We start from the raw sequence: 72,089 nt of genomic DNA on the forward strand, positions 1-72,089 counted from the left end.
GTCCAGAGAGAGGGACGTGACCCTCTGGGTCAAGAGCATGAGAGAAGAAAGAGTGATGCAGAACCTGCAAGATAATTTTTTAAAGAACATAAAAACACTCTGTATTTATTCTCTCTCTCTTATTCCAGTCTGTCATACATGATCTCACAGGAAATAGATAGGTCTGTACAGCTAAGATTAATCTCATGGCCTGCAGGACCCCACACAAAATAAATCTTAAAATAAAATAAATCAATCTTATTTATTTATTTTTTTATAGACATGGGGTCTCACTATGTTGCCCAGGCTGATCTGAAACTCCTGGGCTTAAGCAATCTGCCTGTCTCGGCCTCCCAGAGTGCTGGGATTACAGGCATGAGCCACCGCCCCTGGCAATATTTATAGATCTTAAGTATACAGTGGAGCTTAAGTCTAGACTAATATACCCCATACTTTTAAGAATAGTTACCTCTAGGGAATGAAATTAGCATAAAAAATCTTTCACTTTTTGCGTTGTTTGAATTTTTTGTAATGATCATGTGTGTTTTATAAATAAGCATATGTATATCTGTATGAATATGTGTGTATATTTGCATATATATTTTTTGTTTGTTTTAAAGAAAAGGTTAGATGCACACATTTACACACATGTTCAACTTGAGAAGCTTCCCAGGGATCTCAGAGATCCATCCCATCTTCCATCCTGAAATCTTCCATCCTGAATAGGAGAATTTGCCTGGGAAATTTTACTTTAACAGCTGAAGATTCTTGAATTAATTCAGAACCACACAATACTCCAATTTGAAAGTTGTGGGAATAAAAATGGAATCATGGCTGGGTGCAGTGGGTCCCATCACTTTGGGAGGCTGACGTGAGTGGAACCCTTGAGCCCAGGAGTTCAAGGCTGCAGTGAGCTATGATTGCACCACTGCACTCCAGCCTATGCATCTAAGTGAGACCCTGTCTCAAAAAAAAAAAAAAGAAAGAAAGAGAAAAGAAAATGAAGTCACTTGTGTTAAAAAGCAAAACAAAACAAAACACTTCTGACAAACAGAGCCAGGAAAAGGTATGAAGAGAGGGTTCTCAATGCTTGTATGTCTGATAACAAAAACTACCACAAAAGACTGCAAAAACCACAACCTTGCATAACAACCATTGCAACCCTATACAAAAAAATACTTTTGTGAGGTCACCTGCCCAGCCACTTCCTGCCCAACCACAGACTGGCATCACCCTTGTCATTGAGCCTGTACTCAAAGATAATGATTTCAAAACAATTATGTAATGCTCCTTATTTTTCTCTTAAAAAACTTTCTCTTACCAGCTGGGTGTGGTGGCTCACGCCTGTAATCCCAGCACTTTGGGAGGCCGAGGCAGGTGGATCACGAGGTCAAGAGATCGAGACCATCCTGGCTGATATGGTGAAACCTCGTTTCTACTAAAAATACAAAAATTAGCTGGGTGTGGTGGTGCACACCTGTAGTCCTAGCTACTCGGGAGGCTGAGGCAGGAGAGTCACTGGAACCTGGGAGGCGGAGGTTGCAGTGAGCCGAGATTGTGTCACTGCATTCCAGCCTGGTGATAGAGTGAGACTGCATCTCAAAAAAACAAAATAAAAAAAACAAACAAAAACTTTGTCTTCCTTTACCTACCTGAATACACATACGATGGCACACATATTCCCACTATAATGCCCAATTCCTAAATAAGTATCATTTTCTTTTTTTATTTTTTTGGAGACAGAGTCTCACTCTATGGCCCAGGCTGGAGTGCAGTGGCGCGATCTCAGCCGCCCACTGCAACCTCTGCTGCCTCCTGGCTTCAAGCGATTCTCCTGCCTCAGCCTCCTGAGTAGCTGGAATTACAGGTGCACGCCACCACGCCCAGCTAATTTTTGTATTTTTAGTAGAGACAGGGTTTCGCCATGTCTGCCAGGCTGGTCTTGAACTCCTCATCTCAGGTCATCCGCCCGCCTCGGCCTCCCAAAGTGCTAGGATTACAGGTGTGAGCCACTGCTCCCAGCCATAAGCATCCTTTTCTTTTTTCTTTTCTTTTCTCTTGTTTTGTTTTTCCTGAGACACGGTCTCACTCTGTCGCCCAGGCTGGAGTGCAGTGGCACCATCCTGGCTCACTGCAACCTCTGCCTCCCAGACTCAAGTGATCCTCCCACCTCTCCCTCCTGAGAAGCTGGAACTTCAGACATGCGCTACCACGCCTAGTTAATTTTTGTGGGGTTTTTTTTTTTTTTTTGTAGAGATGGGGTTTCACTATGTTGGCCTGGCTGGTCTCAAACTCCTGGCCTCAAGTGATCCACCCATCTCAGCCTCCCAAAGGGCTGGGATTATAGGCGTGAGCCACTGCGCCCGGCCCCATCATTTTCTTTTAGGGAGACTCTTTCTATTTGTTATTTAGGGTGACATCAGGCAGGATCACGTAAATGGGGAAATTAAACATTAGAGATGAAAATAAGAGAATGATGAGGAACATTGTGGGAAATGTTGATTATAATATTTCCAAGAAAGGCCTACAAAGATTAGGATCAGAGACTTGGGAGAAATTTGCCGTAGAGGAAATAAAAACTCGGTAGTGAAGAAAAGATAGGAAGCTGAAGATTTTAAATACGAACCAGGCCCTGGCTGTAGGACTTTGCCTAATGTGGGATTTGTACTGAGGAATAGATCACAATGTGTGCTGAGCCATTAGCAGTTTGAAATATGGTCTTAACCAATCACCTGAGCTCTTACTGCTTCACCATCAAAGATCCCGCTGGCAAGATTATTGAGGAGAACAATGAATGAAAATTAGGCTGGGCACAATGGCTCACACCTGTAATCCCAGCACTTTGGGAGGCTGAGGTGAGGTGGGCTGATCACTTGAGCCCAGGAGTTTGAGACCAGCCTGGGCAACATGGCAAAACCCCGTTTCTATAAAAAATATGAAAATTAGCCCGATGTGGTGGTGCATGCCTGTGGTCCCAGCTACTGAGGAGGCTGAGGTGGGAGGATTGCTTGAGCCCAGGAGGTCGAGGCTGCAGTGAGCCATGAGCATGCCACTGTGCTCCAGCCTGGGCAACAGAGTGAGACCTTGTCTCAAAAAAAAAAAAAAAAAAAAAGGAAAGAAAATTACAATGACACACACTACAATCAGAAATGCTGTCCTGTGGAGAGAAAACAACAGTCTTCTAACTGCTGCTGTTTCTATCCATGTGTCTGAAGATTTAAGAAAAACTGACCCCATCACTTGACTGATTCTCACTGAAAGCAAGGTAGCCTCCAAATGCCACCAAACCCTGCTCATTCACTCTCTATTATGGACCAAATGTGCCCCCAGAATTCCTGTGCTTATGGTCTAACCCCAGTACCTCAGAATGTGACTGTATATGGAGTTAGGGTCTTTAAAGATGTGATTAAGGTTAAATGAGGTCATTAGGATGGGCGCTAATCCAATATGCACAGAGTCCTTATGAGAACAGACAATTAGGACACAGACACATGCACAGAGAGAGGAGTGACCATCACGCGGACATACAGGGACACTGCCACCCGCAAGCCACGAGAATGGCCTCAGAAGAACCCAGCCCTGCTGACGTCATCATCAGTGACTTCCAGCCTCCAGAACTGTGAGGAAATGAATTTCTGTTGTTTGAGCCACCCAGTCTGTGGCACTGTGTGATGGCAGCAGCCCTGCCCGACTAGCAGAGCCCCCCATTCCAGGTCTGCTCCAGCCTGCCTCGCATCCAGCCAGATCCTGTTCAACTTGCCCTCCCAGCCCCATCAGGCCCCAGCTCCCTACTGAAATCCTGATTCACTCCATCCCATTTGGTACTTCCTACGCCCCACCCACCTGCCATCTTGCCTTTTCCTTAGAGCAGCCAACCTGAAGCCTTTGGTGAAAATAGTCTCTCCCCCCTAACTTTTTTTTTTTTTTTTTTGAGACAGTGTCTCCCTGTCACCCAGGCTGGAGTGCAGTGATGCGATCTCCTGTCTCAGCCTCCCGAGTAGCTGGGATTCCAGGCATCCGCCACTATGCCCAGCTAATTTTTGTATTTTTAGCAGAGACGGGGTTTTGCCATGTTGGCCAGGCTGGTCTTGAACTCCTGGCCTCAAGTGATCTGCCTGCCTCGGCCTCCCAAAGTGTTGGGATTACAGGAGTGAGCCACTGTGCCTGGCTGAAAATAGTCTTTACAGGAAAATTAAAACAAAAAAAATTTCTAGGTATAGTCAGGAGGATGGCAAAGCAAGTGAACCAACCGCAGGCTAGAATCAGATAGGTGACCGCCTGGAGCATCACAGCCTCTGTGCTCCAGGTGACCCTGAAGCCAATTGTGATCACCAGAGAGAGCCAGGAACATGAGATCTCCAGATCACAAAGCAATGTTTCCCCTCATCTCAGGGATCTTGCTGATTCATGACAACACTTCTCTAGACTGTAATTAGCTCTTGATTTCTGTTTTCTAGATGGGGTGCCTACCCTTCTTCAGCAAGATGGGAACAGCTGAGTCTGAAGGAAGAGAAACACTGACACAGCAGCTGCCTCTCCCAGCAGCCGCCATGAGAAGATTGTTACCTGCAAGCAGAGTGTCCACTCAACCCGTGCTGAGGCTGGCAGACAGTGCTGAGTCACTTCTGGGCAGGCCTGCTCTGTGGGCTCTAGGATTCCTGCTTTGCCCTCCCTCTCAGGCACAATGACAACTACTGCTCAGTGCCAGACACTGCACCATGTAGGCAACACGTGGCAGCGATGATTAGTCACAAAATCACATTTATATTCATTCTAATGAAACTGCCATTGCAAAATTATAACTGAGACAGTGAAAGAAGTCTGACCTAACCAACTCCATCTTGCTTCTAACCTCCAAGCTGTCCTTGTTCATTCCTGGGACTCATTTTGGGAGGAACTTAGTTAATAGCTTACAGTTTAAAACAAAGACAATCACAGACCTTTCCCAAAACAAACCCCCTTCTTGCCTGGAAACTAGACTGCCTTTGTAGGATTAACAAATTAGCCGAAAGATTAGAAATTATGGTTTAGGAGTCATGCAGCTGGAGATGACAAGATTCTGACACTCCTCCAATTGCTCCTGGGGATAACATTACTATTCTAAGGCCTAACATCAGTGCTTGAGATATTTTGCAGACCTTGCCCTTGACGGATCAGCTGGTACTACCCAGATCGATAAACTGGCTCGTCTTATCTTGTGGCCCCCACCCAGGAGCTGACTCAGTGCAAGAAGACTGTTCTGACTCCCTATGATTTCATCTCCAACCCAACCAAGCAGCACTCTCAACTCACTGGCCTCCCCCTACCCACCAAATTACCCTTAAAAACTCAGATCCCCAAGTGCTCAGGGAAACTGATTATGATTACCCCAAAGCTTGGAGTAATAATAAAACTGGCCTGTCTCCCGCACAGCCAGCTCTCTGTGAATTACTCTTTCTTTACTGCAATTCCCCTGTTTGTCTAGGCAGTGGAGAAGGTGAACCCACTGGGCGGTTACACTAACATTCACAACAATCTTGCAACACAGTATTGTTAGCCCCATATCTTTTCCAGAAAAAGAAATGAGTCTGAAAGAGGTAAAATGACTTGCTCAAGGTCACACTGGTCAAATGTGGAAAAATTAGGACTCCAACCCAACACCCAGGTTCTCTCTGCTACCACCGTGGTGCAAGCAAACTGTAGGTGGGCTGAGCATGACCAACGAACAGGCTGCTTACCTCACAGAAGGAGGCTCATGCAGATAATACTCAGTGTAGTGCAGACCTAGGTGACACAAGGTCTGCCAGCTCATCTGAAAGCAGAAGGTCCACCTGTGGACTTGCTGAGGGGCCAGGGAACAGAGGAGAGCCACGGCGCAGACAGCAGGGGTGAAGACGAGCACAGCGTAGGAACCCATGGCAGCCACGGCCAGGGCACCTCCTCCAGCCAGGAGAAAGAGGTACCTGAAAGAGAAGGGACACCTTGGGGAGAATGACTTAGAACCGCACAGCAAAGGAATTACTGCAGATGTCACTCCAGGGAACCCGATCTGGTAGGCCCCACACAACACCTAAAGTAGCCGTGCTGTTTGCACTCTGGGGCCTTCCTTTTGTTCTTCAGAAGAAAAGAATCACGGGAGAAAGAGCCAGGGTAAATTTGTAAATTTCCACCTTGGAGACAAATCTTTTTTTTTTTTTTTTGAGACAGGGTCTCTCTCTGTCACCCAGGGTGAGTATAGAGTTGCAATCATGGCTCACCACAGCCTTGACCTCCTGGACTCAAGTGATCCTCCCACCTGGGAGGGACTACAGGCATGCACCACCATGCCTGGTTAGCTTTTTATTTTTTTAGAGATGGGGTCTTGGTGTGTCGCCCAGTCTCAAACTCTTGGCCTCAAGCGATCCTCCTCCCTCGGCCTCCCAAAATCCTACAATTGCAGGCATGAGCCACCCCCCTGGCCTGGAGACAAATCTCAATTCCTGCCTTAGTGGCCCTGGAACCTCTCTCTTTGATGCCCTCCATTCAAGCGATTCCCTCCCAAGGTATTCCACCGCCTGCCCCTGACCGTCCTGGAAGTCTGGCTAGCAAGGACATCTTTGAAATCTCCTGGTACGTCATCTGACTGAAAAGTGCTGTGAACCTAGTGTCAAGGATCTAGAAGAGCGCCCTAGGCATCCTCTCAAGACAAGTACCTTCCTTTTCACAGGGTCGTGCTACCCGGAAGCATTCCAGAGGCTGACAGAGAAAGGAGACTCAACACTTCCCTTCGAAAAGTGAAAACTCAGAAAAATCTTTATATCCACCCTTCATCCTTACTACTGCACTTTAAGATCTTATGAGTTAGGATTTTGTTTTGTTTTATTAAAGTTTATACTTATTAAAGTTTAGGCCAGGCACAGTGGCTCACACCTGTAATCTCAGCACTTTGGGAGGCCAAGGAGGGAAGATCACTTGAGGCCAGAGTTTGAGACCAGCCTGGGCAATATAGCAAGATCCCATCTCTACAAAAAAAATTTGTTTAATAGCCATGCATGGTGGCACACCTGTAGTCCTAGCTACTCAGGAGTCTGAGGTGGGAGGATCACTTGAGCCCATGAGTTAGAGGCTGCACTTGAGCGATGATGACACCATTACACTCCAGCTTGGGTAACAGTGCAAAATCTTGTCTCTAAAAAAACCCAAAAAGTTGTTACAGTTGATTATATCCTGTCACGAAAAATCTGCACAATCACCGCAGATGAAGTCATTGCAGAATCTTTTTTTTTCTTTTTTTTTTTAGACAGAGTCTCGCTCTGTTGCCCGGACTGGAGTGCAGTGGCACGATGTTGCTCACTGCACCCTCTGTCTCCCGGGTTCAAGCAATTCTCCTGCCTCAGCCTCCAGAGTAGCTGGGATTACAGGCATCTGCCACCATGCCTGGCTAATTTTTGTATTTTTAGTAGAGATGGGTTTTGCCATGTTGGCCAGGCTGGTCTCTAACTCCTGGCCTCAGTCTTAGACGCTGTCTTGAACTCCTGGTACAGTCTTAGACACTGTACCTAAGGTGATCCGCCCACCTCAGCCTCCCAAAATGCTGGGGTTACAGGCGTAAGCCATCGCGCCCGGCCATTGCAGAATCTGGACTCTTTTTTGTCAGCACCAACACTGGCTTTTGGGGCCCCCTGACTTTCTTCATTCTGTCCTTGCATTCCTTTTGCTGTTTTCTTGAGGTCTTTTTCTCTCATCTGGGCTATGTCTTGCAAGTTTATGCTTGGGTTCACTTTTCTTTACATAATCCAGGGAATCATAAATCATGCCAGTTATCTTGCTACAACAAAATGGGGTCAGAATCTAAATACAAAGACGATCTCCATCTTATATATCATGTCCATGAGATCTTGTACATTTTGGCTAGTTTTTCCCAAATTTCTTTCTTATTACTGTTGCCTTCCCAGAGTGAAGGATGACCACGACCGTATGTTTCCACCAAAGTTGTCAGTTGATTAAGAACTCCTTTGAATGGGTAGCTGCTGTGTCTTTCATGATAGTGGCCAATTTTCAGGTGGCCAGGGAGGAAAACAGCAGTGTTTTGTCTTGTTTTTGAGACAGGGTCCCTGTTGCCCAGGCTGGAGTGCAGTGGCACGATCATGACTCACTGCAGCCTTGACCCCCCCGGCTCAAGAAATCCTCCCACCTCAGCCTCCCTAGTAGCTGAGACTATCGACACGCACCACCATACCCGGCTAATTTTTTTTTATATTTTTTGTAGAGATGGGGATTTGCCATGTTGCCCAGGCTGGTCTTGAACTCCCAGACTCATGCAATCCTCCTGCCTCAGCTTCTCAAAGTCCTGGGATTACAGGCATGAGCCAGGGTGCCTGGCCAGTGTTTTTTTAATGTTGTAAAATACCCACATTGATGAAATGGTTTGTGAATCATGCCTCTCTCAGAAGCCAAGGAGATGCGGATCTGCAGAGGCCTGGGAAGCTTCACATTATGCACACTTGGTTCTTCCTTCTGCATTATATGGAGGCTTGTTTTTTAATTGGTGCCTAGTTAATAAAGCTGAATGAAGGAGTCAGAAAAAGTGTGGAATAGCCGGGCGTGGTGGCTCATGCTTGTAATCCCAGCACTTTGGGAGGCTGAGGCAGGCAGATCACTTGAAGTCAGGAGTTCAAGGCCAGCCTGGCTAACATGGTGAAACCCTGTCTCTACTAAAAATACTAAAAAAAGTAGTAGGGTGGGGTGGTGGGCCCCAGTAATCCCAGCTACTCGGGAGGCTGAGGCAGGAGAATCGCTTGAGCTCAGGAGGCAGAGGTTGCAGTGAGCTGAGATCGCACTGCTGCATTCCAGCCTGGGTGACAGAGAGAGACTCCGTTTCAAAAAGAAAAGAGAAAAGAAAAGAAAAGAAAAAAGGACTCACTGGTCCTTTTGACTCACTGGGAAAGCGATTCAAAGAAGCCTAGGATTTCTCTACCAGCTCAGAACCAGGAAACACCATTGCAAGGCAAATGTGTGTCACGGCTCCGGGCACAGTGCCAAGTACAGGTTAGCAAGAACCACTTTTTTTCTTGCGGGAGAGCGTTGTCTCAGTGTGAGAGCATCTATGACTCAAAAGCCTGGGCCATTCCTGTGCTTCTCTTTGAGCCTATGCTTGGGGTGACTTCCCCCCTCAACACCCCAGTTAACATTGTGGTCCAAGCCTTCACTTCCCTGCTATGGGAAAACAAAACGGGGAACATTTATCCTTTACACAGCAACCCTCCCACCCACAGGCAACTCCCCTAGGAGATTTATAAACATTAAATTATCTGTACATGGAAAATGTAGAATGTGTGACTTAGCGATTGCTTATTTCATTCTAGGCATAGTGCTAATAACCCTTTACGAGAAATATATTTATTTAATACTTAAAATAACCCCATGAGATAGGCATTATGTTTTCTGTTTTACAGATAAGAAGAGGGCATTTGGGTGAAGTATATTGACATACACAAGGACACTTAGTTAGGTGAGGGAGTCAAGACTCAACAGGCTGAATCCAAAGTGAGAAGTCTTTTTTATTTTATTTTAATTTTTTTGACAGAGTCTGTCCCTGCTGCCCAGGCTGGAGTGCAGTGGCATAATCACGACTTACTACAACCTCAACCTCTTGGGCTCAAGGGATCCTCCTGCCTCAGGCTCCTAAGTAGCCGGGACTACAGGCATGTACCACCACACTTGGCTAATTTTTTGTACTTTTTGTAGAGACAGGGATTTTGTCATGTTGCCCGGGCAGGTCTCAAACTCCTGGGCTCAAGCTATCCACTTGCCTCTGCCTCCCAGTTACTGGGATTACAGGTGTGAGCCACTGCATCCGGCCAGAAACTGAGCAATCTTCACCCTAAGATAACTCGATGAGGATTAATCCTTATTTTTGCACTCATGTTGCTTTATTGTTTTGAGAATCTTTCTCAAAAGGAAACTTCTTTACAGCTGTCCCCCAACTCCAATCTCCATAAGTGAAGTTAAGGGCCATGAGACAGTTGTGAACACGTGATCATACCATTGTTTAATCAAATTCCACAATCCTAACTGATCGTGAGATACAGCTATATTTTATTTAAGAATCCCAATATATAAAAATCCTAATTCCCAAAATAAGTGAATTATTAGGAAGTGGCCCTTTGGCAACAGATTTTCACTTTACAAAAGGACATTCCACAAAACCTTGTTAAAAATAGGGACTGTCAGGGAAAAAGGGTTGAAAAACTAACTCTTGGGTACTGTGCTCACTACCTGGGTGATGGGATCAATCATACCCCAATGCTCAGCATCACACAATATACCCATGTAACAAACCTACACATGTACCTCTTGAATCTAAAATAAAAGTTGGAATTATTTTTTAAAATGTATTTCAAATTAGCTGGGCATGGTGGTGTGCACCTATAGTCCCAGCCACTGGGGAGGCTGAGGCAGAAGAATCCCTTGAATCCAGGAGGTGGAGGTTGCAATGAGCCGAGATCATGCCACTGCACTCCAGCTTGGGTGACAGAGAGAGACTCTGTCTCCAAAAATATATATAAATAAATAAAACAAAAAATGTATTTGCGACTTTTCAATTTAACAGAAAATCATGTAGCCATGTTAACAGTACACTCACCATTTCTGTTCTATGCTCAGTTAAGTTCTTGTCTTTGACTATGTTAAAAAAATAAAATCTTATATGAGCAATCTAAAAAAATAGGTGCTGTTTCTAATGTGTTGAGGTTATTTGATATTTAAAAAATCATTACAATCAAGTCATCACATCTCTAGTGACAATAATTTTTGAACTTCAAATTATCATATAGGTTATCTGACAAGATTCATTTTGACTCATTTCTCTGAGAATTCATATAAAGGCACTTTAAAAATCACATTTAGTTATAATAAAACTTAGACTGATGTAACTTCATATAAAATTTAATTTGATTGAAAATGATAAAATTCCATAAAATTAGGACTATTCAAGAATATCTGAGATCCATGGTTGACAGAGATGTATCCATTTGGAGAATTCCTGTACCATCGCAACAACCATCTCTCCTGAGAGTTTATTTTCATCCATCTGCCATTTAACGTGAACCCAGCAAACCTTACGTCAGTGCAGGAAGGATGTGAATTTCCAGTTTAGTTTTACTCTATTATACGTATTCATTATCAAACAATCAATAATCAGTGACAGTGAGAGTAAGTTAAAAACAAGTGTAATTAATATATTGTAATCTTCACATCTGCAGCCTACTCTGCTTTTTGCCCTACTATAGTATTTCTGAATTTTTTTTTTTTTTTTTTTTTTTTTTAGATAGAGGCTTGCTCCATTGCCCAGGCTGGAGTGCATTGGCGCCATCTCGGCTCACTGCAACCTCCACCTCCTGGGCTTAAGCAGGTCTCCTGCCTCCCTCCCGAGGAGCTGGAACTACAGGCATGAGCCACCATGCCCAGCTAATTTTTTTTGTATTTGCATTAGAGACAGGGTTTCGCTATGTTGGCCAGGCAGTTCTCAAACCCCTGGCCTCAAGTGATCTGCCAGCCTCAGCCTCCCAAAGTGCAGGGATTACAGGCGTGAGCCACCACACCCAGTCACTATAGTATTTCTGGATGTAAAAGTAAAAATAGCCATCCAGCCTACCTGGCACGAGTGGAGAATGAATCCATGATGCAGAGATAATTGAAGAGAAGTGCAAAGGGAAATGCAGCCCCCTGGTAAAATGATACAGGATGGAGAAAGAACAGCCGAAGCCACTCCATTAGGAACCAGAACAAAAGAGCCTGTCTTTTCCAGTGTCCTTAACTGATGCCTTCCTCCAAGAGTAATCTCAACCAGGCTGTCTCTGGTCTTTTTATCTGGTTTAGCGGGGCTAGGGTGAGCAAAAGGCAAACAAAATCTCTGGAGATAAGCAGAATAAAAACTGGCTTTCTGATTGAGGAACTGCACTATGGAAACCAAAACACATTTTGGTGTAACATTAATCATGACATGCACTAAAAACATTGCTTTTGGAAGTGTGGTTTTGTTTCATTGACATAGTATACTATTTACCTTTCCAGTCATCATGCTGTCATATTTTCTTCACTAAGTTAATGAAAAATCTCATTTCCCAACTGTGGACAGACAACTCTGTGGACTGAAAAGGGGAAACAAGTATGTGACCAGGAGGAAGGGAAGCAGGTTCTTTTCTTTTTCTTTTTTTGAGATAGGGTCTGGCTCTGTCACCCAGGCTGGAGTACAGTGGCACAACCTTGGCTCACTGCAACCTCTATCTCCCCAGCTCAAGTGATCCTCCCACCTCAGCCTCCTGAGAAGCTGGGGCTACAGGCATGTGCCATCATGCCCAGCTAATTTTTGTATTTTTTTTGTAGAGATGGGGTTTTGCCATGTTGGCCAGGCTGATCTCAAACTCCTGGTGTCAAGCGATCCTCCTGCCTCAGCCTCCCAAAGTGCTGAGATTATAGGCATAAGGAACTGCACCCAGCTGGAGGCAGGTTCTTAAGGCAAAAACCAAGATTCCCCTTCCTCACCACAACTCTCCTCCTTATGCTACTTTTTTTTCGTATCAGTACCTCTTATGTATCTATTTCTCAATTCATTTTCCTGCCCCCTTTACAACATGAGCTCTACAAGGGAAAGACTTTGTTTTGTAGATTATTATATCCCTAGCACATAGAACACTGCTGAATACATACTATATACCCAGTAAATATTTGTTTAAAAGATTTTGAGGAGGCTGGCTGCAGTGGCTCATGCCTGTAATCCTAGCACTTTGGGAAGGCGAGGTGGGTGGATCATCTGAGGTCAGGAGTTCAAGACTAGCCTGGCCAACATGTGAAATCCTGCCTCTATGAAAAATGCAAAAATTTAGCTGGGCATGGTGGTGGACACCTGTAATCCCAGCTACTCAGGAGGCTGAGGCAGGAGAATCACTTGAACCCAGGGGGCAGAGATTGCAGTGAGCTGAGATCATGCCGCTGCACTCCAGCCTGGGCTACAAGAGTGAAACTCCGTCTTGGAAAAAAAAAAAAAAGGTTTTGAGGATATCAAAGTGTAGAGGGGAAACATTTCAAGAGACTCTTTTCTTGACAAGTAATACAGAAGAGACTTCCTAGAGGCAAGACATCTCTTGGCTAGTAGCCATCCATCTCCTGAGCCCAGGGCATTCCAGGGCTGTCCCTGATCAGTTGTTTTGCCTCTCCAAAGGCACTTGCATGAGCAAGTTGTCAATAAAGGACAGGAACATCTGACATGAGCATCTTCAGGGCAAGGACCATCTTTTAGTGAGAGACTGTATTCGTCCATTTTCACACTGCTATAAAGAACTACCCAAGACTGGTAATTTATAAAGGAAAGAGGTTTAATTGACTCACAGTTCTGCATGGCTGGAGAGGCCTCTGGAAACTTACAGTCATGGTGGAAGGCAAAGGAGAAGCAAGTACCTTCTTCACAAGGTGACAGGAAAGAGAAGTAAGAGCGCAGGAAAAAAACACCATTTATAAAACCACCAGATCTCATGAGAACTATCATGTGAGAATGATCACGAGAACAGCATGGGGAAACCGTTCCCATAACCCAGTCACTTCCCTTCCTCAATACGTGGGGATTATAAGTGGGGATGAGATTTGGGTGGGGACATAGACCCAAACATATCAGAGACTGCTCTGCACAGAGAAGAAAATCCAAAAGAATCTTATTGATTGGGGAACTTTGAGCAAGTCACATCACCTCTCTGGGACTAAGCTTCACCTTAAAACTAGACATAATTATGCCTGTCTCAACAGAACTGTTATGAAAATCAGATAAAGCATGTAAAAGCATGGCATATAAAGCTGGCTGGTTGAATGTAGCTGAAGGTAAAGTGATTGAATAATTAACATTATGAGCATTATTGGGCTACCACTTTATGACAGACTCTTTGCTAAGCACTAGGAATATGGGAATGAGTAAGACATGGTCCCTGCACTCATGTTGCTCTCAGTCTACTGGAGAGACAGAAATGGAAATAAATACCTTTCTTAATGAACTGTAGGTGCACAGATGTATGGTAGGGGATAAAGAAAGAAACAATCACCTGCAGAAATAGGGAATCAAAAAGGATTTTGGAAGAGTGGAACTGCTTAAGTTGGCTCTTTATGAAAGGATGTTTTCAAGCAGATGGGTGGCTTATTCTAGGCCACAGAAGGCACAAAGTCTTAGGCAACAATAAAACAGTTAATGGGAATGCCGAGAGTAGTTTGGTCGTGGAGACCCTAACCCAGCAGCACTAGAGGAATTAAAGACACACAAACAGAAATAAAGAGTGTAGAGTGGGAAATCAGGGGTCTCACAGCCTTCAGAGCTGAGAGCTGAGTGCCTCAAACAGAGATTTACCCACATTTTTATTGACAGCAAGCCAGTGATAAGCATTGTTTCTATAGATTTTAGATTAACTAAAAGTATTCCTTATGGGAAATAAAGGGATGGGCCGAAATAAAGGGATGGGCTCCGGCTCGTTATCTGCAGCAGGAGCATGTCCTTAAGGCACAGATCGCTCATGCTATTGTTTGTGGTTTAAGAACACCTTTAAGCAGTTTTCCACCCTGGGTGGGCCAGGTGTTCTTTGCCCTCATTCCAGTAAAACCACAACCTTCCAGTGTGGGCATCATGGCCATCACGAACATGTCATAGTGCTACAGATATTTTGTTTATGGCCAGATTTTGGGGGCCTATTCCCAACATGTCCCCCTTCTTTGATTTACAAAGCAATGCAAGTAAAAGCAGCTTTGTCACAGTGAGCTACTTCTCACAGGAGTCAGGATATGCATCTGCAGACTACACAAAGACAAACAACACAGATTAAAAGCACAATCATCATTGAAATCACAGAGCATCCAAGTGTTTTTATCCATTTTAATGGGTTCCTAGCTGCCAATCTGTCTGCAGCTCCTTCAAGCACTCCAGTTCCTGGCATTAACGTCAGGTGTGCCTGGGATGCTTTAAATATTTGTTCTTTTAATTTTGTGATATCCAAAGACAAGTTTGTAGAGTGTCCTTCTAGATGCTTTTTTATTCTTTCCCAAATTTTGATCTTATTAAGAGCTATTAATTGTTTCCACAAATCCTTATGTTTAGCTCCTACAGTGGGCCATATCATTTGAGGTTGAGGTGCCACTATACCACCATGGTTCCAGATAATAGGAACTCTTGCCATACTTCTTACCGTTTCTACCATCTGACTGTTTTGTTCAGACCAGCTGAATATAGTGTGGCCATGGCACGCAGACTGAGAGGTGCAATTCAAGCTAAACATCCCCTTAGGGGACCAATTAATAATGATTCCATAGGAATTGTTGCACAGCACCTCTGCCTGTTCTGCAATGCAATCTTCCCAAACAAGTATGTCCATTAATTCTGGCCAGGTCCAATTCTGTTTACAAATAGGTTTTTGAGGGTGGTATGCCTCAATTATAGGAGCAGATTTATTATGGTAAATACTGAGGTCAGAAAGCATGTGTAACTGTGTCATAGACTGATTACATCCAGGCATTATTGCCAGCCAAGATTGATAAATATGCCCAATAAGTATAATTGTTCTTTGTGTCAGCCCTTGTTGAAGGAATACTTACGGCAATGGTGATCACCACATCATAGCTACCATTAAATTACTCATTGTGACTGGTTGTCCCACTTTTCTCAAGTTTTCTTCTGCCATCTGTGACAGCTTCTTGATCTGTCCTCAGGTGGGTGGCTGTGTTTGACGGGTGTTGCTCATGACAACTGGGGTCCTCCTCAGCATCAGTCTCAACATGGCTGTAATCAGGGGGTCCTCAGGATCCTCCCGGAATCTCTTCCTCAGCATCTAGTTCATGATAAGTTTTCAGGTGTCTTGATGGTATCTAAATCGGCTGTTGATTTGGTCCTGGAGAAACACAAGCATAACCTCTACCCCAGGTTATTATTTTAAGGTTGTATAACTGAATTAATGGCTCTTAAGTCAGTTAACATTCTCCATTTACCTGATTTTTTCTTAATTACGAAAACTGGAAAATATTGGAGCTATGTGCCCGTTTTCTAATTGTTCAGTAACGACTTCCTCTAAAGCATCAAGTTTCTCTACTTAGCGGCCATTGTTTTATCCAAATTGGCTACTCTGTTAACCATTTTAAATGTACAGATTCTGAAGGCTTAACAATGGCCACCATCAAAAATGATATCCTAAACCTTGGCAGGAACTTTGTCTTTCCACTTGAAGCAGTTCCTTTAAACCTTGCAAACTTTTTCCTAGTCCCATACCAGGGACATACCCCATTTCATGCATCATATGTTGACTTTGAGGGCTATATAATTGTTCAGGAATTAGAACTTGTGCTCTCCATTGCTGTAACAAATCTATTCCCCATACATTTATAGGTACAGAAGTTATAATTGGTTGAATAGTCCCAGGTTGTCCATCAGGCCCTTCACAATGCAAAATATAACTACTTTGATATACTTCAGGGGCTTTACCAACTCCAACTATGTTAAATTGAGTGGGTTGAATTGGCCACGCAGATGGCCAGTGCTGTAGAGAAATGATTGAAATGTCCACTCCTATATCTACCAAACCTTTAAATTTCTTTCTCTGAATAGTTATTTCACAGGTAGGACATTTATCAGTAATTTGATTTATCCAATAAGCTGCTTTGCCTTGCTTATTTGTGCTTCCAAATCCTCCAGTTCATTTAATTCCATTTTTCCTCATTCCCACATACGGCACAATCAGGAGCTGTGCTCTGTGTTCTCCTGGCTCTGCTTTCCAGGGAACAGAAGTAGATATAACAATTTGAATTTCCCCATTGTAATCTGAATCAATGACTCCTGTTTGTACTTGTACCCCTTTTAAATTTAAACTAGACTTTCCTAAAAGTAATCCTAACATCGCTGCTGGCAAGGGTCCACAGACTCCTGTTGGGACGTTTTGCAGGGGTTCCCCAGTCAGAAGGCTCACAGCTTTTGTGCAGCATAAATCTACTGCGGCACTACCGGCTGTGGCAGGGGACAGACATTGTATGGGGTGAGGGAATGGCCTGAGCCACAAATGCCCTGGTTTGGAATGGGGCCGGGATGGGCCCCTCAGGGTATTTCCCGAAATTGGGTTCCCATCTTTATCAAACTTAGAATGACACTGGTTAGCCCAATGTTTTCCTTTTTGCATTTTGGACATACTTCAGGCTCAGCAGTTTTCTTTTTTCCCCCATCTGGTGGCCTGACTTCCTGATTTTTTCTACATTCTTTTTTAGTATGACCATGCTTCCCACACTTAAAATAAGCTCCAGGAAATGGAGTATTTCCTTTATCCACTCTCAGTCCTGCCATTGCCTGTGCCAACAAAGTAGCTTTATGCAGATTACCTCCGATATCATCACAGGCCTTGATATAATCAACTAAATGTTCTTTCCCTCTAATAGGTTGCAGAGCAGCCTGGCAATCGGGATTAGCATTGTCAAAAGCTAATAACCGCAACACTTTATCTTGAGCAGCCGAATCTACAATTACCTTTTTAAGAGACTCCTGTAACCGAGCTATAAAATCCTCATATGGTTCTTTTGGTCCCTGCTTTACAGCACTAAAGGAAGGTTATTGCTCTCCACCTGAAGTGATTTTTTTTCCCAGGCTCTAATGCACACTCCTCTAAGCTGTTCTATGGCATCATCCTGCATGACCACTTCTGCATCTAAACCAGCCCAGCCGCCGACCCCCAAAAGTTAGTCTGCAGTTATATTAATTTGAGGTTGGGCCTGGGTGTTGCGAGCAGCCTGAATGGAAGCTTCATCTGCCCACCAAGTTTTAAATTGTAAGAACTGAGTGGGATTTAGACAAGCTCGAGTAAGAATGTCCCAGTCAGTAGGACTCATCCGACTGGAAACAGCAACATTCTTTAACAGTCCCATTACAAAAGGAGAACCTGGTCCATACTGATTAATAGCTTGTTTAAATTCTTTGAGTAATTTAAAAGGAAAAGGCTCAAATGTAGCTGTAATATTTCCCTGTTGATCAGGTGGGTGTATTCTAACCAGGGAACTGCCAAGCCTCTATATCACCCTCTCGTCTAGCTTGCTGAATTCCTGCCTGAATAGAACTGAGAGTGGTCGCTGGAGGCGCTGCTCGAACAGTCACTGGGGCAACTACTTTTCACTCAGTGTCCTCCAGAAAAGAAAGATCTGGAGGGTGAGGCCACTCTTTTTCTTCAAAATAATAATGAGGGGGTGCAGAAGGGTAGGGATGAACCTCTCCCTCCTTTGCCACTTTAGCTTTAGCTGGCAAATAAACCTGCTCTGTAACCTCTTCTGTTATTTCGTTATACTCTCCTTCCTCATCATCAGTGTGAAAAGGTTCCAAAGTGGAACGAACCAGACCCCACACTTGTCCCATTGTTACCCTGATGCTTCTGAGCTCCCCTTCTTACCCACCACGGGGATTGCTTTAAGCATACTTGGGTGTCCTCCAGCTTAGTTCCACATTCTCCAACCATTGCTCTGACGACCCTTCGACCTGGGTTTGAGCCCCCACGTATGGGCGCCACTTGCCAAGACCAGCTTGGTCCTGGAGACCCTAACCCAGCAGCACTAGAGGAATTAAAGACACACACATAGAAATATAGAGTGCGGAGTAGGAAATCAGGGGTCTCAGCCTTCAGAGCTGAGAGCCTCGAACAGAGATTTACCCACATATTTACTGACAGCAAGCCAGTGATAAGCATTGTTTCTACAGATTAACTAAAGATATTCCTTATGGGAAATAAAGGGATGGGCTGAAATAAAGGGATGGGTTTGGCTAGTTATCTGCAGCAGGAGCATGTCCTTAAGGCACAGATCGCTCATGCTGTTGTTTGTGGTTTAAGAACATCTTTAAGCGGTTTTCTGCTCTGGGTGGGCCAGATGTTCCTTGCCCTCATTCTGGTAAACCCACAAACTTCCAGCGTGAGTGTCATGGCCATCACGAATATGTCACAGTGTTGCAGAGATTTTGTTTATGGCCAGTTTTGGGGCCAGTTTATGACCAGATTTTGGGGGCCTATTCCCAACAGGGAAGAAGAGGGCTCCCTAAGGAACTAAATAAGCTAACATCATATTAAACATATTGAATGAAACCAAATCCCATATCAAATATAATTTCTAGGTATAGAAGAGTTGAACTGCAGTTGATTAGTTAAGAAAAAAGTTGCTTTGTAGACATTGAATTAAGTATGTATGTGTGGGTTTGGACGCGGTGACTCATGCCTGTAATCCCAGCACTTTGGGAGGCAGAGGCAGGTGGATCACCTGAGATCAAGAGTTCGAGACCAGCCTGGCCAACATGGTGAAACTCTGTCTCTAATAAAAATACAAAAAAAAAAAAAAAAAAAAAAAAAGCCAGGCATGGTGGTGGGTGCCTATAATTCCAGCTACTCAGGAGGCTGAGGCAGGAGAATCACTTGAATCCGGGAGGCGGAGGTTGCAGTGAGCCGAGATCACGTCATTGCACTCCAGCCTGGGCAACAAGAGTGAAACTCCATCTCAAAAAAAAAAAAAAAGTATGTGTGCATTTATTTATTTTATTATTGAGACAGGCTCTCGCTCTGTTGCCCAGGCTGGAGTGCACTGGCGTGATCTTGGCTCATTGCAAACTTGACCTCCCAGGCTCAAGTGATCCTCTCACCTCAGGCCCCAAGTAGCTGGGACTACAGGCACGTGCCACCACGCCTCGCTAATTTTTGTATTTTTTGTAGAGACAGAGTTTTGCCATGTTGCCCAGGCTAGTCTCGAACTCCTAACTCAAACAATCCACCTGCCTCATCTTCCCAAAGAACTGGGGTTACAGGCGTGAGCCACTGTGCCTGGCCTTAGTATTAATTAATTCCTACCTGTACTGTTTACATTCTGGAATCAGTACATTTTATTTTCAGGTTTCAAACAGTTCGTTGATCCCCAAAAAGCCTATAGGCCCTAGACACTGTACCTAATACTGATAAAATGGTCCTTTATAAGTATGCCATAGAAGTCTTTTAAATTAATATAGATAGACATTGCTTGAAAACGGATAGGTGTTTACATGGTTGGCAGTGACAAAACACTCTAAATTCATACATATACTTATTCAACAAGTTTAGAGGAATATCAACCATGCACCAGGCACTGTGGTTGGTGCTGACTAAAGAGTGGGAACAAAACTCACATGGCCCTACCTGCATGGAACTTAAGTCTTTGGAGGAAATGGTAAGATAAGTAAGTATAGCTGGTGATGAGTGCAATCCTTACCCCACAGAGAAAATTATTAGAATAGGAAGGGTAGCCTATTTTTGATTAGATGGTGCTATGGTCTGAATGTTTTTGTCCCTCCAGAATTCATATGTTGAAATAAAACCTTCAAGGTTCTGTCCTCTCTGCCGAGCTTCACATCTGATATTTTATTGACTACTTGGCAATTAAGAGGTGGGACATTTGGGAGGTGATTAGGTGATGAGGGCTCTCATCAGACACAGAATGTCCAGCACTTTGATCTTGGACTCCCCAGCCTCTAGGACTGTGAGCAATAAATGTCTTTGTTTATAAATAACAGTAATCGCACCTATCCATGGTTTCATCTTCTGTGGTTTCAGTAACCTGTAGTCAACATCAGTCCAAAAATATTAAATAGAAAATTCCAGAAATAAACAGTTCGTGAGTTTTAAATTGCACACCATTTTGAATAGCGTGATGAACTCTCGTACCATGCTGCTCTCTCTAGGCAAGGACATGAATCATCCCTTTGTATCCACACTGTTGGTACTACCTGCCCATTAAAACCTTCTCAGTTATCAGAAACATTGTTGCAGTATCACAGTGCTTGTGTTCAAGTCACTCTTATTTTACTTCATAATGGCCCCAAAGCACAAAATAGCAATGCAGTTGATTTGGATCTGCCAAAGAGAAACTGTAAAATGCTTTAAGTGAAAATGTGAAAACTTCTTGATTTCCAAAGGAAAGAAAAAAAACTATATGCTGAGGTTGCTAAGATCTATGGTAAGAATAAACCTTTTACCCATGAAACTGTTAATGAGGAAAAGGAAATGTGTGCATAGTATATAGAGGGTTCAGTACTATCTGTGGTTTCAGGCATCCACTAGAGGTCTTGGAATGTATCCCCCAAGGATAAAGAAAGACTACTATACCCACTCTAAGGTGTAACTGTCCCTCAGTATGCTTGGGGAACTGGTTCCCGGACACCCTGATGCCAAAATCTGCAGATGCTCAAGTCCCTGATATAAAATGGTGTAGTATTTGCATATAACTAACTGATGCATATCCTCCCATATCCTTTCAATCATCTTTATATTATTCAGAATATCTAATACAATTCCTACATATCACTTCATTCATGTGGCTTCAATGTAGCACTTGGCATGCAGCAAATTCAAGTTTTGCTTTTTGGAAACTTGTGTAATTTTTTTCCCCCAAATTTTTGATCCAACATGTGTTGATGTCAACCAGCCACAGATGTCAAACCCACAGATACAAAGGGCCAACTGTATTTTGTTATAGCAGCCAGAAAGAACTAAGACAGTCAAGGAGGGTTTCCCTGATTGTGATGGTCAGTTTTTTGTGTCAACTTGGTTAGGCTACATTCCCAAGTCATTAGTCAAACACTAATCTAGATGCTGCTGTAAAGGTATTTTGTGGATGTGATTAAAGCCCATCATCAGTTCACTTTAAGGAAGAGAGATTATCCTAGCTAATCTGGGTGGGCCTGATTCAATCAGTCGAAGGCCATAAGAGCAGAGATGGGCTTCCCTGAAGAAATTCCTCCTGTGAACAATAGCCTCACCCCTTGCATGAGAATTCCAGCTTAGTGTACAGATTTTGGACTTGCTTAGCTGGGGCTCCACAATCATGTAAGCCAATTCCTTACAATAAGCCTTTTAATATCCATCTACTACTAGTTCTGTTTCTCTGGTTGGAAACTGAGTATGTGACATCCGAGACATAAAGGGTCAGAAGGTGTTAGGGTGGGGGCAAGTGGAGGCGGTTGGGGGTGGAGAGTCAGCTTTGCTTTTTTGGAGAATGAGGGTGTGATTGAACACATAGAAAGAGGAAGAGTGAAGTAGGCAGGGGCTGGATGTAGCTCAGAGATAGGTTATGGAAAGCAGTTTGGATTTCAAGAGGAAGGGGAAATAAAATAACTGACTTTGGCTCTTATTTTTAATTTTTTTCCATTTAAAAAAATACATTATAGAAAAAAAATATAGAGCCGGGATCTTGCTGTGTTGACCAGGCTAGTCTCCAACTCCTGGCCTCAAGTGATCCTCCCATCTCGGCCCCCCAAAGTGCTGGGATTACCGGTTTGAGCCACGCGCCTGGCCTCAATTTGTCTTTTAAAGGATGATTTTGACTACAAGAGAACTACTTGGATCAGGGTTGGGGGTGGGAGATGAGGGGGTGTGATTTCAGAGGCCAAGTACAGAATGAGTGAACAACTGGGAGAGACACATCGGCTGAGAGTAGAGAGATGGTCGGGTAGACAAAAGTGTAAGCATGAGACCCGAGGTAGGACAAGCAGAACTTGCAGATCTATTATAGATGTAGGGGTGAGGAGTGCCAGGGTGACTCTTGAGTGTCTGGCTTGAGCAACTAGGCAAATGGTGTGGATCAAAAAAGCAGCAGGTTGGAGGGAGGACGGCAGTGTTAATCGAAAGTCATGTTCTGTAAGTTTTAGGTTCGATACGACTCTGAGCGGAGATGTCAATTAGTCAACCGAATGTCAGGTGTGAAGATCGGCACAGAGGGCAGAACCAGAGACATTAATTAGAGAGCAAGCAGGTAGAGGACACTTAACCTATAGGAAGGATGCGCTCATATAGAGCAAGAAAAGGGCCAGAAGGAGCCCTAATGAGTAGAGAAAGACAGAGGCTGAAAAGGAGCATCGGCGAGGTCAGAGGAATACCTTTAGAGTGTAATTACGCCTACGCGAGTGGGTAAAATGAGGGCATAACGACGCGGACTGGATTGCAATAAACAGCTTTTATTCTTTTATCAGAGACACGATCTAGCTTTTTAGCCCAGGCCGGAGTGCAGTGGCATCCTCACAGCTCGCTGCAGCTTCACTGGGCTCAGGCGATCCTCTCGAGTAGCTGGGGTACAGGCGCAGGCCACCGTGACAGGCTTTTTTTTTTTTTTTTTTTGAAGAGAGGGTCTCACTGTGTTTGTTACCCAGGCTAGTCTCGCAGTCTGGCACTCCTGGCCTCGAGCGATCCTCCTGCCTCGGCCTCTCGGCCTCCCAAAGTGCTGGCCTGTGCCCAGTCAATGGCTGTTCCAAATTAGGGTCTACCCATCTCTGTGCAGGGCTAAAGTCCGCGGGCGGCCTCGCACCGCTGCCAAGTACAGTCCTGTGCGCCCAGACGCGACGCAAACAAGAGCCGCAAGCTTCCGGATCCCCGCCCCACCCCGGCTCCGCCCCTCCCCCAACCCTGCCAGGCTCTCCAATCGCATGTGTAATTATCGCTCTACCCAGGCGGTGGTGTCGATCTCCGCTCCAATTGGGGCCGTACCATGGCGGAGAAGACTCAAAAGAGGTGGGTCTGCTGCTTGAGAAAAGCCTTTTCTCAGCTTTCCGTAGGGGTGGAACCTGTTCCTGGTCGCCAATGGTGGCGACTCAGAAGGTGTTTCATCCTGGGCCTTCGGGCTGAAGGTACCTCAAGCCCAGACCTGGCGTCCACTGAGGGAGGGGGCGACGGAGTGGGGGCGGGGAGGGTTGCGAAGGGACGCGGAGTCGCTGCCTGAAAGGTTTTTGTTCCTGTCTGGCGGTCCCTCCCCACATGCGCCTGCGCAGAGGGGGTCTCCCGGCCGGGAGGGCGGGGTGGGGGGGGCTGTGAGGGGAGGGTGACGTCAGCTTTTTCCTGGGGGAGGCCGGCTCCCTTCTCCCGCATAATCGGCGGTGCTTGGCGCCGCTGTACCCCACGGCTTGGCGCTGAATTCTCTGCTGCATGTTGCGAGACCCCCACGCCAGTGCTGGCCGCACCCCAGGCCCTTCCTGTCTCTGGAGGGTGGGGTGTGTAAAGGGATTTACGGTCGCTGTCAAAAGGGGGGCCGCGCCTGGACTTGAAATGTGACACACACACACACACACATTATATAGATGCAAGGAGTACATGCGCAGATTTGTTGCATAGATATATTGCGTAATGGTGAAGTTGGCTTCTAGTGTACTTACCACCCAAATAGTGAACATTGTATCAGATGGGTAATTTTTCAGCCCTCAAACCCCTCCTACCCTCGCTGCTTTTAGAGTCCCCAGTGTCTGTTATTTCCCTCTTTATGTTTATGTGTACTCATTTTAGCTCCCACTTAAAAGTGAGAACATGTGCATTTGATTTTATTTCTGAGTTATCGCGTAAGGTAATGGCCTCCAGTTCCATCCATGTTGTTGCAAAAGACATGATTCCTTTCTTTTTTATGGCTCTGTAGTAGTCCATCGTATAGATACACCACATTTCCTTTATCCAATCGTCCGTTGATGAACTCTTAGGTTGATTCCATACTTTGGTATTGTGAATAGTACAGTGATAGTCATAGGAGTGCAGTTGTCTTTTTAATACACTGGTTTCCTTTGAGTAGATCCTGGGTCGAATGGTAGTTCCATTTGGATTGGTAGCTCTATATGGATTGCTGGGTCCAATGGTACTTGTCTTTAGTCCTTTGAGAAATCACCATACTATTTTCAATAGATGAACTAATTTATATTCCCACCAATAGTGTATAAGCTTAGAACTGTGACATTTTTTGCCAGGCGTGGAGTGGACAAGCTCCTTTGTAAACATGTGGGGACAGGAGGTTTGGCTTCTTCTCCGGTAGTCTTCATTGCTGGGGGCTGTTGGTGGCTGTTGGTGGCTGGGATGAGACAAGTGCATAAGTAAAGCCATTTCGAACAGCAGCAGTGTTGAGCTCCCTCTACTGACTATTTTTGACAAAGAAAACTGACATTGTTTCTGGTGCCATAAATTAAAATGTAGATTTTTCTTCCATTTAAGTAGATACTCTGTAATCTTTTTTCATAAGCTAAAGAGGAACAGATGTACTATAAATATTATGTGCAGTAGATAGCAGTAGATTGTAGCTTACAGTGAAGATTAAGGTATTGTTGACTTGTTACTTTTACAGATCTGAGGTTAAGTCTTGCCCTCCCATCTGCCGGCTCACCTCTCTGCTCCCACCACTCCGAGATACAGAGGGGTCCTTGCAGAGATATCGGGACCACGTTTTAGTTGGCCTAGTGGCCTGCCCCACTGAGAAGTGTGCTGATTGTGACGCAAGCATTACCTGGGATCTCTCCCTTGGGCGTAAAACTGAAGGCAGGGGGCATTTGTGAGTCTCTCCTACTCTCAGTTGCCCTGGACAAATTCAGTGTTAGATAATGCTCTTTTCATAATGAGAAGGAAGCTGAGGAAATGGAAAATTGCAATGAGAAATAAGGTCTAAAACAAGAGACATTTTATAGAGGCTAATTTATTTGACCAGGGCTTAATAAAATTGCATATTTTAACAAAAAAACCCACTTTAAATGAAAAGTATCAGAGAAATGACATTTACAGATGGTGATACATTCAAGGACAGTGTCGCTCATTTATCATGGAAAAACATCTGGAGTGACAGGATGTTTCCAGAAAACTTTCAACTAGAAGACAGATGACTGATTTCAGGACAGTGATGCCCCAGGAATGAACTCTGCTCCAAGAAATTTCTAGTCTCTGAATTTCAGTTTTTTCTTCTATAATATGAGAGGGTTAGACCAGGTGATTTTCTTCTAATCTTACTAAAATCTTTCTTTCTTCTCCAATACAGCAGGAGGGCTACATATTTTCTGTTGTTTCAGTAGATTGACTTTTTTTTTTTTTTTTTTTTTGAGACAGAGTCGCTCAGGCTGGAGTGCAGTGAAAGCTTTGCACCATGCCTGGTTCCTTTTTTTTTTTTTTTTTTTTTTTTGAGACGGAGTCTCACTCTGTTGCCTAGGCTGGAGTGCAGTGGCACAATCTCAGCTCACTGCAACCTTTGCCTCCTGGGTTCAAGTGATCATCCTGCCTCAGTCTCCAGAGTAGCTGGGACTATAGGCACCCACCACCACACCTGGCTAAGTTTTGTATTTTTAGTAGAGACGGGGTTTCACCATGTTGGCCAGGCTGATCTCGAACTCCTGACCTCAAGGAATCTGCCCACCTCGGCCTCCCAAAGTGGTAGGATTACAGGCATGAGCCACTGCACCTGGCCCAGATTGACTCTTGACAGGCTGTATCACCCAGAAGGACCATTGGTAGGATTTCATTGACTTACGCCTGGTAAAAAGTCAGAGCCTGACAAAATGATGGAAACAGCTGGAGCTGTGTCTATTCTCAAAACCATTTCTTGAAGATAGACTCGGGGATTATTAGTTTTTTCTATTTGATACTTTTTTTTGTTTGTTTACTTAGAGCTTTAAAAATTCATGGCGATGTGAAGGTTTGTCCACCCTAATTTGTGGAAGAAAAATTTGTGTATGTCTTCTTTTTTTTTTTAGTTCATCACACCAGTAGGGAAGTTGGTACAATCTTAAAAATAGTTTTCGGCTGAGGCGGGCGGATCACGAGGTCAGGAGTTCGAGACCACGGTGAAACCCCGTCTCTACTAAAAAAAAAATACAAAAAATTAGCCGGGCGTGGTGGCGGGCGCCTGTAGTCCCAGCTACTCGGAGAGGCTGAGGCAGGAGAATGGCGTGAACCCGGGAGGCGGAGTTTGCAGTGAGCCGAGGTCGAGCCACTGCACTCCAGCCTGGGTGACAAAGCGAGACTCCGTCTCAAAAAAAAAAAAAAAAAAAAAAAAAAGTTTTCGTCTTACTTTGCATGTATATTGGGGAATACTTGGGGGGAAGATTCTGGCATAGAAATGATGGAGAGACATGTTAATGAAAGAATCTTTACCCTTCTGACTCTCAGAGCTGTATTTTTAGAACTCTCTTATGAGCTTCAGAATCTGTATTTTCAGTCGCTTATTGGGTATATCTGGTGACCATTCCATAGATACCTCAGACTGAGTTTATCCAAAATTTAGCCAAATGACTTTTTTCTCTGAAATCTACCCCTCCTCCTATAGGCTATTCTCAGATGGTGCCATTAGTTTTCCAGATCAGAAACCTAGAGGCTTTGACCTTGCTCCCTAGCTCCAGACTTTTGATTAGTTTTCTTTTCTTTTTTTTTTTTTTTTTTTTTTTTTTTTGAGACAGGGTTTCACTCCGTCACCCAGGCTGGAGTGCAGTGGTGCGATCTCAGCTCACTGCAACCTCTACCTCCTGGGCTCAAGCGATCCTCCCGCCTCAGCCCCCCAAGTAGCTGGGAAGTACAGGTGTAAGCCACCATACCTGGCTAATTTTTGTATTTTTTGTAGAGATGGGGTTTTACCATGTGACCCAGGCTGATTTTGGTTGTTTTTCTGGCATAAGTGAAGCAGAGTCACAGCAGCTGATTTTGAGCCCTGGAATTTGAGCTTCCCTCTCCATCAGGAATCATCCCTTCCCAGGAAGGGGACAAGATGGCACCAGTTTCCTTATTTCACTCCATGCCCCTCACCCCCATCCTTCTGTAGTTGATATGGTTTGGCTGTGTCCCCACCCAAATCTCATTTTGAATTGTAGTTCCCATAATTCCCACATGTTGTGGGAGGGACCAGGTGGAGATAATTGAATCATGGGAGCCGTTTCCCCCATCCTGTTCTCATGATAGTGAGTTAGTTCTCATGAGATCTAATGGTTTTATAAGGGGCTTCCCCCTTCACTGGGCACTCATTCTCTTCCCTGCCACCATGTGAAGAAGGACGTGTTTGCTTCCCCTTCTGCCATGGTTGTAGGTTTCCTGAGGCCTCCCCAGACATGCTAAACTGTGAGTCAATTAAACCTCTTTCCTTTATAAATTACCCAGTCTCAGGTATGTCTCTATTAGCAGTGTGAGAACAGACCAATACACTAGTCAAACTTACTTCCCCTGCACAGAGAAGAAAGCAAATATAGTTTGTTCTTTACATCCATGGGTTCCACATCCATGGATTCAACCAACCTCAGATCGAAAATAGGAAAAAAAAATTGTGTCTGTAAACAATACAGTATAATTATTTACATAGCATTTACATTGTATTAGGTATTGTAAATTATCTAGAAATGACAAAGTATGAGAAGATGTGTATAGGTTTTATGCAAACACTGCAGCATTTTATATCAGAGACTTGAACATCCGAGGACTGGTCCTGGAACCAATCTCCCACAGATACTGGATACTGAGGGATGCGACTGTACGCACTTTGTGGTCCATGGGGCCTGTAACAAGGAATGGGAAATACCTATCTTCAATGTTGCCTAGAAACCAGATTTTTATTAAATGTGTTTGTTGCCAAGTCTTGTTTCTATTTCCTAGACATACCTGCAGCTTCTCCTATGTGCTACCAGTGCATTTGATATGGTTTGGCCCTGTGTCCCCATCATATCTCATCTTGAATTATAATGCCCACCTGTTGAGGGAGGGACCCGTAATCCAAGTGATTGGATTATGGGAGTGGTTCCCCCATGCTGTTCTTGTGAAACCTGATGGTTTTATAAATGGTAGTTTTTCCTGCGCTCACACTGTCTCTCTGTCCTGCTGCCTTGTGAAGAAGGTGTCTGCTTCCCCTTTACCTTCCGCCATGATTGTAAGTTTCCTGAGGCCTCCCCAGTCATGTGGAACTGTGAGTCAATTAAACCTCTTTCCTTTATAAATTACCCATTCTCAGGGAAGTTCTGTAGAGCAGTGTGAAAATGGACTAATACAGCATTTCAGGCCTGCATTATCTCTGTAGGATTAGACCAACTGCCTCCCTGACCCCCACCACCACCAAGTACTTCTTCATACAAGTGTCAATTATCTGCATACCATTTGGTGACATTGTTGGCTTGGGAATAGGAATCCTTCAGCGACTTCTTGCCTACAGGTGCAAATTCAAATCCCTGGTCATGGTGTACAAGCTTATTCATGGGCTGGTCCTGCTTTTCCTCCCAGCCTTACCTGCTCCCTTTCTCTTCATGACTTTTGTGCTTCTTCTCATTCAGTGATGTCCAACCTGGGAGGGGGGAAGAGGTTTTTACTTTGTTACTTACCAGTCTTTGCTTAGATGTATGCATATGGTATTTAAAAATAGATAGAATAGATAAAATTGTGTTTTAATTTTTTTTTTTTTTTTTTTGAGACAGAGTCTCACTCTGTCGCCCAGGCTGGAGTGCAGTGGCGCAGTCTCGGTTCACTGCAAGCTCCACCTCCCGGATTCACACCATTCTCCTGCCTCAGCCTCCCGAGTAGCTGGGACTACAGGCACCCGCCACCACGCCCAGCTAATTTTTTGTATTTTTAGTAGAGACGGGGTTTCACCGTGTTAGCCAGGATGGTCTCGATCTCCTAACCTCGCAATCTGCCCGCCTTGGCCTCCCAAAGTGCTGGGATTACAGGTGTGAGCCACCACGCTCGGCCTTAATATTTTTACATAAGCGTTCTTGCACAAACATTTACACTTTTCTTTTCTTTTCTTTCTGAGATGGAGTCTCGCTCAGTCACCCAGGCTGGAGTGCGGTGGCGCTACCTCGGCTCACTGCAAGCTCCGCCTCCTGGGTTCATGCCATTCTCCTGCCTCAGCCTCCCCAGTAGCTGGGACTATAGGCCACCACCATGCCTGGCTAATTTTTGTATTTTTAGTAGAGACGGGGTTTTGCCATGTTGGCCAGGCTGGTTGGTCTCAAACTCCTGACCTCAAGTGATCCACCCGCCTTGGCCTCCCAAAGTCCTGGCATTACAGGTGTGAGCCACCATGCCCAGCCCAAAACTATTGTATTTCTGTATACTGTAACAACTGGAAATCAAAATTTTGAAAAATCCAAACAAAATTACAAAGACAAAATATCTCAAATGTTAGTGTTATTTCATAGTAGCTGAGAGCAGATTTAACACCATGAATGTCATTGCCATTTAGAAAAATTCTTTTATTAATGAAAAGAAGTTTCCTAATAACTATCACTGTAATGGAGAAGTCATTTGATGTACTTCCTCATGTCAGCTCATGGTTCAGCTAGGGTCAGTGTTTACATACAGCTTTATCAAACAAAAGATAACAGCAGAATATAAAAAAGCATCAATAAGTTATATGGAAATTATTAGAGTCTTTTGAAGAATTTGTACTACAATTTATATTACTTGGTAAAAAGTTTCTCATATATATGTATGTATATATATATATATGAGAGTAAACAGAAATATTTGTAAATTATAAATTTCTAAGTTAGTATTACCTTGCTGGTTGTTAAATAGTTTGAATGTGTATTTTTTCTTCCTACCTTTACAAAAATAATGGCATATTACATACTGTCCATTTTCTCACTTCACTTTTTTTTACTTTTAACAATATAGCTTGGAGATCATTCCATATTTTTTTTTTTAAGAGATGAGGTCGCCGGGCACGGTGGCTTATGCCTATAATCCCAGCACTTTGGGAGGCTGAGGCGGGCGGATCACCTGAGGTCGGGATTTCGAGACCAGCCTCACCAACCTGAAGAAACCCCGTCTCTACTAAAAATACAAAATTAGCCAGGTGTGGTGGCACATGCCTGTAATCCCAGCTACTAGGGAGGCTGAGGCAGGAGAATTGCTTGAACCTGGGAGGCGGAGGTTGCAGTGAGCCAAGATGGTGCCATTGCACTCCAGCCTGGGCAACAAGAGTGAAACTCTTTGTCTCAAAAAAAAAAAAAAAAAAAAAAAAGATGAGGTCTCACTATGTTGCCCAGGCTGGTCTTGAATTCCTGGGCTTAAGCAGTTCTCCTTCCTTGGCCTCCCAGAGTGCTGGGATTACAGGTGTGAGCCACTGTGCTCAGCCATTCCAAAATCTTGACAAGGGATTATTCATTCTTTTTGATGGCCATGTAATAGTCCATAATGTGCCATAATTTATTAACTAATCTTCCACTGATGAATATCTAGGTTGTTTTCAGCTTTTTGTTGTTTAGAAACGTGCTGGTATTAAAAGAAAAGATTCAAAACTTTTCTCAAGTGTTTTAGCACATGTGATTTGGGATGATGGACAATATACCAATTGAAAAATTTATAATCTATTAAAACCTTACCCTCTTACCATTGACTTTCCATTTTTCCATCTTTTTTTTTTTTTTTTCCTGAGACAGAGTTTCACTCTTGTTGCCCATGCTTGAGTGCAATGGCGCGATCTCGGCTCACTGCAAACTGTGTCTCCCGAGTTCAAGTGATTCTCCTGCCTCAGCCTCCCAAGTAGCTGGGATTACAGGTGCTCGCCACCATGCCTGGCTAATTTTGTATTTTTAGTAGAGATGGGGTTTCTTCATGTTGGTAAGGCTGGTGTTGAACTCCTGACCTCAGGTGATCCGCCCACCTCGGCCTCCCAAAGTGCTAGGATTACAGGCGTGAGCCACTGCGCCTGGCCTTTTTTTCCATCATTTTTTAAACCTTGTTTTCATTACAATGTCACAGTAGCTCCTCCAACAGTATGTTTAATCTTACCCCTGGTAAATGTTACCTTTTTCTTGCTACAGTGTGAAGATTGCTCCTGGAGCAGTTGTATGTGTAGAAAGTGAAATCAGAGGAGATGTAACTATCGGTAAGAAATAGTTTATTTACTGTTTTTCAAGAATTGATGTGATTTAATCTATTTTAGTGTTTTACAATTAGATACCGTCTTCCATGTTTATTTCACTGATGTCCTAGTTTTATTGACAAAATAATGCATTTTCTTCTATGTGTTTAAATTTCTAAAAGAATGTAGTGTGATGGAGGCTGTGTTTAAACTCCTATCTGAAATACTAATGAGGCTGTATAACAAAGTCATTCATGTATTTAAGAGAGATCTGTTGTGTACCTGCGATGTGCCAGGCACTGTGCTAGTGCTAGAGACACGTCAGTAAGCACAGCAGACAAAGGTGCTGCCTTTGTGGAGCTTCGTGGAGAGCGTGGGCCATGGAGTCAACAGACCTGGGCTACTCTGCTGCTTGCTCCTTTCTTGCTGGGTTACTTTGGACATATTACTTAACCTCTCTAACCTTGATTTTTTTTCCCATCTATATAATTGTGTGTATCAGGATCAGGTTCGGCTGCATGTAGGGGTGGCTTACACCTGCAGAGGTTTATTCTCTCATATAAAAAGTTTCAAGGTGAGTAATGGAGGGCTGATCGGTTGATTGTCCAGCATGGAGCTCCGGCCCTGCAGGCCAGGAAGTGATGGCTAGAGCACCAAGCATCATCTTGGATGAGAAAGGGGAGGCGTGGAAGCAAAAGGGCATGTGTTCCAGCTGTGAGTCAGCTCCCTTTAAACAGCCTTCCTGAAAGTTCCACACGACCCTTCTCTGTGTGTCTCATGGCTAAGACAATCTCATGGACACATCAAGCTGCCAGGGAGTTTGGGAGTTGTAGTCTTAGCTGTTTGCATTGCAGCCGCTAATGAGATCAGGGTTCTATTACAAGGAAAAAGAGGAGAAGAGATATTGGATGGCAATGAGCAACTTTCATAACATGCAAAATAGTAGTATCTACCTCCTAGGTTTCTTGAAAGAGAACGTGAAAATTGTGAGTAGTAAGCTGTCAATAAATATTTGCTGTTAACGCTGTCAGATCTTCTCAGTGTAGCCTTGCCAGAGTTCAAGTCCAACATTTTACTTACGTGAACTTGACTAAGTTCCTCAAACATTTTACTCTGTTCTTTTAACTGGGGTTTACCTGGATATGGTGCCCTTGTAGTTTTATTGGTGTGAGCTCATTCTTACCAGCAGCCGCATGTCACCTGTATGCTACCAGACTAAAGTGTTCAGTGAACTATTACACTTTCAGAGAGGAAATACACTTTATTTCCTTAAATGAACAGTTTCTTTAATGAAAAAAAAAACCCTGTAACGTCATTTTTTTTTTTCCAAAAAAAATCTAAGCCTCCAAACAATTTAGGCATCTTGTCTTATAAAACCAGTGGAGATTGTGCCAGTATTATGGAACATTGTTAAGAATTTGCCAGGTTAGGACGGGCATGGTGGCTCACGCCTGTAATCCCAGCACTTTGTGAGGCTGAGGCGGGCGGATCACATGAGGTCAGGAGTTCAAGACCAGCCTCAACATGGAGAAACCCCATCACTACTAAAAATACAAAATTAGCCGGGCATGGTGGTGCATGCCTGTAATCCCAGCTACTCGGGAGGCTGAGGCAGGACAATTGCTTGAACCTGGGAGGCAGAGGTTGCGGTGAACCGAGATCGCGCCGTTGCACTCCAGCCTGGGCAACAAGAGCGAAACTCCTTCTCAAAAAAAAAAAAAAAAAAAGAATTTGCCAGGTCGGTTGATTTAATTATTTCTTTTCAGTGCTGTGGTAACTCTTTGTCTTTTGTATTACCTAAACCGCTTGCAAAGTGTTTATGAAGCAAAATGAGGAAAGTCATGTTTTTTAATTTTTTACAATCTCTACTGCAGACTGGGACCACATATTTATCAAAATGCTCCTCTGTGTTCTTTTTACTCATCATTTTACTGCATTATAATTGTGGCTATCATCATGATATTCTAGGAATAATACCTTATAGTAGTTTGCAATGCATTCTTCAGTTAGAAGGAAAGTAAGACTGAAGTGATGTAATTAATTATGTAGATTTTCCCTGGCATTTCTACTTCTTCCCCATTTTACATTTTTTCTTTTTTTTTTAAATGTTACAATGTTTACAATTTACAATGTTACAACAACCCCGTTTTGGTTTTTTTTTTTCTTTCTTTTTTTTTTTTTTTGAGACAGGGTCTCGCTATTTTGCCAGGCTAGTCTTAAACTCCTGGGCTCAAGCGATCCTCCTGCCTCAGCTTCCCAAAGTGCTGGGATTACAGGAGTGAGCCATCACACCTGGCCCAACAACAACCCCATTTTAAATAAGTATATAATGTCTACTATAAGATAGGTATGTAGATAGTATAGATACATCTGCAGGCATAAATATACACAGGCATTATGTGGTTGGGGGGGTATGTATTTCAGATTTGAAATAACATCTTTTGCAGAAGCTTTTCTGAGCTGTAAAGGCATTATCCTGTGCAAGGAAGGTAGCTGCCAGTGATTAGTGGACCACTGCCTAGGACTGAGTTTTAGGGGTATCAGGGATCAGTATTCACTTTCCTGTTTCTCTCTCTGGTTTTCACTACATTGTGGTCCTCCCCCTTCTTTAACCCTCTTATGTTCCTACCTTCCCTACATGTTGAAATTATTTAAGGAAGTACAGGCTGGATGCCGTGGCTCATGGCTATAATCCTAGCACTTTGGGAGGCTGAGGTTGGGAGGATCACTTTAGCTCAAGAGTTCAAGACGAGTGTGGAAAATATAGTGGGACCAGAAAGAAAGAGAAAAAGAGAGAGAGAGGAAGGGAGGGAGGGAGGGAAGAAAGGAAGGAAGGGAGGAAGGAAAGGAAGGAAGGAAAAGAGACAGAAAGAAGGAGAGGAAAGGGAGGGAGGGAGGAGAGGAAGGAAGGGAGAGAGAAGGAAAGAGAAAGAAGGAAAGAAGAAAGGAAAGGAAGAGAAAGAAGGAAAGAAGAAAGGAAAGGAAGAGAAAGGGAAGGAAGGAAGGAGAAAAAAGAAAAATTAGCAGAAGGAAGGGAGGGAGGTAGGAAGGGAAAAATTAGCTGCATGTGGTGGCGCATGCCTGTAGTCCCAGCTACTTGAGAGGGCTCAGTGAGCTATAATTGCACCACTGTACTCCAGCCTGGATGACAGTGTGAGACCCTGTCTCAAAAAAAAAAAAAATTACATAAGGAAGTGCATTGTTTAAATCTACTTTCCTTTTAGTTTGTTTGTTTAGAACCAAGGTCTTGTTCTGTTGGGCAGGCTGGAGCGCACCAGTGTGATCATGGCTCACTGCAGTGTCGAACCCCTGCACTCAAGTGATTTTCCCACCTCAGCCTCCCAAGTAGCTAGGTCTACAGTGACGCACCACCACACCTGGCTAATTTTTGTATTTTTGCCCAGGCTGATCTCAAACTCCTGGCCTGAGTTGATCCTCCTGCCTTGGCCTACCAAAGTGCTGGGATTACAGGTGTGAGTCATTGCTCTTGGCCCTTCAGCTAGTTTTTGACCACTAGCTGGTAGTGCACAATTCTGATAGTTAAAATGACATTTTAACACAGATTTTCTTTCTTTATTTATTTCTTTTTTTTTTTGAGACAGAGTCTCGCTGTCTTGCCCAGGCTGGAGTGCAGTGGTGTGATCTCAGCTCACTGCAACCTTCACCTCCTGGGTTCAAGCGATTCTTGTGTCTCAGCCTCCCAAGTAGCCAGAATTACAGGCATGTGCCACCACACTTGGCTAATTTTTTTGTATTTTTAGTAGAGACAGGGTTTCACCATGTTGGTCAGGCTGATCTCAAACTCCTAACCTCAAATGATCCACCCTCCTCGGCCTCCCAAAGTTAGCACAGATGATAACATAAGAAGTGGTAATACATTTTTAAGGAAAGAAATCTCTAGCGATTTAAAGTTTATCACAGCAGACAGCCTCCAAGTGAATACTTGTTATATTTACTTTGACCCAGTGTTTCTAAACAAGAAAATTTTTGCTCAAATACTGAGGAGAAAAAACTCAATTTTAAAAGTTAAGGAAAATATGAGGAAAAATGAAGGTTCAGAAGAGTTATATAGTTACCCATGGTTCTGTCTTCTACAATTCTTGTCTCATTTTTGTTATGTATGTTTCTTATCTTCAACTGTATAATATGGGAATTTTCCAGAATTAGTAATTAGATAATCATTTTTGTCATTGTTATATTTGGTATAAAATGTCTCAAGTCTTTTGGCTTCTATTAATTCATTTTTCTGATGTAATGCATCAGATTAAAAAGCTCCTGGGAGATATAATTATAAAAGCAAAGAGTGGAGATAAGTCATCTGATTACAACTCTCCCCACCCTGCTTTATTTTTCATTTTAGGGCTTTTATTGTTGTTTTTACTTAGTTTATCTGAGTTAAGTAGCAATAAACTGTTGTTTAATTCATAGATTTTTTTCAGGATGTTTTGTGTAATTTTCCATCTTCTAGTCATGTATACTTTTACAAATTATTCCATTCTGAAATATTTCAGGAAGAAAGTAATGTTTTCCTTTGCTATGTTTCAGGCTAATGGAACTTTAAACCCGATCTGTTTTCCTAGAAAAGCAGGTATTTGTTTTTTCAGAGAAACTAGCTGGATGCTTGGAAGTATGGTCCTTAACCAGAAACCCTATGACTTGAAGCTCTGCTGGAGCCTGACCCCCTTATTCAAGGCTGTTCAGAGACAGAGCTTGGGAAAAGTAACAGCCCTCTTGTTAATTATAATTTGGGTAAATAAGGTTTCATAGCATCAAGCCTATTTTTAGTTAGTCTGCCTTAATTCATGGCCCATGAATTATTTCCTGTAAATCTTTACTTTGAGAGCTGAAAACATTTCTGAAAGGTACCTTGAAGCACCGTCCCGTGGTCCATTACAGGGCGAGAGGCCGGGACAGAACTTGGTCAGGACATCAGTATGTGAAGGCGGAACTCGGCTCAGTGGAAATGTTTTGTGCTGGAAGCACTTTGTCCCACTTACTTAGTCTCTCTAGGAGAGTTTTAATATGGACCAAAAGCCTCCCTTTCATTGCAGCAGTCTTTTTCAGTAAGGCAGAACAGTGGCTTTGACTTGAGAAATTATCACCTATAAAGCACTCTTACAGGTACTTCAGCTTACAGTTCAAGAAAATTGTTTAGTTGTCAAAAAAACAGAGCTTAAGGCCTTTTGAATTATTTATTGACAAATGGAAATGTACACAAAGATTGCTTTCTGTGGCAAAGATAGACAGGAAAAGTGTCCTTTACCAGGGAAATGGAAATTGGATGCAAGGAATATCTTTCTGGCTATGTGGCACCAAGCCCAGCCAACCATTTAGAAAAATAATTCATCAGCCAGTAAGGCAGTTCCAACTCTAGACACATCCAAACAAGCAGATAAGCCAAATAGGGCTTCAGCACATTTAGTAAGAAAATACACAAACTACCCCGCCAGAAGGAGCGCCAGGGTTCACAGCAGGCTTTCAATGTTTTCCGTGGTGACAGATTTTTATTTTTAAAGCACTTTAACCTCAAGACCCTTAAACTTTATGTTGAATTCAGACCTGATCTAGGTGTAATAAAAGTGCTCATGGCATCAGAAAAGCATGAAGTGAACCGTGGCCACGTTTCAGTGTGCTGTTTCTTATGGTGCTTGAGTTGCTGGGCTCTGGGCTCTGTGCTGCCCAACCTCCATCAATAGACCACGCAGACAAAGCAGAATTATCCACATCATTCACGGAAATCACAGCCTTCCTTTAAGAAGTTCACCAGGCCAGAGGCGGTGGCTCACGCCTTTAATCCTAGCACTTTGGGAGGCCGAGTCGAGCGGATTTCCTGAGCTCAAGAGTTTGAGACCAGCCTGGGCAACACGGTGAAACCCCGTCTCTACTAAAATACAAAAAATTAGCTGGGCGTGGTGGTGGGCTCCTGTAGTCCCAGCTACTCGGGAAGCTGAGGCAGGAGAATTGCTTGAACCTGGGAGGCGGAGGTTGCAGTGAGCTGAGATGGTGCCGCTGCACTCCAGCCAGGACGACAGAGCGAGACTCCGTATCCAAAAAAAAAAAAAGTTCACCAAACCAAAATCTAGCGGTTATGTATCCTGAAGTACGCTTATGCTAACTACTTCAGTCTGTGCCCAGAAAAGACCCGCAAGAAGTTGAGAGAAGCTATTTGATGAGTTATTGCCCGTGACATTTGCTGTCACCTCACAATTTAAAGCTGATGATTTCTCAAACTTTTATTTCAGCCTCTTAACACTGGGACCTGTAGTTTGGCAATGCTGCCAGCAGGTGGAGGTGGTGTCTAAATCACTGGTCTCACCTAAATGCAGCGGTGCTTTCTCTCCCTCTCTGGACACAGCCCTCAGATTTCTAACCAGGCATTTTCCAGTTACTTGTTTAATAATTATTAATAATGATAAAGACAGTAATAACAATAATAAAATAAAATACCTGCTTAAAATAGCTTACATATTATTTTTTAAATATTGTGCAAGACATCTTATGGGACTTGGGGTTATTTTATTTTATTTTTTTTGAAACAGAGTCTCACTTTGTCACCCAGGCTGGAGTGCAGTGGCGCAGTCTCGGCTCACTGCAACCTCTGCCTCCCGGGTTCAGGTGACCCTCCTGCCTCAGCCTCCCAAGTAGCTAGGATTACAGATGCCCACCACAATGCCCGGCTAATTTTTGTGTTTTAGTAGAGATGGGGTTTCGCCATGTTGCCCGGTCTCGAACTCCTGTGCTCAAGTGATCCACCTGCCTCGGTCTCCCAAAGTGCTGGGATTACAGATGTGAGCTACCACACCTGGCCTATTTTAATTTTTAAAAATGTGTGCTTCTGGTATCTTCTGTGAAAAAAAATTTTAAAAATTTTTAAAAAGTGTGCTTATTTGTTTGAGTTCTTTATATAAGAAACTTGTATTACTTAGTCATTTTTGAAAGGGAAAAATGAAACTGTCACTTGTTTTCATAAGTTTTAAAGAAACACACAGGTCCCAGGGGTATCCTTGTCTTGTCAAGAACTACAGCTTGATGACCGGCAGAATATCTAGTGTCTCTGGCTACTTATCTAGCAGTGGCAGAGGATCTGCTTTCTGTAACAGATATGATGATCACTTCCTCCTATCTTTTTTTTTTCCCCTCAGAGACAGTGTCTTGCTCTGTCGCCCAGGCTAGAGTACAGTGGTACAATCATTGTTCCCTGTAGCCTCGAACCCCTGGACTCAAGCAATCCTCCCACCTCAGCCTCCCACGTAGTTGGGACCACAAGTGCACCCCACCATAACTGGCCAATTTTTTTTATATTTTTCATTTTGTAGAGAAGGGGGTCTGACTCATTGCCCTGGCTGGTCTGGAACTCGTGGCCTTAAGTAGTCCTCCCACCTCAGTCGCCTGAAGTGCTGGGATTACAGGTGTGAGCCATTGTGCTCAGCCCCATATCTAAGATTTTTAAAGCTAGTTATGGAAAATACTTTCATTAATCTTTTTACTGTCTGATCATGTGGTGTGGAATTTTTCCCCTTGGCTAACAGGAGGTATTACCCTGATACCTGAGTAGAGGTGCAAAGTGGTTCTTTTTCTTCTGTGTCCCAGACCAGAATTATTTTGCTTACTATGAAAAAGTTGTGCATTAGCTCTTAGTAGTAAATAGTGATAAATCTCCCATTTTTTAAGAACCATGGTCCAGACCCCACAATCCCTCTTTCAAACATTTCATATAATCCACATTTCAGCCCAATGAAGTAGGTTACAGATCTCTTCTTTCTGTAGATGAGAAAACAAGCCTCTGTGAGAGTAAGCACATCACCTTTAGTGATAGAGTCCGGTGTCTAGACTCTCTAGACAAGGGGGGTGGGGCTGGCTGGGGTTTTGATTACAAAGAACCTAAAAGAGGCAGATTGTGTCCTGTTATCATAGAATATTTTGACGTAAAATATAAACCTGGTATGGTGCAAACTACAAATTTCAGTTGGTTCCCACAGCTGGAAGCCTTACAATTTCTCCTTTAAAAGAAATCCACTGCTCATTTCCCTGTTGTTTAGGATCACAGCCCTGAAAGTTGTGATGTCTAAATGCCATTATTAAGGGACCTGTGAAATAAATTATGGTATATTAATATAAAATGAGATACTTTTCAGCCATTAAAAAGAATATCTATCTAGATATACTTACATGGAAAAATTACCATGAAGTAAGCAAATTGCAGAAGAATAAGTAATATTTCTTGGTGTGAAAGAAGTGTGTGCTTGAAATGCATATTTTTCTCCAAATTGTATTTATTTTTAAACTTTTTAATGAGATATAGTTTATATGGAGTGATATTTACAAATTTTTTTTTTTTTTGAGATGGAGTCTCGGCTCTGTCACCCAGGCTGGGGTGCAGTCATGTGATCTTGGCTCACGGCACCTTCCACCTTCCAGGTTCAAGCGATCCTCCCACCTCAGCCTCCTGAGTAGCTGGGACCACAGGTGTGCACCACCATGCCTGGCTAATTTTTTTGTATTTTTCGTAGAGACAAGGTTTCACCATGTTAGCTAGGCTGGTCTCAAACTCCTGACCTCAAGTGATCCACCCGCTTCAGCCTCCCAAAGTGCTGGGATTACAGGCATGAGCCACCGCCCCCAGCAATATTTACATATCTTAAGTGTACAGTGGAGCTTACGTCTGGAATAATATACTCCAAACTTTTAAGAATAGTTAACTATTTTTTTGTAATTTTTTGTAATGATCATGTTATTATATATATATATCTATGTGAATATGTGTGTATATATGCATATATATTTTTTGTTTGTTTTAAAGAAAAGGTTAGATGTACACAGTTATACTCATGTTCAACTTGAGAAGCTTCCCAGGGATCTCAGAGATCCATCCCATCTTCTATCCTGAGATCTTCCATCCTGAATAGGAGAATATGCCTGGGAAATTTTACTTTAACAGCTGAAGATTTGGAAAGCCAGAAGTGACTGAGAGGTCAAGGCCACTCTTGTTATTTCTTACCAGACTGTGCGTTCTGATAAGAAATGTTGGGATGTTGGACTGAGCACCCTGTTTTAGGCCCCCACCCTCATTATCAGCCCCCAGCAATTCCTCATCAGGAAAAAGAATAGGCATTCCTGAGGTTCTCTCCAATTCTCTGGGCACCAGAAACACCTCCTTATTTATTTGAGTACATTTGTGAATGAGTGTATATTAAGCATTCCCAGTTTTCAAGATAACAAGTTCAAAAGAACAAAAATAACATGTATTTATTTTTGTTGCCCCATAACATATAGTGAGGCATCTCAGCTGTCACAGGCAGATAATAATTATGAATTGACAATTTATATAATTAGGTGGGGCACAGTGGCTCACACCTGTAATCCCAGCATTTTGGGAGGCTGAGGCAGGAGGATTTCTTGAGGCCAAGTGTTCAAGACCAGCCTGGGCAACATAGTGAGACCCCATCTCTAAAAGTTAGCTGGATGTGGTGGCATGTGCCTGTAGTTCCAGTGATTCAGGAGGCTGAGGCAGGAGGATTGCTTGAGCCCAGGAATTGAAGGCTGGAGGGAGTTATGATCACACTACTACACTCCAGCCTGGGTGACAGAATGAGACCCTGTCTCTTAAAAAAAAAAAAAAAAAAAAAAAGTTTACACAATTGAATACTGAATTTCTTGGACAGTGTCACTTTCCTAATCCCCCACCCCCTCTATCAACACTTCTGTCCACCCTCCCTTACTTTCAGAGTTAGTTACTTCATCTGCACTTGTTTACCCATAAAAATTGCCTTGGTATTGAGGGGTACGTGGGATGGATATTGGAGAGAGGCTAAAGCAGGCTATGTTTTCTCATCAGTGGTTTCATTATCACCAGAACCCTCAGCCTGTGGTAGATAAAGCTGGGAGGGAGTGTGTTAGCATTCCAGGCCCAAGGCGGGGTAGACCGTGCTGGTGAAGTGGGAGTAATGAGGGCCCTGGCTGTTCCCTTCAATTCGAGACTGGAGGCGTCGCCTCAGGGCTCCCCACGCCAAAGTCCTAGGACTCCAGCGATCACCTTTGGGTCCTTCTGCTGCCTCCCTTTAACCTTTTCAGCTTTCACTTGTTTAAATCATATCCTGGGCCAGACAGCAGAAGCTGTGCCACCTTTCAGTAGGTGTGCTCATAACAGGGACACTGACAGAGGAACAAAGCTGTTAGATCCCATAATTTCTGACTTCTGTCCACCCATATTTCTCCTTTTTTTTTTTTTTTTTTTTTTTGAAACAGGGTCTTGCTCTGTCACCCAGGCTGGAGTACAGTGGCATGATCTCAGCTCACTGCAGCCTTTGCTTCCTGGGTTCACATGATTCTCCTGCCTCAGCCTCCCAAGTAGCTGGGACTACAGGCGCACATACCATCATGCCTGGCTAATTTTAGTATTTTTTGGTAAAGATGGGGTTTCGCCATGTTGGTCAGGCTGGTCTCGATCTCCTGACCTTAAGCGATCTGCCCGCCTTGGCCTCCACATTTCTTCTCAATTATGTAATAAAAAGACTAATTCGGAGGTACACTCGCATAAGAAAGCAGAACAGCTTAAGCAAAGAGAGTGTTACCTTGCTGAGGGAAAAGAAGGAATTAATTTTTATTGCCACCTTTGTGTCACATGCTGTGTCTCCAGCATTATCGCCCCTAGCCCTTACAGCAACCCTGTGGGACTGGTGTTGTCATCACCTCTGTTTCACCGCTGAGATCACAGGAAGCTTCCGAGTGGAGGCTGAGCCAGAGCTGTCTGGCTCTAGTGCCTGGGCCATTCCACTCACATTGGCTTGCAACTTGGCCCTGACTACTGATGATAAAGCCTGGGAGATAGTATCTGTGAAGTACCTAGCTTGGTGCCTGGCACATACTTAGAAAATGTTCCTCCCAACAGCCTCACCCATCCTCAGTCACCTTCCACCCTTCTGTTGGAAGCATAGCCTCCACCAATAATTTCTTCTCAAACTATTTTTAACAGGACCTCGGACAGTGATCCACCCTAAAGCAAGAATTATTGCGGAAGCCGGGCCAATAGTGATTGGCGAAGGGAACCTAATAGAAGAACAGGCCCTTATCATAAATGCGTAAGACTCTTATACATACTGTGAACCAAGTACCATGGGTAACAGTTTTTCTTAATTTCAGCTGTCTGTAAGAACCTTTTCAGCTGACATCCAGGAGGCCTACTATTTTAGAGCTAGAGAAGCATTAAGGGTCTTTTTCAACATAAGTAAATGAGCAAACCAAATACCATATGAGGGAAAAGACTTGTCCAAGATGAGAGAGCTGAGTAGCTGCCTAGAATCTTTGACGCTCGGTCTGGTCATCTTCCCCTTACATGTGGCTATCTCACCCATTCCTTAAGCAAACATTTCCGGAGCACTTCAAGCCTCTAAGTGCTGTGCCCACCACCCTGCAGAGTTTTTTTTTTTGGATTTTTTGGTTGTAGCTGAAATGTTATTACTCATGCCTAAACACGTGAATTTAACTCAAATATATTTTTTCACATGTTTTGCACAGGTGACACCCAGAATTATAGTTGAAAAATGTGGAGTCCTAGAGGCAATTTTTAAACTGTAAAGATTAAAAAATAATAAAATACTAGAACATGTGCATGATCTGAGTGAACTAGACTGTAATACCTATGAATTTTTCATAAACATAAGTTCTTTCTAGATAAAATTTTGGAAGGAATTCAAGCTTATACCTAATTTATAGCAACCATGTATGGAATTTGTAAGAAAGACCTTGGGAAAATATTTAACTGTCAGAAAAAGACTGATTTAATGCTTACTTAGGATTTAAAATACATTTGGCACCTTCAGTGTAAGTCAATTAACAGCAACTATATTCTGCAGTAACTCAACTGTCAGAGATAAAGCACCATTTAAAAATGGCGTCCTCCTCTTAGAACACAAACATTTTATCTTCCAAATATTTCAACTAGCTAACTAATAGCAATAATTATTTTATGTGAATATCTGTTTATGTTTCACAATCCCAAATGATTATTAAGGGTGGAAAATTTTCAAGTTAGGCATGATTTTGGTTCTAATTAACAGCCTAAAAAGATAGCTAGCATCTTCTTTCCTTTGTTCTGGAGAAGACCCACTGGACTTTGAATTTAAAAAATAAAGTAGGCTGGGCTTGGTGCCTCACGCCTGTAATCCCAGCACTTTGGGAGGCCGAGGCGGGCAGATCACGAGGTCAGGAGTTCAAGACCAGCCTGACCAATATGGTGAAACCCCGTCTCTACTGAAAATACAAAAAAAAAATTAGCCGGGCGTGGTGGCACCCCACCTTGTAGTCCCAGCTACTTGGGAGGCTGAGGCAGGAGAATCGCTTGAAGCTGGGAGGTGGAGGTTGCAGTGAGCCAAGGTCGTGCCACTGCACTCCAGCTTGGGGGACACAGCAAGACTCCATCTCAAAAAAAATAAAAAATAAAAAAATCAAATAAATAAACTAAGGGAGGCTGTTCTTTTCTACACACCAATGACTTCTTCACTTTTCAGTAGCTCTCTTCACCTCAAAATCAAGCCTTCTCTAGCACACAGGATGAATGAATCACTTGAATTAAGAAATAACTTACATAGGCTGGGCGTGGTGGCTCATGTCTGTAATCCCAGCACTTGGGGAGGCCCTAGCTGGTGGATCACCTGAGATCAGTTCGAGACCAGCCTGGGCAACATGGTGAAACCCCATCTCCACAAAAATACAAAAATTAGCCAGGCCTAGTGGCACGTGCCTGTAGTCCCAGCTACTCGGGAGGCTGAGGCAGGAGAATCTCTTGAACCCAGGAGATGGAGGTTGCAGTGATCCAAGATGGTGCCACTGTACCAGCCTGGGTGATAGAGTGAGATTCCATATCAAAAAAAAAAAGAAAAAAAGAAATAACTTATATAGTCATGTCTTTTAAGCTTGATGTAGGTAAAATTGAAAGAATTAACCCAAATTCGAAAATGGGAAGAAAATTGCTTATTGTGTTATTGACTTTTTGGATGATTTGTTTCTTCTGTTTACAGTTACCCAGATAATATCACTCCTGACACTGAAGATCCAGAACCAAAACCTATGATCATTGGCACCAATAATGTGTTTGAAGTTGGCTGTTGTATCCTTTATAATAATCTACCATAAATAATTCCTGGCTCTCCTTTAGTACCTAAGTCTTCTCCTGTAGAAATTGTAAAATTGTCATAATTTATCTACCAAACATACTTACATTCACAATATATATTATAATTACATTTTTAAAAGTAGGTCATCCAGGCTGGGTGCGGTGGCTCATGCCTGTAATCCAAGCACTGTGGGAGGCCGAAGCTGGCAGATCACTTGAGGCCAGGAGTTCAAGACCAGCCTGGCCAACATGGTGAAACCCCATCTCTACTATTAAAAAAAAAATTGCAAGAATTAGCCGGGCACAGTGGTGCACGCCTGAAATTCCAGTTACTTGGGAGGCTGAGGCAAGAGAATCGCTTGAACTCGGGAGGCAGAGGTTGCAGTGAGCCAAGATTGTGCCACTGCACTCCAGCCTGGGTGACAGAGCAAGACTCCTTCTCAAAAGAGAATAAAAATAAAAATAAATAAAAGTAGGTCATCTAGCTCTTTGAACAGACTTCTTGAATAGTATATATTTTTAAAATGGTCCCTTCTGTTCCTGTAAATAAGTCAATAGAGTAAAGTAAGTATGCCGTTTTTAGACAAACGCAGACACACACATATCTTTAGCTCAGCACTTTGAAAGTAACCACTTCTTTTGCTGGTACTACAGCTTGTTGTCAGGTAGCAATGGCTGAGTGACAGTAAACATAGAAGCAGCAATGCTGGCTTCCTTCTTGATTCAAGAACCCCAGCTTTGTCAGTGTGGTTCCTCTGTAGTTTTAGGTAGACAATGCATTGTCTGATTCAAGAAAATGGTGTGTAGGGGTGAAAATATTCCATTATTCATGTGTTGTCTTTTTTTCCCTCTAGAATGTCTCCAGTTCTTTTGCTTAGTTTAGTACTCTAAAAAGATAGTAAAATCAGGGCAGGCACGGTGGTTCATGTCCGTAATCCCAGCATTTTGGGAGGCCAAGGCGGGCAGATCACCTGAGGTTGGGAGTTTGAGGCCAGCCTGACCAACGTGGAGAAACCCCGTCTCTACTAAAAATACAAAATTAGCCAGGCGTGATGGTACATGCCTGTAATCCCAGCTACTCGGGAGGCTGAGGCAGGAGAATCACTTGAACCCGGGAGGCGGAGATTGCGGTGAGCTGAGATCGCGCCATTGCACCCCAGCCTGGGCAATGAGCGAAATTCCGTCTCAAAAAGATTAAAAAAAAAAAAAAAAAAAAAAATAGTAAAATCTTATGGTGTCAGCAAAACGTACTATAGTAGAAAATATTTAGAAGGAAAAATCTAAATGTTCAATGATAGCAAGATATTTAAATAAATTGAACTATGAGCATAAAACCACTAGGACCATTAAGCAGTCATTTAAAATTATGTTTTTAAAGATTTTATTTTATTTTATCTTTTCTGAGACAGGCTCTTGCTCTGTCACCCAGGCTGGCATTGCAGTGGCACAATCATAGCTTACTGCAGCCTCAGCTCCCAGACTCAAGCAATCCTCCCATCTCAGCCTCCCAAGTAGCTGGAATTATAGGTGCACACCACCGTGCCCAGCTAATTTTATTTTTGGTAGAGATGGTGTCTCACTCTGTTGCCCAGGCTGGTCCTTGAACCCCTAGGCTCAAGCAATCCTCCCACCTTGGCTTCCCAGAGTGCTGGGGTTACAGATGTGAGCCACCCTGCCTGGCCTAAAGATTTTAATAGCGTGGAATAATGCTTGCAAGTTTAAGTGAACTGAATAAGCTATAAAAGTTTATACAGTTTGATTCCCACTTATATACAGGAAATTCTATATATTTATATAAAGATATATCAAACTTTTAACAGTGTTTAAGTGATTGGGTGATGGATAGTTTTAATTATCTTGAAACAATTATGAAAATATTTTACTCATAAAATCAGGGTATAAGGTGCTCATTTCTTTAAAAACACAAGTCATTTATTTATACCTAGAGATACTTATGTTTAAAGATTAAACCGTTACCACAGATTGCCCAGAGCAAAGAGTTCTGGCAAGGGTGAGCCTGCATGGCCCATCTGACACCCCTGTCCTCTGTCCCAGTGCAATATAAGTACATACTGTGTTAGTGGGGACTAAAGATGAACATATTTGTAGTATTTACCTAACTCTGGCTTACAGATTCCCAAGCCATGAAGATGGGAGATAATAATGTCATTGAATCAAAAGGTAAGCTACATTCAGAGTTTCATTGTCAAAGCAGTGACCTCTTTTCTCTTTGTGGTGTCCTGGGAAACAACCTAATAGAAACTGTGGCAAGGTGTTGTGCTTGGAAGTGGGCTACAATAGCTGGCGAACTAATTGTTTGCCACTAAGGAACCTAATCTGGTTATGTGGTTATCTGGTAATGTTAAATACATTAAATTTAAAATCAGCTATGTACAGGATTGAATTAAACCATAAACTTTAAATGAAAGATTTGGAAAAGATTTCTACTAAATACTAGTCTCTGAAATTTTAGTTGGTTAGTGTTGTTGTAGAATTAAAGGGGGGGAAAAATCAAAGTGTCTGTAGCAGTTGTTTTCTTTAATTTCAGGAATACTTTTCCCTAGCCAATCAGAAACAAATATCATGTGCTTGTAAGTGGGACCAGACAGGAGATTACCTAAAGTCACTGTCACTACTGGGAAGCAACTTCAAGAGCTTGTCCCACCAAGGTCCAGAAAAAACCTGAATGATGACAATTCTTTAGAATAGTGGGTTATCTTTCTTGGTCCTGAGTGGCATGAAAGAAAATGCTTCTTTTTTAAATAATAAAATTACACTTTTTGTTAATCTACTTAATGACTTTTATTTTAATTTGGATTATCAATTATCACTATTATCATCAGCATTTTCTGTTTATTTTATGCTTACTGTGTGTCAAACCTGTGCTCATCACTTTACATCTGTTACCACATTTATTCCTTAAACTGTGAAGTAGAGTGGCCTCTTTGTTTTATAGATGAACTTGAGCTTGGAGACTTTGCAGTGACTTTCCCAAGGTCACACAAATAGCAGCAGAGCTCCATTTTGAATTCATCTGACCCTGGCTTGTACTGCCTGCCTCTGTGTTGTCCATACAAACTCCAAACTGATGTATTTTCTTTAACTTTTTTCTTGAGGCCAGTTTACATTTTTATACCTAAATCACCTTAAGAAAAAAAGTGTTGGAATCATTTGATGTCTTAAGTTGCAGTTCTTTCTGTGTTTTTATTGCAGCATATGTTGGCAGAAATGTAATATTGACAAGTGGCTGCATCATTGGGGCTTGTTGCAACCTAAATACATTTGAAGTCATCCCTGAGAATACGGTGATCTATGGTGCAGACTGCCTTCGTCGGGTGCAGACTGAGCGACCGCAGGTACTAGAACCTCTCTTTAAAAAGAGTTCTATCTGCTGATTTTCCCAAAATACAATGTAATTGTCTTCATGAGGCAGCAGGTACACTATTTAAGAACGTAATTAAAATAAAACAAAAGATGCCAGGCTCAGTGACTCGTGCCTGGAATTCTAGCACTTTGGGAGGCCGAGGCAGGAGGATGACTTGAGGCCAGGAATTTAAGACCAGCCTGGGCAACATAGTGAGACTCTGTCTCTACAAAAACTAGAAAAACTAAGCCAGGTGTGGTGGGGCATGACTATAGTCCAGCTACTGAGGAGGCTGAGGTGGGAAGATAATTCTTGAGTGTGAGGTTACCATGAGCCATGATCATGCCACTGCACTCCAGCCTGAGCAACAGAGACCCCAACTCAAAAAATAAATAAATAAAAAGAAAACAATGAGAAACATCCCGAAAACCAGGATTTAATTGCAGTTCAATCCCTAAAACCAAGATTTAATTGCAGTTCAATTATTTAGTCTTTAGGTTAATATCAAAAATATATACAAGGATGACAATGACAAGTCAGTTATGAGAAAAGATCCAGAAATGTTACTCTTGGTCTCATGCATTGTCACTGACAATGCATAAACAAACCGTACAAGCCATATTGATTTACTCCTAAAATATCAGTCTTCAAGGTTAAGGAATGACCATACTACATTTATCCTGTGCCTCTAACTGGGGTGTGTCTATTTATTGCCATAGCTTCATAATAAACACAGCTTGTGAATAAGAAACTGTGTTTGGATATTTTCCTGGCTTGAGAAATTATCTCCTCCTAGAAATTCAGATCAAGAATAGTGTAGAGTACATATTTGGAGTTTAATATTAGAGTAGGAGATGAAAAAGATAGGGCATTTGGGCTTCCTTTGGACATAAGACATTTGTATTGCAGTTTCGAGCCTCATTGCTTGGCACATTCAATATATATTTCTTTAGTTACCTAGCCTCCTTTTCCTCCCACTAAAGAAAATAGTTTCAAGCACTGTGCGAGGCCAAGGCGGGCGGATCACTTGAGCCCAGGAAGGAGTTCAAGACCAGCCTGGGCAACATCATGAGACCCCATCTCTACAAAAAATAAAAAATAATTAGCTGGGCATGGTGGCATTCACCTGTAGTCCCAGCTACTTTGGAGGCTGAGGTGGGAGGATCGCTTGAGCCCAGGAGGTCAGGGCTGCAGTAAGCTCTGTTTGTACCACTGCACTCCAGCCTGGGAAAGAAAAAAAAAAAAAAAGAATAGTTTCAAGACATAACTTTGCCTCTGATTCTTAGCCATATTTTATCAGAAATCAAAACTCCAGTTCTTTTTGGGTTACTCTATTTCTGTAATGTTTGGCTTCATTATTATTATTATTGTTTTAAGCAAGTATTACTCTATAGACTAAAAAGGAAATAAGGTCAAATCCAGTCATTTGTTTTACTTTCTACATAACAGCAAAAATGACTGAAGAGTGGGAAATGAAGCTGGTGTTGGGGAAGGGAGATTAGAATTAAGTGAGCAAGAATATCTGAAGCTTTATATTTTATAATATGCCTAAATTTCACTAATCATAAGGATTATGTAGAGTTCTTTATTAAAAATAAAGATTCCCCAGACTTACTGAGTCACAGTGCTAGGGCAGGGGCCTAAAAAATCTATATTTTTCACAAGTACCGCAGTGAGTTTTACAATCAGGAAAATCTGGGCAGTACTGGTATATGAAGAGTGAAGATCAGACAGATGTATCCAACCAAGTACACCTCAGCTGTGTGGCTCTGTGGGTCACGTGGAAAACAAAATACTCTGGGTGTTTTACTTATGTGGTCTTCTGTAATCGGAACTTTTAACTTTTCAGAAGCCAGGGTGAAATCTACAAAAGCGAGTTTTAAAACTGATTTCTGTATATTTTTATATAAATATATAAAATCTGTTGGCTTTTTCTTGTAACCAAACTTAGTATATGTTCCTTATAAATTAAAAAAAAAAACAAGCAGGTAAGCAAAAATGAGTCAATGAAAAGCACCTGTAATTCCACAACTTATTAATAACCATTGCTACCTGGAACTTTTTTTTTTTTTCTTTGAGACAGGGTCTGGCTCTGTCACCCAGGCTGGAGTGCAGTGGTGTAATCATGGCTCACTGCAGCCTCAATCTCCTGGGCTCAAACAATCCACCTGCACCCCTGCCGCCCTGCTTCCACCTCAGCCTCCTGAGTAGCTATGACTACAGGGGTGTGCCACCACACACAGCTAATTTTTAAATTTTTTTAGTGACAAGATCTCCCTATGTTGCTCAGGCTGGTCTGGAACTCCTGGGCTCAAATCATCCTCCTGTCTGGGCCTCCCAAAGTGCTGAGATTACAGGCATGACCCACCACGCCTGGTTGCTGCGTGGTACTCTTGACTTTGCTTTCTGCCAGTCGGCCTTAATTACCTTATCTTTTTAGCCCCAGACACTACAGCTGGATTTCTTGATGAAAATCTTGCCAAATTACCACCACCTAAAGAAGACTATGAAAGGAAGCTCAACTCCAGTAAAGAACTAAGAACAGTGTATAACATGAAGATAACATTTTGTCTTTGACCACTGTCTTTTGAATGGGCCCACAGTGTTTATGTACTCTTAACAACTCACAGAATAATACATGTTCACTTTATTTTGTAAAATTGGGTTGAGAGGAAACTAATGGAGTTTCATTGTAACTGTCCTTTGTAATTTATATAAATGTATTATTTTCCTATATCCTTGGTTCTTTTCTGATAATTTACAGATTTAGCTTTTCTTTTGTTATATAAACTGCTAGCCACAAATTTTAGTTATGTCAAAGGCTACCCTTGACAAGAAAAGACATACTGTCATGTATTTATATTCTAGCATAGACTAAACTGAATAAAAATGCTGATAACAGGACCTTTAGTAAGCATACTTTAATCAGTTTTTCTCCTTGAATTAATCTTTTCTCTTAATTTTTATTATGTACTAGTTGTATTAAAGCTAATGTGTTTACTTTTTCCTCTTGTGGATTTGTAGCTGTTTAAAATTTCAGGTGAATTTCAGTAGCTATTGAATTAATTTAGACTTCACTTTGTTTTTAAGAAAAGTACAATTTTTTCTTTTTGGTAAAACAAAAGTAATCAGGGAAAGATGTTTTCAGTAGAATACAAATTAGTGGCATTCTTGGGTTTCTGAGGACAATGAAACTAAAAGAAATTTTGAAATTATACAAATTTATGAAATTATTAATATTTTAGCATAGTGCTAATCACTAATCATTGAGCTTTATTATTCTGTTGTCTATGTAGTGAGCAAAATGTTGAGAATTTTATAATTCCAAATTTTTAAAATAATTCAAGTGCATAAATTTACTGGAACATACTTCTCAACTTTTGAATTAGTAGATATTGACTAATACTAAGATACTAAAATACTAAGATATTCTCTCAAAATTTAATTTTTATTTATTTATTTTAGAGACAAGGATCTCACTCTGTTACCTAGGCTGGAGTGCAGTGGCACAGTCTGCTCACATGGATCACTTGACCTCCTCAAACTCAAGTGATCCTCCCGCCTCAGCCTCTTGAGTAGTTGGGACTATAGGCATAAGCCACCATGCCTAGCTTTTTTATTTTTTTAAACTTTTTGTGGAGACAGGATCTCACTGTGTTGCCCAGGCTGGTCTCAAACTCCTGACTCAAAATTTAATTTTTAATTGTGAATAGAAAAAAAATATTTTTGAATTTCTGAAACTGACAGTGCAAATTAGCGTAATTGTTCGAAATTGGAATGATTTTGGTAAGAATACTCATGACTAAACTTGGAAAACTATACTGTAGAAGATGAAACATTGAGCTTTTGAAAAGGAGAACATAAATACCCTATTTCTGTTAACTGCTATTTATTCATTTTTCAACCCCCTGGTGATCAGTTCAGAATGTTGTTGATCATGGAAATTTTCTAGATAAAAGAAATGAGAAATTACAAGACAGTCTTTGAAATTCTATACTGGTTCTAATGTATTCTCTTTGGACAGGCTCTGATATGCTAAGTAAATGGCCTCTCCAAACTACACAGGTACTATGTGGGGCAGCAGTGAGATACCTTCTAAGGATTTGATAAGAAGAAACCATCAGAGAGTCTACACATAGTGAGGAGAGTCTCAGTGCTTCCCAGGTACACTGTAGGTTATTACATGATATTAACTCATTTGAGAAAAGAAAATAACCGAAATTATCAACTCACCAAAATGGGGTTTGAAGAAACAAAATATGACAGTGTGTATACAGTGTTATCCGTGAAAAGGAAGTCCTGCATCCAAGAGATGTGAGTAATTCAGTGACCAAAAGTGTTCTCTACTTCAGTTAGGACTAGTTTATCAAGACCCAAGGTATGTGGCTTAGGGAGAACATACCTTGAGACTTGCCACTTCTTTTGGCACTAATTACAAGCCTAACTGAACCATCTTCTGATTGTTGATATGGCCTTTTAAGCTATTGTTGTTCAGGAAAAGGGAGAATTCTGCATGAGGGCACCAACATTTCATTCTGCACATAGTAAATTTAGAGAAATTCTCTGGTTTATATGTCAGTCTCATGTGAATTTTGTGTGTGTGGTTCTGCCCCCAAGTTTGTCAGTTTAGCCTATGAGTTTCTAAATATTCTGATGAAACATAGTTTCTGATTCTTCAGGATAGAGAACCAAAGCCCAGACAGATTATTGCAAACTTCACTCTTTGGGGCTTCTGCATAGCCAGGCTGTCAGCCTTCTTCTAGTGGCACTCTATCTCACTTGAGACTACACTCAAACTGCATCCCAAATATTCTAGACAAATAAGCTAAGTGGTAAGGAGAACCCAGACATCCATGTGACATGAGGTAGTAACTGGGCAGGGAAAAGAGAGAAACCATTTTATCAAATCATCTTATTGCAATCTGGCACTAGCTCTTCGGGCAAGATGATGGATCTTCACCAGTTGAACAGTGTAAGGTCTAGAAACAGTGATGAAACTTCACTTCATCCATAAGCACACACTGTAGTAGTTATGTATGTTGTGTAACAAATTACCCCCAAAACTAAAACAACACACATCTTATTAGCTCACTCAGTTTCTGAGAATCAAGAATCTGTGTGTGGCTTAGCTGATGCTGGGGCTGCAGTATTCATTTCCAAGATGGCACAGTAACATGGTTGTTGCCCAAAGGCCTCAGTTCATCATCACATGAGCCTCTCTACAAGGCTACCTGGGTGTTCTCTTGACATGGCAGTTGGCTTTCTCCAGAATGAGTGATCCCAGAGAGGATGGAAGCCACAAGGCCTTTCATGACCCAGTCTCTGAAGTTGCACACGATCATTTCCAATGAATTTGGTTTGTAAGAAGTGAGTCACTAAGTCCATTCTACACTGAAGGGATGGGGAATTAAGCTGTACCTTTTGAAGGCAATAGCATCAAAGAGTTCATGCTCATATTTTTATTTATTTATTTATTTATTTATTTATTTATTTATTTATTTTGAGACAGAGTCTTGCTCTGTCACCCGGGCTGCAGTGCAGTGGCACGATCTCAGCCCACTGCAGCCTCTGCCTCCCAGATTCTAATGATTCTCCTGCCTCAGCCTCCTGAGTAACTGGGACTACAGGTGTGTGCCACCATGCCCGGCTAATTTTCGTATTTTTAATAGACAGGGTTTCACCATTTTGCCCAGGCTGGTCTCGAACTCCTGACCTCGGGTGATCCACCTGCCTCAGCCTCCCAAAGTGCTGGGATTACAGGCGTGAGCCACTGTGCCCAGCCCATGCTCATATTTTTTAACTCCAGCATGTATGTACACATCCATTTACATCTGGGTTTCTCCCAGTGCACTATCAGCATCTCTTTAGAGAGTCTCCACACTGGGAGGAAGATGACTTTGGGAAGGACTGCTGTATATTAATTGCCATGGCACATGACGTCATCAAAGGTCATCTTACCCACTTGAAGCCCCATTATGTAGTGTTTTCTGACATCAAATGTGTGGTTTTTCCAACACCAGCAACTGATTCTCCAACACCAACTGAATGTCCAGCAATTCAGAACAGTTCTGGTGCTATCTGGAGTTAGCCCAGACCCCACACTCCCATAAAACTACCCCCACTTCATTTGCCAGCATCAAATAGGGTACCCAAACTACCCATACTTCTGCCCGCCCCAACTCCAAATTAGGGTATTCCCATGATCCTTCAGGCTCAATAATTCTCTAGAATGACTCAGAGAACTCAGGAAAGTGTGTATTTACTACTGCAGATGTATTACAAGGGTACAACTCAGGAACAGCTGAAAGCAAGAAGTACCAAGGCCATGGGATGGGATGGAATGCACAGGGTTTCCATTCCTTCTTTGAGCACGTCAGCCTCCCAGCACAGCACCAGCCTGGAAGCTTTCCAAATCTAATCATTCAGGAGTTGTTATGATCCAGTCTGTAGCCCCTCTAACCTCCCTGGAGTTTGTGGGTCAGGGCTGAGAGTTCTGATCCTCTAGCCCTATGTTCTCATTAGCATACAAAAGACAGTACATTCTGGCCAGGCATGGTGACTCATGCCTGCAATCCCAGCACTTTGGGAGATTGAGGTGGGCAGATAACTTGAGGTCAGGAGTTCAAGACCAGCCTGGCTGACATGGTGAAACCCCATCTCTACTAAAAATACAAAAATTAGCCAGGCATGGTGGTGGGCACCTGTAATCCCAACTACTTGGGAGGCTGAGGCAGAATTGTTTGAACTCGGGAGGCAGAGGTTGCAGTGAGCCAAGATGGCACCACTGCACTCCACCTGAGAGCAAGACTCCGTCTCAAGAAAAAAAAAAAAAAAACCCAGTAATTTCCAAGGGTCTGAGAAGCTCTGTGCCAGGGACCAGGGACAAAGACCAAATATTTTTTATTTTGCCACACCTATCTTCTTAGCAATTTAGATTACTTTCCCTTAAATATAACAAATTCCATTAAGCATCAGTTTAAGTTGAGGCATAACAGAAATTATTATTAGCAAAAACCTTGAGAGATAAGAATACTAAGCAGGAGAAATAATAGAAGAACTATTTTAACCCTAATATACTTTGTCAAGTCTGACTTTTTTAAAAATCGCATTTATTAAGCTTGCATAGAGCTGACTACATGCCAAGCACTGTTAAAAGCAGTTTACGTGTAACTTGTTAATTGCACATTATTTCCTTTAATTGTCTTAATCAGGTAGGTGATATTACTATCCTTATTTTGAAGAACTGGAAATTGAGGCACAAAGAGGTTAAGTAATTGCCAGAGGTCCACTCAGCTAGTAAGTGGCATTTTGGCTCCAGAGTTCATGATCTTAAGCATATTCTCTGTTGCTTTATTGGAAGACTAAACCTTTTAAGATAGATATTCTATAATTCAGTGGGCTTCCTAAATGCAAATGGAGAAAACAGATGTGGATTCACCTTTCCTAAACGCTTTGCCTCTCTTTAAATTCTTCAACTGAGTGATCCTCTCTGGGATCACTCATATTCTGGAAAAAGCCAACTGCCATGTCAAGAGAACACCCAGGTAGCCTTGTAGAGAGGCTCGTGTGATGATGAACTGAGGCCTTTGGGCAACAACCATGTTAGTGTGCCATCTTGGAAATGAATACTGCAGCCCCAGCATCAGCTAAGCCACACGCAGATTCCTGATTCTCAGAAACTGAGTGAGCTGGGATTACAGGTGTGAGCCATTGTGCCCAGTCTGGGTCGCTTGTTATAACTAATTAACTGTAGTGGTAATTTGTGGTGGTGTTTTGTTCTGTTTTTTTAGTGTGTGTGTGTTTTACTGGTAAAAGTAATACATTAATAATTTCATTTTACACAGTTTAGGAGGTGGGGAGAAAACACTTCTGATTCCATGGCCCCACCTCAAGCACCACCATTTGAATCGTTTTGGGGCTAATTTTTAATGTGCAATCCAAGGTGAATGAAGATCTCTCAGACACATGCACCTTAAAGCTTCATAATTCCCATGTAGACCTGCTGTTTTAACACAAGAGGGCACCAGTAGACAGGATAGTCCCCCCGTAGTGTCTAGCAAATGGGTGCTCTTGGAGAGTTTTATTTATTTATTTTTATTTGAAGACAGGGGCTGGCTCTGTTACCCAGGCTGGAAAACACAACTCACTGCACCCTCAACCTCCTGGGCTCAAGCAATCCTCCTGCCTCAGCCTCCTGAGAAGCTGGGACCACAGGCTTGTGCTACCAGGCCCAGCTAATTTTTAAATTTTTTTTTGTGGAGATGGAGTCTCCCTATGTTTCCCAGGATGATCTCGAACTCCTGGGCTCAAGTTGTCCACCTGCCTGGGCCTCCCAAAGTGCTGGGATTACAGGCATGAGCCATCGCTCTTTCTGACCCATTTTAAGGATACTTTAGACTTTAATACTTTATTAAACAAAACTAGGAGCAGTTCCTTTCTTGTCTCCTTTAAAGGGTATTGTATTTAAATATTTTAGAACATTTAGCTGGGACTAGGTTCATGACACTAAACACATGCAAATGGAGGCTCAGGCTTTGAGAAGAGAATCATTGTCAGGCCCACTAGAGACCCAGCCAAGAATGGATTGCCCAAGCCTTCACTGTCAGCATCCCTCTCCACAGGGTTTCAGCATTGCTCACCTTCATGAAAGTTTGGTGCTAAGTCCCTGAATTTAGACTTTCTTTTTTCCTTTTTAAAATTTTCAGTGACAGGGACTCACCATGTTGACCAGGCTGCTCTTGAACTCCTGGACTCAAGCCACCCTCCTGCCTCAGCCTCCCAGCGTGCTGGGATTACAGGCATGAGCCACCATGGCCTGCCTAGATTTTCCATTTCTTAAACTAACTCAGCTTTCGTTAGCTACCTATATGGTTCAGACTTTTGAGCCAGTCTCTGCTCTCGGTGAAAAATAATGCCGGATGCTCAGAACCCAAATTTCCCCTACTATGAAGTCGTCTGCTCCTTGGTAGGCTAATCACTGCTCTCTCTGAGTTGTATGCTTTCCAAAAATCAGTTGTATTTGGCCGGGCATGGTGGCTCACGCCTGTAATCCCAGCACTTTGGGAGGCTGAGGTGGGCAGATCACTTGAGGACAGTCCAAGACCAGCCTGCCAACATGATGAAACCCCATCTCTACTAAAAATACAAAAGTTAGCTGGGCGTGGTAGTGGGCCCCTGTAATCCCAGCTACTCAGGAGGCTGAGGCAGGAGAATTGTTTAAGCCTAGGAGGCGGGGGCTGCAGTAAGCCAAGACTGTGCTGCTGCACTCCTGCCTGGGCAACAGAGCAAGACTCCATCTCAAAAAAAAAAAAAAAAATCAGTTGTATTTGTTCCAAAACTTGTTTTTGCAAGTTGTACTTAATAACGATGTAATTTAATTCAATATTACCAAAATCAAACAATTATGAGTGTGAAGAGAGTAATCTCTATGAAAAAAAGTTGAAAACTTGGGAAAGACCTGATAAAAGACGTGTTATTAAAGAAAAAAATGCTGTGGAATTAGGTGTGGGTAAAGCAACCATGAATGTTTGGGAGGGAGAGAAAAGTGTCAAAATATAGGACTTTGCCTTCATTTTGTTTCACAAGTGTCTTGAGTCCTCATTCTACTAAAGCTGAAATTGATAATGCTTCTTGCTGTGCTAATCAATGTCCTCTGTGCAGCCTGCATCAGCAGGCCCACACGCAAAGAAAAGGTCTTATCCTGACATCAAAGGAGTGATGGGTAGATAAACCTGTTTATATTTTAAATTAAAAATAAAATTTTGAAGATATATATAATAATTTTATGAAGCCCCATATAGCTGACTTTTTTCTTTAACCAACCAACTACAGATTCTGACTGCGTAGTTAGGATGGCCGGGTGCAGTAGCTCACACCTGTAATCCCAGCACTTTGGGAGGCTGAGGTGGGTGGATTGCTTCAGCCCAGGAGTTTGAGACCAGCCAGACCTCATCTCTATTTTAAAAAAAAAAAAAAAAAAGAAGAAGAAGAAGAAGAGGAAGAGGAAGAGGAAGAGGAAGAAGAAGAAGAAGAAGAAGAAGAAGAAGAAGAAGAAAAAAGAAGAAAGAAGAAGAAGAAGAAGAAAGAAGAAGAAGAAGAAGAAGAAGAAGGAAGAAGAAGAAGAAGAAGGAAGAAGAAGAAGAAGAAGGAAGAAGAAGAAGAAGAAGGAAGAAGAAGAAGAAGAAGAAGAAGAAGAAGAAGAAGAAGAAGAAGAAGAAGAAGAAGAAGAAGAAAAGAAGAAGAAGAAGAAGAAGAAGAAGAAGAAGAAGAAGAAGAATTTCTGCAGTATAGTTCCAGGAGCTGCCAAACAGTGGTATAAGGAAATGAATTGCCTGGGCCTCAACACATCCTCAGTGTCAGTGACACATGTATACTTTCAAATGAATAACCTCTTTTTATGAAGATTATACTTTGGCATCCCTTATCTGTAGGCTAGCTGTGCTTGATTGTAGTAGAATAGATTTTTAGGACTTAGTCATCATTAATGTATCTGTATTAGTCCGTTTTCACACTGCTGATGAAGACATACCGGAGAATGGGCAATTTACAAAAGAAAGAGGTTGACTGGACTTACAGTTCCACGTGGCTGGAAGGCCTCACAATCATGGCAGAAGGTGAAAGGCACATCTCACATGGTGGCAGACAAGAAAAGAGGGCTTGTGCAGGGAAATTCCCGTTTTTAAAACCATCGGATCTTGTGAGACTGAGACCAAGACCAACTCACTATCACAAGAACAGAACAGGAAAGAGTCACCCCCATGATTCAATCACCTCCCACCAGGTTTCTCCCACAACATGTGGGAATTGTGGGAGTTGCAATTCAAGATGAGATTTAGGTGGAGACACAGCCAAACCATATCAGTATCTACACTTGTTTGTTCAGAGAACAATTTCAAGTCTGTCAGCTTATCCTGCAACTGTGCCTAAAATATGTTCCTTTTTTACTTAAGGCTACCTGGCATTGCTGTAGATGTGTAATATATTTTGCTTAAATGCTTAGCATGAAAGGGAAGACTTCCACTTTTGGTTGCTGTAACCAGTGAACTTTTGCCATTATGTTCAGTAGACTTTGTAATCAGAAAAAAAAAATGACCATATTGAATCCCAGATGGCATTCTTTTTTTTTTTTTTTTTTTTTTTTTTTTTAAGAAAGGATCTCACTGTGTCACTCAGGCTGAAGTGCAGTGTCACTATCATGGCTCACTGCAGCTTTGACCTCCCAGGTTCACATGATCCTCCCACCTCAGCCTCCCAAGTAGCTGGGACTACAGGCATGCACAACCATGTCCAGTTCATTTTTAAATTTTTTTTGTAGAGACGAGATCTCCCTATGTTGCCCAGACTGATCTCGAACTCCTGGGCTCAAGCTATACTCCTGCATTGGCCTCCCAAAGTGCTGGGATTACAGGTGTGAGCCACAGCACCCTGCCCCAGAGGGCATTCTTTACATTCTAACTTTATCATAATGCAAATAGAAACATTAAAAAGCTCTTTACTAAGTTATAATTATTAAATTTTGTTTGTCCCACGTAAAATCAAGTGCATTTTCAGTTTTGAACACTGAAAATGAAGGGTGAAATCTCTCATGTTGGAAATGATATTTTGCTAAGGCTGCTTTCCTCTTTTTGCAAGATATGTGGCCCCTTCTGTATGTTTAAAGCTCTGCACCAAAGAAGAGACATATGAGATCAAGGACAAGCATCTGTCTTTCATGTCTTGGTCCATTTAAGCTGCTGTAACAAAATGCCATAGACTGAGGGGCTTAAACAACAGAAATTTATTTCTCACAGTTCTGGAGGCTGGGAAGTCCAAGATCAAGGTGCTGGTAGATTTGATATCTGGTGAAGGCCATCTTTTTACTGTGCCCTCACATGGCAAAAGGGGCAAACAGTCTTCCTTGGGCCTCTTTTATAAGGATGCTAATCCCATTCATGAGGGCTTCATCCTCATGACCTGATCATCTCCCAAAGGCCCCACCTTCCTTTTTTTTTTTTTTTTTTTTTTGAGACGAAATTTCACTCTTGTCCCCCAGGCTGGAGTGCAACAGTGCAATCTCGGCTCACTGCAACCTCCACCTCCCAGGTTCAAGTGATTCTCCTGCCTCAGCCTCCCAAGTAGCTGGGATTACAGGCATGTGCGACCACACCTGGCTAATTTTTTGTATTTTTAGGAGAGACAGAGTTTCACCATGTTGGCCAGGCTGGTCTTGAACTCCTGACCTCAGGTGATCCACCTGCCTCGGCCTCCCAAAGTGCTGAGATTACAGATGTGAGCCACCGTGCCTGGCCTAGTCCCCACTTTCTAATACCACCATCGTGGGGATGGAATTTCAAACATAAATTTGGGGGATGGGACACAGATTCAGACCATAGCACATCACTTTCTTCTTCCTAACAGATCTTCAATTTTGTTCAACTATCCACCCATCCATGGATTGACTTTAATCAGTCCATTCCAATGAATATTTGGCCTTTCTCTGATCCACAGGTGCATGTATAATTTGCCTAATACAAGCTAAGGGAAGAACATATTTCATAGTGGGGGGAGGTTTTCCTTCTTCCACTGGATGTGAATAGGGGAACATGCTGCCTGTTTGGAACTGGCAGCCACCTTACCACCATGAGGGGAAGCAATAAAATGCAAAGATATAAAAAATATAGATGCTTCAAGACATGGCTGAACCCAAACTTAGAGCCTAGTCCTTGTAGATAATACATTTTCTCCCTATTTAAGCAAGAGTGAACTGCGTTGTCTGTGACTTGCAGAAATTTTGTGTCCTGTTACAAAATATCAAAAAGTTGCCTCAATTTTCTAGTGTCCTGCTCTACTGATGCAGTAAGCATCTGCCTGGTCCCAACATTGCTGGCTGCTGTAGGGATGGTTAACTGAAAAGGGGCAAGAGCATATTATACATGTACAGTCACACACTGCATAACAACGTTTCAGTCAATGACAGACCACATGTATGACAGTGGTCTCATAAGATTATAATGGAGCTGAAAAATGCTTATCACCAAGTGATGTCATAGCCATTGGAACATCATAGTGCAACACATTACTCATGTGTTGTGGCAATGCTGGTGTAAACAAACCTACTGTGCTGCTAGTTGTATAAAAGTATAGTAGTTATCATTGTGTTACAATCACCTATAGTATTCAGAGCAGTAATGTGCAGTACAGGTTTGTAGCCTAGGAGCAATGGGCTATAGCCTAGATATATAGTAGGATATATCATCTAGTTTGTGTAAGTACACTCTGTGATATTCATACAATGATGAAATTGCCTAATGATACATTTCTCAGAACTCATCCCCATTGTTAAGTGACACATGATTGTAGATATGAAGCCAGAGAAAAAGCTTTGTTTAACAAGAGATAATGGCAGCTTTGGGATGTGGCAATAAAGATATGGACAAGTGGAAAAATTAAAGATGTAATTAAGAGACAAAACTGATAAGATTCAGGGATGAACTAAATACTAAGGGAAGGGAGAGACAGGTGGCAAGCATGACCCTAGAAGTTTCTATTTTGCATAAGTAGATGGATAGTGATACACTCACTAAGCTCCAGAGATCACCAGAACAGAGAAGGTTTGATATTGAAGAACAAGAATTTGATGTTTGCCAGGCGCAGTGGCTCATGCCTGTAATCCCAGTACTTTGGGAGGCTGATGTCGTGGATCATGAGGTCAGGAGTCCGAGACCAGCCTGATCAACACAGTGAGACTCCGTAAAAATACAAAAATTAGCCGAGTGTGGTGGTACATGCCTGTAATCCCATCTACTCAGGAGGCTGAGGCAGGAGAATCGCTTGAACCCGGGAGGCAGAGGTTGCAGTGAGCCGAGATCATGCCGCTTGCACTCCAGCATGGGTTACAAAGCAAGACTCCATCTCAAAAATAAAAAATAAAAAATTGATGTTTGACACACTGAATTTGAGATACCTTTGAAGTATCCAGTTTAGATTTTTCTATAACAGCTTGATTAATATATAATTTACCTTTTAAAAAATTATCTGGTTTTTAATATATTCAGAGTTATGCAACCATCATTTCTATCTAAATTATTTTTTAATATTTTCATCACTCCAAAAAGAAAATTTCATATCCTTTAGCAGTCATTTCCTTTTCTCCCTTCCTCCTAACCCCTGGCAACCACCAATCTGCTTTTCTGTCTCTAATGCTGGCCTTGGATTCAGCCTTCATGAGCTGTAATGGCTTTCCCTGGTGGCATCCATTAGAATATTTAAGGTGACAATTTTTTTTTTCCCATTCTGGGAGCCAACCACTTCAAAAAATCTTTGTCAGGTCACTGATGACTCTATAGATAGTAGAACAGAAACTTCAGTGGCCAAACGCAACTGTGAATACACACTTCGCAAAAAAAAAAAAGTAGTTTGAAAAAATCAGTTAGCAAGTGGACAGCAGCAGCCTTCAAAAAGCAAAAATCAGCAATCACTGAGGAGGAGGAGAAATTGATTTCCAAAGTTACCACATTACAAAATGCAAAATATCCAGTTCTTAACAAAGAATTACAAAGCATACAAGGAAACATAAAAGTATGGCTCTTTCACAAGATAAAAAGAGTTGAACAGAAACCACTCCTGAGGAAGCCCAGACACTGGAATTACTAGCCAAAGATGTCAAATTAACTCTCTTAAATATAGTCAGTAGGTTAAAGGAAACCAAGAAAAAGTCTGATGGAAAACAGGAGAATAATGTATGAATGAATAGGGAACGTCAATAAAGAAATAGTAAAAAAGAATCAAATCTAAATTCTGGAACTGAAAATTACAACAGCTGAAATGAAAAATTCATTAGAGGAATGCAATGGTAGATTTGAGCAGACAGAAGAAAGAATCAGCAAACTGAAAGAAAGCAATTGAAATTAACCAGTCTAAGGACCAGAAAACACAGAAGAAAGAAAAATGAACAGAGCCCAAGGAACGTGTGGGACACCATCAAGCATGTCAACATATACATACATCATAGGAGTGCCAAAGAGAGATTAAAAAAAAGAAGAAAAATATTTGAAGGAAATATTTTAGGAAATAATAACTTCTCAAATTTGAGGAGAGACATGAATAAATACATCCAAGAAACTCAAGCAGGATAAACTTAAAGAGACCCACACCAAGACACATTATAGGCAAATTGTCAAAACCCAAAGACAAATATGGAATGCCGAAAGCAGCAAGAGAGATGCAATTCATTATGTACAATGGATCCTCAGCAAGATTAACAACTGATTGCTCATCAGAAACCACAGAGACCAGAAAGCAGTAGGATAACACATCTAAAGTCTTTAGAAAATAAAAACAAAAACAATAAAAGACCTTTCAACCAAGAATTCTAAACCAGCAAAACTATTCTTCAAGAATAAAGGATAAATTAAGATATTTCCACTTTTTTTTTAAGTTGAAGAAGTTTGTTGCTACTAGATCTGCCCTACAAGAAATGATAAAGAGAATCTTTCTGGCTGAAATGAAGGAATACTAGTCAGTAACTCAAAGCCATAGAAGAAATAAAGAACACGAGTAAAGGTAACTACATAGGTAAATACAAAATCCTGTATTATTGTGTTTTGTTAAGTAACTCCTCTTTTTTCCCTGTATGATTTAAAAGGCAAATATATAAAACAATAATTATGAATCTATAGGAATGGGCCCATGATGTATAAAGATGTAATCTGTGGTAATAACAATATAAGGGAAAGGGATACAGATGTATAGGAGCACAGTTTTTGTGTACTATTCAAACTGGTGTTTATTAACACTAGTTAGTGTTAATTACTGTAGGTTGTTGTAAGTTTAAGTTGTTCATTGTAGTGCCCAAGGTAACCAGTTAGAAAATAACTTTTATATATATGGAAAGAAAAAGGTAATTAAAATTGTAGCACACACAAACAAAATCAACTAAATTTAAAAAGGAAGTGATGAAAGAACAAAAAGCATGTAAGACCTACAGATATGATGCTAAAGCATAGGCAACAACAAAATTAAAAGCTTTTCTGTATCAAAGGACACTATCAAGAGAGTGAAAAGACAATGCACAAAATGGGGAAATATTTACAAATCATATCTGATAAGGGCACAACATTCAGATTATATACAGAAACTCTACAATTCAACAATTAGCACACAACCCAGTTTTAAAGTGGGCAAAGAACTTGAATAAATATTTCTCCAAAGATGATACACAAATAACCAAAGAATTCTCAACATCATTTGTCATTAGAGAAATGCAAATCAAATCCACAGGATACCATTTCACACCCACTAAGATGTCTGTATTCAAAACAATGAAAAATAACCTGTTGGCAAGGACGTGGAAAAATTGGATCTCTTGCTCGTTGCTGGTGGGAAGAAACATGGTACAGCCACTGTGAAAAACAGTTTGACAATTCCTCTAAAATTAAACATAGATATTCCAGTTGACCCAGCAGTTTTACTTATAGGTAAAATACCTCCAAAAACTTGAAAACAGGAACTCAAATATGTGTACACCAACATTTATGGAAGCATTATGTACAACAGCTGCAGGTAGAAAATAGCCCAGTGTCCATTAACAGATGAATGGATTAAAAATATGTAGTATAGGCCCGGCATGGTGGCTCATGCCTGTAATCCCAGTACTTTGGGAGGCGAAGACGGGCAGGTCACCTGAGGTCAGGAGCTTGAGACCAGCCTGGCCAACATGGTAAAACCCTATCTCTACTAAAATACAAAAATTAGTTGGGTTTGGTGGAGCACGCCTATAATCCCAGCTACTCGGGAGGCTGAGGCAGGAGAATCACTTGCACCCAGGCGATGGAGGTTGCAGTGAGCCAAGATGGTGTCACTGCACTCCATTCTGGGTGACAGAGCGAGACCCTGTCTCAAAAAACTAAATAAATATGTACTATGTTCATGCAGTAGACTATAATTTGGCCATAAAAAGGAACAAAGTACTGATACTTGCTACAACATGAATGAATCTTGAAAACATGCTAAGTGAAGGAAGGCAGACCCAAAAGGCCTCATACAGTACGATTCCATTTATATGAACTATTCAAAATAAACAAATCTATAAAGACAGAAAGATTAGTCATTGACAGGAAATGAACAGAAGAGGAAATTGGAAGGTACAAGGCTTCCCCTTGGGGGTGAAGAAAATATTCTGGAATTAGATAAGGATAATGGTTGTACAATATTGTAAATATAATAAATATCACAAATTGTATGTTGCAAAATATTTTAAATGGTGAATTTTGTTGCTATTTTCAAAACGTGTTTCCCTGGAAATCATATCCTAAAACTTAATCTCCAATGCAACAGTGTTAAGAGGTGGGGTCTTTGGGAAGTGATTAGGCCATGAGGGCTCCACCTCCATGAATGGGATTAGTACCCTTACAAAGAAGCCTGAGGGAGCCTGCAAGCTCCTGCTGCCATGTGAGTACACATAGAAGTCACCTTCTACAAGGAACTGAATCTGCTGGTGCCTCGATCTTGGACTTCCAAGCCTCTAGAACTGTAAGAATTAAATTTCTGTTGTTTCTAAGTTATCCCACTTAAAGTCTTCTCCTATAGCAACCCAGATGGACTAAGACATTTGTTAAGTGAATTTTACCTTAAAAAAAAATTTCTGTATCAGAGTTGTTAAAGAATGATGAAACTAGCACTCAATACCTGAAATAAAAGAGCAAAACTGAATTTATTGCTTCTATAATGAAGGAGAACTATACCACTACACTGGTCAGGCATGGTCTCCAGGAGCAGACCAGACTGCTGATCTGATCTCATTTAGGGTTTTGGAGAAGTTCACAGGTATAAATAGGTTGACATCATCTGTAGAAGTGTGGTCACATAAGTGAGACATAACATTGATTTGTTGTCACTTGGAGGTATTTTTAATGAAGCAAATCCATTTTTTTTTTTTTTGAAACAGAGTCTCGCTCTGTTGCCCAGGCTAGAGTGGAGTGATCTTGGCTCACTGCAACCTCTGTTTCCTGGGCTTGAGTGATTCTCATGCCTCAGCCTCCCAAGTAGCTGGGATTACAGGTGCCTGCCACCATGTCCACCATGCCCAGCTAATTTTTTTTTTTTTTTTTTTGAGATGGAGTCTCATTCTGTCACCCAGGCCAGAGTGCAGTGGTGTGATCTTAGCTCACTGCAACCTCTGCCTCCCGGGTTCAAGCAATTCTCCTGCCTCAGCCTCCTGAGTAGCTGGGATTACAGTTGTGTGCTACCACACCAGGCTAATTTTTGTATTAATTTTTGTATTTTTGTTAATAGTAGAGACAGGGTTTTACCATGCTGCCCAAGCTAGTCTCGAAGTCCTGGCCTCAAGTGATCTACCCACCCACCTCACTGCAACCTCTCCCTCCCGGGTTCAAGCAATTCTGCTGCCTCAGCCTCCTGAGTAGCTGGGATTACTGGTGTGAGCCACCACACCTGCCCCAAATCCATTCTTATTAGCTGATTTTCGTAAGCAAAGGCTGACATTGATTGGTTGGTTTGCAAAAGCATGTTCACTGAGGCTAGTTCTCACGAATTAATTGAACAGATTTAAAATTGGTTCTGGTGGCTGTTTGTTACCATGGCTACAGAACAATCAGTCTTTCCCTAAATTTGTGAGACCCTTTTTATTCTCATCCCAACCTCTTCCATGTTTTCAATAACCTCTTCTATGCTGTCCCTCAGGAGAGCCTCTGCTCTTTTTTTATTCATGTATTTATTCAACAAACTGTTATGGGGTTCAGAGGAGAATAACACAGTTCCTGTCTTCAGAGTACCTACAGTCTAGAGAGGGAGCCCAGCTAAACAGTTAATTCCAATTCAGTGTGGAGGAATGCCCAGGGAACCCAGAGAGGATACTCACTTTGTCTGAGAAACAGAGGGAAGTTTCACAGGAAAGGTGTATTAGTCTGTTTTCATGCTGCTAGTAAAGACATACCCGAGACTGGGTAATTTATAATGGAAAGAGGTTTAATTGACTCACAGTTCCACATGCTGGGGAGGCCTCATAATCATGGTGGAAGAGCGAGGGGTGTCTTACATGGTGGCAGGCAAGAGAGCATGTGCAGGGGAACTCCTCATTATAAAACCATCAGATCTCGTGAGACTTATTCACTATCAGGAGAACAGCATGGGAAAGACCCACCCCCATGATTCAATTACCTCCCACCGGGTCCCTCCCTTGACATGTAGGAATTATGGGAGCTACAATTCAAGATGAGATTTGGTTGGGGACACAGTCAAACCGTATGAAGAGGAAAGCCTTGACTGGACCTTGACCTTGACTCAACCTTAGCCCTTACTCTATGAGCACAAGTACACAGGACAATACTTGTGATGGTTAATATTGAGAGTCAACTTGATTGGATTGAAGGATGCAAAGTATTGTTCGTGGGTGCGTCTGTGAGGGTGTTGCCAAAGGAGATGGACATTTGAGTCAGTGGACGGGGAGAGGCAGACTCACCCCTACTCTGGGTAAGCACCATCTAATCAGCTGCCAGCTGAATAAAGCAGGCAGGAGAAGATGGAAGAGCAGACTTGCTGAGTCTTCTGGACTTCATCTTTCTCCCGTGCTGGCTGCTTCCTGCCCTCGAACATCAGACTCCAAGTTCTTAAGCTTTTGGACTCTTGGACTTACACCAGTGGTTTGCCAGGGGCTCTCGGGCCTTTGGCCACAGGCTGAAGGCTGCACTGTCGGCTTCCCTACTTTTGAGGTTTTGGGACTCGGACTGATCTACCGCTACCTTCCTTGCCCCTCAGCATGCAGACAACCTATCGTGGGACTTTACCTGGTGATTGTGTGAGTCAATTCTCCTTAATAAAATCTCTTTCATATATATATCTATCCTATTAGTTCTGTCCCTCTAGAAAGTCCTGATTAATACAAGTCAGGAAAAGGGTCTTTCAACAGAAGCAGCTTAACAGTAGTTACTAATGTTCTATATTAATCATAGAGATAAGAAAATAATGGTTACCTACTGTGTGCTAGGCATTTTCCTAGCTGCTTTAAATGGATTGTCTTCCTAAAAGCCCACAAAAACCTTATGATTAGATACCACTAATACCTGATTTTCCTGTGGAGAAATCTTGTCAGGGAAACAAATATAATAACTAGCCCAAGGTTTTTTGGTGAGTAGTACAGCCTGGATTCAAATACAGACAGTCTGACTTGGATACCTATGAAGACTAAGCTTTGATTTTTTTTTTTTTTTTAATCTTGCCCAAATTCCTATCTAAGGGGCCTGGAGAGTCATGCCCTACAAACCACAAATTCTCATCAGATGGGTTTTATTTAACACTATCTATCATGACTTACTTTCCAACCTGACTCTGGCATAACTTCACAGGACAAGGAAGAAAATCAAAATATTTTACCCCAAAACATGTTTCTTTGCCATATCTTGATATGGCCTGGCAAAGCTGTTCTTTCTGGGGGAAATTTTGCATCTGTAAAGAATCTCTGTTAACATAGCTAGATTTTTTTCTTCCAGGTCCTCTCAATCCTGAAGAGATTAATTAAAACTCCAGCACCTTTTAAACATCTAAATAGGAAACACTTGTCATCTATTGTGTCTAAGGGCAGCCACTATAAGACTTCAGAAGAACCCTGATCTCCACAATTTTTTATTCTAACCTGAATATTTCATTTCTATCGATCTCAGGTCTTTAGACAAACTCCACCAATTGTCAATCAGAAAACGTTTAAATTTACCTATAGCCTGAAAGCCCCTGCTTTGAGTTGTCCCGCCTTTCTGCACTAAACTAACGTATTTCTTGAATGTATTTGATTGATGTCTCATGCCTCCCTAAAATGTATAAAACCAAACTGCTCCCCCACCACCTTGGGCACATGTTCTCAGGACCTCCTGAGGGCTGTGTCACAGGCCATGGTCACTCATATTTGGTTCAGAATAAATCCCTTCAAATATTTTACAGAGTTTGACTCTTTTCATTGACACCTATTTGGCCCTTCTTTGATAAATTACAAGTTCAGTAGAGGCCACCCAAGGATAACCCACAGAAGAAGTTCTTCAATTTCTGTATGAACTATTCGTAATCCATCTTAACAGGATATTTACAAAGTTTGGGGCACGCATCACAATTTGCATTTGGAAAGTATTTGAATAATGTTCACAAGGTAAAATTCATTGATTTTGGTGAACTAATTGTGGACAACATGTTAATAAAATTTCAACTAATTCTACACAATGCTGTATTTTAATGGCTGAACTATTAAAAATTTATATCCTATTACTGAACAAATGATAACAGTAATAATTCTAATTGAGCTATCAGGTAAAGAAATTAAAGTAAATTTACAGAGTAACAATAATCTTATCCTTTATAAAGAAATTTATAACTGACCAGGTACAGTGGCTGATGCCTGTAATTCCAGCACTTTGGGAGGCCAAGGTAGGAGAATCACTGGAACCCAGGAGTTCAAGACCAGCCTTGGTCACATAGGAAGACCCCTGTCTACAAAAAATACAAAAATTAGCAGGCACGCTGGCACCTGCCTGTAGTTTCAGCTACTCGGGAGGCTGAGACAGGAGGATGGCTTGAGCCTGGGAGGTCAAGGCTGCAGTGAACCGTGATTGCACCGCTGTACTCCAGCCTGGATGACAGAGCAAGCCCTGTCTCAAAAAAAAAAAAAAAAAAAAAATTCTAACTACTGCCATCCTCAAAAAGCTAAGAATGATTGCTGTAAGATTTTCAACAGGGAAAGATGACTAATACATCCTTAATGTTTGCTTCCATTTGCATTTCTATCTCCATGTTAATTATTGCTTAAGTTATGCATTTTGCCTTGGTTACCATTTTTCCTAATTAAGGATTTGGGGGCCAAGAGATAAAAACACTACTTCAAACTAGCTTAAGCAAAAGGCCTTTTCTGGGAGGCCTTGGAGATAGCTAATGGATTCCAAGAGCACCGAGGATAGCCAGCCCCACAGAGGGCTGGACCAGGAAGCTGGCGCCGGCTGCCTGTGCTTTCATTCTTTCTCGAATTTGTCTGCTCTGTAGGTCTCAGCAGTCACACGTGGTCACTGCTTATGCATACACAAGACCCACCGTGGCAGCTCTCAGCTCCCTGGTTTATGTGTCCTCTGTTGCTTGCCCTGCAGGAATGACTAAGTAGCATCTCACAGTCACAACTTGAAACTCTCAGGATCCAGAGAGTGTGGTCCTGTATTGCAAGCACAACTGCTGCTCCTGAACAGGGGCAGCTCTCAGGAAAGAGGGGCAGGAGCTGAGAGCAATCATCCGTGTCTCCTACTCCACTCATTTGAAAAGGAATTTGCTTGTCTAAGTATTCCCGAATTTCAGAAAAAAGAGATAGGAGAAAGGGTTAATGGACCAGACCAGGGAAGCAGAGACAAAAGGAGTCTGGGCCTGGGCCAGGTCAGTCTTTCAAGGAAGAGTGCTTTAGGTTGCAGAGCCTTCAGACGCAGATGCAAAGTTCTTATCATGAGTGACTGCCAGACAGTGTCAGTTAAGACAGCCATTTCAAGCTGCTGAAAGCCTGACCTCTTATAGTCACAGAGTCCTCTGGTGAGAACTGATCCTGGAAGAGTGTGCCTGTTTGTGTCTTTATCTGGTTGGATGCAGTCTTTATCTTTTTATTTGTTTATTAAACAAAACATCTTATCCTTGTTGGCAGAGTCCCTTGTGAAATATAAAATGGAGTCTTTTTCTAAGATGGAGTTAGTTATGTCAAGGGTGCTCAATACAGTAGTGGATGACTGTGAGCATTCCCTTCAGCGCTGATTATTCTAGTCTAGGGTCCCATTTGCCATGGTCCTCACAGAAGGGTTACACCCAGATTATGAGAGAGTCTGTGGAAGCCCTTGACCTTGGTTGTGCATTGACACCCCCAGGCCAGACCTCAAAATCTCTGAAAAACTTTAAAAGTTTCCCAGGTGGCACATACCCCCAAAGGGTAAAAATAATTAGACTTGAATTTGCAAAACAAGGCTAGAAAATTTTTTTGCAGATTTTAGTTTTATTATAAATCACTTTCAGTACATGAAATTTGGGAAAAAAGGAAAGAAAAGGAAAACATATTCACAATCCCAACATAAAGAGACGACTACTTTTTTTTTTGAGATAGAGTCTTGCTCTGTCACCAGGCTGGAGTGCAGTGGCGTGATCTCGGCTCACTGCAACCTCCGCCTCCCAGGTTCAAGCAATTCTCTTGCCTCAGCCTCCCGAGTAGCTGGGACTACAGGCACATGCCACCATGCCCAGCTAATTTTTTTTGTATTTTTAGTAGAGACAGAATTTCAGCATGTTGGCCAGGATGGTCTCAATCTCTTAACCTCGTGATCTGCCTGCCTCGGCCTCCCAAAGTGCTGGGATTACAGGGGTGAGCCACCACACTCAGCCAAGAGACAACTACTGATACCACTTTACTAGATTATCTTTTGTCTTTTCTTTCTTCTTCTTCTCTTTTTTTTTTGAGAGGGAGTCTTGCTCTGCTGCCCAGGCTGGAGTACAGTGGCATGATCTCAGCTCACTGCAACCTCTGCCTCCCAGGTTCAAGTGATTCTCCCACCTTAGCCTCCTGAGTAGCTGGGACTACAGGTACATGCAACCATGCCTGGATAATTTTTCAAGGTTTATGTAGAGATGAAGTTTCACTATATTGCCCAGGCTGGCCTCAAACTCCTGGCCTCAAGCAATCTTCCTGCTTTGGCCTCCCAAAGTGTAGTTTCTTTTAAACCTTACCTGGAGGCACCTGGAAATTTGTGAGAGAACCTTTGAGTTAACACCCCTGATTTCTGAGGGCCAGCCTACACTGATGTTCCCAAAGTCTTTCCCAAAGATGGTATAACCAGGATAGGAGATAAGTTCCCAGCCCCAGAGGGAGCGCCACAGGACATAATACCACCCAAGTGATGGGAGCCAGTTGTTAGCTGACAGTGGCTTTTCCTGTCCTTCCAGTGAAGGTGTCACATTGTCTCTCTCAGATTTCGGAAGGCCCCTCGAAAATGGCTTCCTGCTGGGTATGGTGGTTCATGCCTGTAATCCCAGCACTTTGGGAGGCCAAGGTGGGTGGAT

General features: G+C 42.2%; 2 protein-coding genes across 2 annotated transcripts in view; one reads left to right on the forward strand and one right to left on the reverse strand.

Moving 5' to 3' along the window:
• Positions 1-11,776, reverse strand: part of MBOAT4 (membrane bound O-acyltransferase domain containing 4) — a 12,756-nt gene extending 980 nt beyond the window's left edge. The window contains exons 1-3 of the mRNA XM_009455134.5: positions 11,594-11,776; positions 5,697-5,921; positions 1-64 (exon numbers count right to left, since the gene is read on the reverse strand). The exon at positions 1-64 is cut by the window's left edge and continues 980 nt beyond it. Of these exons, the coding sequence (XP_009453409.5) occupies positions 1-64; positions 5,697-5,921; positions 11,594-11,712 (408 nt within the window). The 5' untranslated portion in view covers positions 11,713-11,776. The remainder of the gene's footprint in view (positions 65-5,696; positions 5,922-11,593) is intronic.
• An 11,613-nt stretch (positions 11,777-23,389) lies between these two features.
• DCTN6 (dynactin subunit 6) lies at positions 23,390-51,043 on the forward strand. The gene is made up of 7 exons (XM_016959300.4): positions 23,390-23,501; positions 31,523-31,587; positions 42,536-42,641; positions 44,580-44,668; positions 46,808-46,855; positions 47,888-48,030; positions 50,479-51,043. The coding sequence occupies exons 1-7, from the start codon at positions 23,479-23,481 to the stop codon at positions 50,575-50,577; spliced, it is 573 nt and encodes a 190-aa protein (XP_016814789.2). The 5' UTR covers positions 23,390-23,478; the 3' UTR covers positions 50,578-51,043.
• The last annotated feature ends 21,046 nt before the right edge of the window (positions 51,044-72,089 follow it).

The sequence above is a fragment of the Pan troglodytes genome, chromosome 7 (genome assembly GCF_028858775.2).
Source record: "Pan troglodytes isolate AG18354 chromosome 7, NHGRI_mPanTro3-v2.0_pri, whole genome shotgun sequence".
NCBI lineage: Eukaryota > Metazoa > Chordata > Mammalia > Primates > Hominidae > Pan > Pan troglodytes.

Bases quoted from the DNA above. Each gene is read 5' to 3' on its own strand.
- DCTN6 (XM_016959300.4), top strand. From the start codon at position 23,479: ATGGCGGAGAAGACTCAAAAGAG. The intron at 44,669-46,807 runs GTATCCTTTATA...TCTGGCTTACAG, and splicing joins TGTGTTTGAAGTTGGCTGTT to ATTCCCAAGCCATGAAGATG. The intron at 48,031-50,478 runs GTACTAGAACCT...TTATCTTTTTAG, and splicing joins TGCAGACTGAGCGACCGCAG to CCCCAGACACTACAGCTGGA.